Here is a 72,089-nt window from a genome sequence, read left to right as displayed (position 1 = left end):
TAGACTCTAAACAAACTCACACACTTTGAGCTGCACAAACACAGACTGAATATCTACCAAGCTTGACTACGGGCACTGCGCCACAACTGTAACTGTTAATAAAAGAACTTGCCTCTAATGGTAATTCATTCTTGAGAGATCAGTGAGTATATTATAAGACACCTTGTAGTAACTTTGGCTCCTACAGGCATGATTTGCATAGTTCAACAAAGAGGGTCTGTCAATCTCCAAAAATGACAATTAAAAAGCACAATAAGTACCAAGCAGTACATATTACAGACCATAATGTAAGTTCTATTCTTCCTATCCAGCATAGTTTTTAAATCTCATACACATCCATTCAAAAGTTGCACCATATGTAAATATATGTGAACATGAATTAGACTTGACGGCTTAAATTTCGTCTCTTCTTCACACAAAGATATTGTCATGGTTACCTGTGTATAAAGTCCACAGATGATAAAGAGACTAAGAAGATTTAAAAAATAAAGGTATTTTGATAAAACAAACTCAGACAGTCCACAGCAGAGTTATCAAAAAGTACCAAACTTGGTACTGAAGTCGGTAGATATTGAAATTTATAAATTTGTGAAGCTAGCATTTCCCTCTAGCATTTTGAGCACTGTTGAACAGATTCTTAAACACCTTTGATTGGCCATTGTGTTGACGCGCTCAACATATATGTCTGTGATTGGCTACAATGATCAACAATGACATCTTGACGCTCTTCGCTGAGAGCTTACACAGATACACACGGGGGCGCTTAAAAGCAGGCGTCTATCAGCAGATCCCTAATATACCCGCTGATACACGACGCTTTCAAATGCTGCCGTGTGCGCTCGGTGAAGAGCGTCAAAGACGACATGTTTTTGAAGCTTTGATCATTGTAAGCAATCACAGACATATATGTTGAGCACGTCAACACAATGGCCAATCAGAGACATATATGTTGAGCGTGTGAATGCAATGGCCAACCAGAGGTGTTTAAAAATCCGTTCAAAAGTGCTCAAAATGCTGGTATACACAGATAACGAGCTAAAAGACTAACAGGTGGGATGATCAAATGAATATCCATAGCAACTAATGATGGCGGGAAACATGAACAAAGGCAACAGGAAATAACGAGAAGCAAACTAAAAGTCCACGATAATGAAACAAAACTAACAAATGACCGCTATAATAGAGCTTTAGAAGACTTTGAATATTGTGCATATGGACTACTGTTATGGGACTTTTATAGTGCTTTTTGTCATTTTTGGATCCTGACACTTTCAATATATGATGAAAATTCCACAGAAAGAAATTCATATGGGTTTTGAATGACATTAGGGTGAGTAAATGATGATATAATTTAAATTTTTAGGGTACGTTTACAAGACAACGATGTATTAAAAACGGAAAGTTTTTCCTTTGCATTTTTCGCGTACAGACGACAACGTTGTCAAAATGATCTCCGATCGCACCGATCCGCGAAACCGATTAAAAACGCTGTCTTATGCATGACAGGCCAGTAGTTGGCGATGTCACTTTGTAAAGAAACAGTTTTCTCAGTTTACACGGATACGATAACAGTATTGTTTTCAAAAACTTGCACTTTAAAACCCGTTTTCAAAAGTTTGCGTTTTAAGGCCCCCAAAACGCCTTTGTCGTTGAATGAATGGCCAAAACATATTAAAAAAATTGAAAACAGTGGCGTGCAAGCGGCCCCTAAGTTGAGCTGTTTCTTTCAGATCTCATGTTGTACCCCCATGACAACCAATTGAGCATGTCACCTCTTTCTTGTGTGGTCTGTTTTTGAAACAGTTACAAACACAAGTAAGTGATCAGGGTTGTGGTTTTTGTCTCAGAGAGAACTTTCTCTTTGAGGGCGGAAGAGGCAGATGTGTGAAAACATCTCGCCCGTAGTGGATGAGGAATGTGAACCTCGCTAATGCCGGAGCTGAAGGCCAAGCTCTATATGACATGACATTCAGAACATCCACAAGTGCCACATGGCTGTCAATTTTCACACCACTGCTGGTGGTATTTTTCACATTAGTCACCATAAGCAGTAAGTATTTGAATACAGACATCTGATGCACAGCTGAAATGTACAGATCACAAAGACAGATTTGCATAGGAAACATATTGCTAATTCTACTTTATTATTAGGCAGGTCAGACTAAAGATTGTGTTCCCCGGAACACTGTGGTCTTTCTGTATCAAGGGCACTACCGCTGCACCAAAGCACCATGATGTAAGACTGTTAATCTAGCTAATTAACAGCATAAAACATGTTGAAACCATTTTGAGCATGTCACAGGATTGATATTACAATTTTAATTACGAGGGTAATGACTTCTTTAAGGTCGAGGAGCTGCAGAGATGCTTTAATGGATGGAGAATGTTGCTGATCCCACATCTAAGAGCAGCAGGTTTGTGAAACCTTTATCTTTGGCCCATATCCCAAAGCCTGGAGCTGTCACTCATCAGCAGAGGACGGACAACACAATGCTCCTGAACAAACAGCACACCTTTGGCTTTAAACAAGGGTCTTTTGTAAATGTTGCCTTGTTTAATGTCACATAAATGGTGAAGCAATCGTTTTTTATTGGTTTCCTGGATTTTTTTAAAAACTAAAATAAGTTTTATATTTAGTAACACGTTACTACATGTACTTATTATAGTACATAACAATACATTATGAATTACAAGTAACTAACCCTAAACCAAACCCTAAGTATGTCCATGCGGTTAATTAATATAACTTTAACTGTAACTATACGTCAAAGTGTAACCTTATATTATATTATAAAATATTTTATTAATATAATTCATATTATATAAAACATCATCGATTTACCAACGAAAATAAATCAGAATAAATAAACAATTTGGAAATTTAATTGTGTGACCTTAGGATCTATACAAAGTGGTTTCAACAAAAGTAACTTATAATTTCACATATAAAATCATAAATTCAAGTTTATTAAAAAGAAAGTATTCTATTATATTTTATAACACATTAAGTTATAGTATAACTAAAGAAATCATTTAATTAAACATTTTGAATTTTAAGGCAATGTTACATGAAGTGCTTTCAACAAAAACATAAATGGTGAAGGAATCAATCTTTACTTTACTTTTACATTACAATATATTATATTATAAATACATTAAATTATCTCAGTATAACCACAGAAATAATTAGAATTTTAAATAAACCAATAAATCAGTGCTTTTAAATAAATTAAATTGTATATAAATTCATATATAAATGTATAAATTGAAGATAAAAAAAAAAGTACAGTATAAACTTTTTTATGGAAACACTTGAAAAACATTTTCAAGTTCTGGTTCAGTGGTAGAATTTCCTTATATAAATACTATAGTATGGCAGGGACCAATCTTTTAGTACCATTGTATATATCAAAGTACTGTATCCGATACCACGGTACTACCACAATCTGTCACAGAACATTGCTAAAGAGTACTCATGAAGACGAAATAACAAAGAGAACAGACTTTAAACCAAATAACTCAGGGCGATACAGAGAAACAGGCTTGCAACACTTCACAAATGTTAAGGACAATTGAGCTCGGGAAACATGGATTATAAATGCTAAACCAAACGAGGACTAATAAGCTAATTAATAAGAAGACAGGTGAACAGAATACAGTAATCAAACTCTGGGAAACTAGGTCAAACAAGACACCGATGACAAAACCAACAATACAAAGACCACACGTGACACAATTTTCGTAAGATTTAGAATGATTTCTAAATGCTTTCAGAGATTTTTTTCCAATAAAGACTAATTGATAGGTTTGATATCAAATGCATTAATTCCAGCAAACAATACCTATTGGCTTTAGGGTTTTACTAGTCAAATTCCACTCAACCGGCCTTTAATGCGCGGAGATGAAGCATCAATTTTACTTTTAAGCATCGTGCCGATCTGGGAGATGATGTTGTGTCTGAAGTGTTAAGCCTAGATATCACATTTCACTCCAGTGCGCAGTGTTTGGCTTTTCACTGAAGCTGAACACACCTTACAGCAGCAAATGAATCCAAAGGTCTTGAGCTGGGAATTCCTCACATAACTCTTGTGCTTTACTACAGTTCTTTCGATGGAGGACAGAAATCCTTTGGATTCAAAAAAGTTGTTCTGTTAATGTTTTGTTAAAGGGCATAAGAATTTTGGGATGAATAATCATAATCCGACTTGAAAATGGGCCAGTGTGTGATTTTAACGGGTGTCTTCCACAACTGTGGTGAGGTTTGCTAACATTTCCTGCTCCATAAACTCACGTCATCCCCTGGCAATAGACTTTAAATGAATGTGAGAACAAATGTAAACACAGGACATTTGGTCAGACCCAAAGCTCACTGCTGAAATACAAGCATCAACAAATCCATTGCCAGCTTACATTAACTAATTTGAGAATGCGCAAGTGTTTTGTCACTTCTACAGCTACTGATTGGAAATATGGACCTTTTTTAAGTTTCTACTGCCAAAACAGTCTGAAAGCAAAACATACAGTAGAGTGACTTTACTGAGTTTTGTTTATGGCTCTCTGTGGCTAATTCAATGTCATGTCATTTATACAGTGAAAATATTAACAAAGCAAAGAATAATATGCCAATTTCAAGTTACCGTTTTTTCACCATACCAGGATCAGATATATCAAATAACCTCAAGTCCCAGATACCCGCTTTTACCTGCAGATGATGACAGACAAATGGACAGAACATGTCTGTGTGTGAATGAAGAGTCAATCATTGAACAATTACTTCCCATCAAGCAAGACATTTTCTCATAAAACAAGCAAAATAGTTTCACGCCATATATTCGGTCACGTTGCGCTAATCTAAGGCAGCGTTTAAAGTGTGTTGCGCACAGATTAAAGGAACAGAACATTCCAGAACATTTAAAAAATGGAAGCAGTGCTCATGTGGTTATTCCTATTTCAGGACCACCTCCTGTGTGTTCGTACACAGGGCCTTGGGTCTTTTTATGGATCAAGGCTGCTCAGATCACGCTTGGGTAGCTGCCATCTCACACGTCAGGTTCTCTGTGGTAATCTCAGTGACTTCAACGAGTAACTCAACTTGGGGGAAGCGATGCTGTTACCGACTGCCATATACTGTAGGCCGGACACGTGTCTGGAGGAACATGCTGCACTTTTAGTGGTAGGCTATCTATTAAGAGGTTGTTGATGGTGTCAAATCAATACTTCATTCATTTGTCTTTCAAAACATGCTTTGAGTATCATGTTGACATCCATGTTTCAGGGTTGAAGGTCATTGCAAAAGTGGTTATTTATGGTATGATATAAGAATTAAAATATTATGATCCACTTCAGCTTGCCACCAATGTGACCGTTAACCTGATGATTAATTAAAAACAGAGTGTCTCTCAACATCTACATGGTCTTCATTCGCTTTTGTTCAGAGAATTACAACTTTTGGTCTGCCCAGGCTGAACCACTCTCAGTCCAGATATATGACTGCTTTTGGGAATGTGTTTGCCTCAGTGTCCTAAACTCTGGAACTCTGGATTGAGTGTCAGTCTTTTCAACATCAACAAGCCTCCACCTTCTAACGCTTCAGCACTTCTTCATGTCCCATGACCTCCGGACTTGCAATGATAAAAGTAAACAAACATTGTCTTACCTGGCCAGGTAACACGAGAGCCGCTGACTTCCTGCGCTGGATCCGTTAAGAGCTCACTTCCAACCACCCCTGCCATTAGGGCTGTGCCTTAAGGGTGCAGGGGCTTTACGGGATGGGGGAGGTGGAGAGGTCTGGGGGGCTACTAATGGACCTCAGATACATTAAGTTGAAAGCAGCAACTGAAGGGGAAAGGGATGGGGGAAAGAGATCTAGGATGAGAAGTGATTTGTAGAGTGTGAAACTGAACTATGGTTTGAGCAGCTTAACTAGAAAAGGTTACTGGTTCAACACAGATGTAAGAACGCTTGTGAATCAATAACTTTTGATTACATGTGAATTATAGGATTTTGATTATAAATTATTATTGAATATAAGTGATTATATGATTTTGATTATAAATTAATTTGACCTGTTTAATGGTGTGTTTTGACTCATGGTTATTATCATTACCTAAAACTATTAAAAATGTTTCTGTTAACTGAAATAAAGCTGAAATAAAATAAAATAAAATATAAATATTTGTTGAAATACAAACTAAATGAAAATGACAAATGTTGCTTTGGCAATAAACTGAAATAAGTTTAATTTGAAGCAATACAATTATTGACTGGAACTAAATAAAATAAAAATAAATTTTAATAAAAATAAAATTAAACCTAAACAGCAATAGTTATGGATATGGCCTAAAGGAACATGGCGATGAAAAAAAATGAGATGGGAGGATAAAATATATTTAAATGCTTTTTTTTGCGTCCGTTTGCAAAACTTTTGCGTTTGGTGCGAGGGAATGCAAAGTTTCTTAAAACGCAGGCATTTGCTAAAGAACGCAAAAGCATTGACAAATAATTTTTCCTCCCATCTCATAGTTTTTTCCTTTACCATGTCCTTTTAGGGCCTCTGTAATTATATATATATATATATATATATATATATATATATATATATATATATATATATATATATATATATATATATATATATATATATATATAAACATTCTCTATTTGAATATATTTTTCAAAGTCATTTATTCCTAATGGAAAAGCTGAGTTTTCAGCGTCATTACTCCAGTCTTCAGTGTCACATGATCCTTAGAAATATTCCATTCTGTATTCCAAGATTATATAATATTTATATGATATTTCTTCCACACATTACATCATATACAGAGCATAATGACAATAAACACAATTTAATTGAGTATATCAGTTTAACTAACTGTTTAATTGTTGACTGTGAATATATTGAAACAAGTCTATATTGTTGATAGCATTGATAACATGCGACCTGTCAGACTGATCCCTGTCTTTCAAACGGTCACTCTTCCACAGCAGTTTTTGCATGTGTTATTTATACGTCAAGTCTTGATGACTAATATTTCTATATTAGCATAGAATTCAAAGATATTTCATCAGCTCTGTGCTGAATGCACTTTAAAATCTAATTTGTTGGGGTGATTATCTTGAGAAGAGATGATGCAAGTAAATCAAAAGATTTAGCTTAAAACCCATCAAAATGATCAAATCAGACTGAATGCATACGAAGTGATGTAAGATCCATTTCACATCTTAATTATGTGTACTTTGCATTCAGTGAGATAATAAAAGTCTTGCGTGTCAGAGAGTAAAATAAGTCCCCCCTGCAGCCAATAATTTTATCTATTAAAACTCATCTTTGATCCTCAAAATGACATATTTAAAAAAAATATCCCTATGCAAACAATTTCTTCATGCCTTTAAATAGGTTGAATGTAACTCTACACAGCAAAAACTCCAGTGTTAAATTAACACTCCTGGGAGTGTATATGAGTCCACACTCAAAAGTGTAAAGTGTTAAAATATGAGTGTTAAATTAACACTCAAGAGTGTTAAAGTTAATGAGATAATTAAGTGATTAGTTTTGTGATGATTGAGCATTATTGAAGACACCTGATGTTAACAAGCAGAATCACTGAAGGAGGAAATCACTAATTGTAAGTTACCATTAAGGTGATGGGTGTTTGCTTTAGTTGGGCTCTTGACACTTATATGTTTACTTTAAATTTTGCTCGTCTGCTGTTATTGATTTATAACAGTCAGATGAACAAAGAGACAATGTGATCTGATGGTGTTGGTTATGTTTTGACATAATCATGTTGTGATCCGTAAAACAAAACTTATTGAGATGGCTTAACTTGTTAATTACAGCAGCTCTGTGATTCTACAGCACATGATTTTCAGTATTTTTCATATAATCCAAAAATATTTCATAACCATTGTTCTGATCAAAAGACTTTCAAATGAATTTATTTAGAAACACAGACATCAATAATCAGCCTGTGAATCTCAACAATGGTGACAATAATAAAGCATGTTGCAGTGGCTACCACCAATCACAACTCATTAATGGCTCCCATCATGCATTGCGGTATGAATAAATTATGATCTGAATTGTCTGTGTAATTTACTTTTCCTAATTGAATATTCTGCTCGTCACCATTGTTGAGATGCATAGACTGAATCGTGACGTCTGTGTGTGCCTAAAAGAAAGATTTTTTTTTTTTTAAAAAACAACTTTTAAGAAATCCTTTGTATTATATCTAAAATTCTGGATATTTAGAATGCAGATTCACAGTTATGCTATAATCAACAACATAAATCTAAGTCAGAAATAAGGATCTTAATGAGTTCAGTGATCAATTTCAAATGATGATTGTCATAATATAACCAACACCATCAAATCCCTTTTTCTCTTTGTTAATCAGGCAGTTATAAGATACAACAGCCAAACAAAATCTAAAGTAAATGTATAAGGGTCAAGAGCCCGACTAAAGCAAACACCCATCACCATAACGATGGCTTACAATTTGTGATTTTCTCCTTCAGTGATTCGGCTTGTTAACATCAGGTGTCTTCAATAATGATCAATCATTACTAAATTAATCACTTAATTAGCTCATTAACTTTAACACTCTTGAGTGTTAATTTAACACTCATATTTTAACACTTTACACTTTTGAGTGTGGACTCATATACACTCCCAGGAGTGTTAATTTAACACTGGAGTTTTTGCTGTGTACACCCTTGCTTCATTTAGTATATGTGGAACCATGAATATGCAAATTAGCCCCACCTCCACTCACTCACACCATCTTGGACTGTACTATACAGTAAACATAAAGTGAAATCTGTCAGCTGGTATGATTTTTAAAAGTTAAAATTAACAATGCATTCTTATATAATTAATATAATGCGGTTTTATAATAATGTTACAATATTTTTTAATGACATAGGAGTAAAAATATAATAAATATGTAACAGTGCATATTTAGCAAAATGCACCTCTATAGAGTTCATTTTTCTAGCTAACTTACCTTCCATAACGTGCCATACCCTTAGGGAAATTAACCATGGTTTTTTATAGTAAAAGTGTAATAACTATGGTTGAAACACTCATTTAATGAATTTATGAGGCATGATGCAAATTCAGTAAGGTGTACTGTATCACTGTATTCAACATACCTTCTGATGTTCATTCATGTTTATTTGGTGCTATAACAAGTTATAAAGAGCAAGATAGATTGGTTCACGTACCGATTGAATTAAGGCGCTACAGCGATCTGTCACGCCATATTTAAGAGCGCCAAAACAGTATTTATCATTTGAATTTTGTCTTTAAATTGACAGAATTTGAAAAAGTAACCTGCTCTGTCTTGTCTGTCGGCGAGTGAGACAATAGATGTGTGGCGTGAGAGCGTGAGAGTTGGCAGCCATATATGTTTGAACTATAAACTGATTCTGAAGAAGAAGAGGAAGAGTGAATTATACAGGGTCGTCTATAAGGCGATGTACTGTATCAGAATGGTAATTTGTTTTATGTTTCACTATTTATGACGGCACACATGGCGGTAAATTATTTGGTTAGACTTTGGACTGACTTGCGTTATCAAACAATAATATTAATGTTACTCAAACCATGTTCCCGTTCACCATCTCAGAGTCAGACAGCTGCCTTTGAAAAATCTGCATCCTCAGAAACGCTTTAAACATCGTAGAAAATAAGTGGAGAAAGGCATAGAGTTCATCGTAACATCGTAATATACATCATATACATAATCCACCCGCTATATTGCTAAATATCAACAGAAAAATATACCGGGATAACCTTGCTTCTCTTGAGACTCCCCCGTTATTCAGCAGTTAATGATATGCTAAAACCCGCCCGCACGTGACGTAACTGGATACAAGGTAGTTTGTGATGTCAGAAACACCAGCGATTTCAAACTGCGTTTTTGAGACTGTCTTTGGTTCACTGCAGTTTTAAGGAGAAAATACTCAGCAATGGTGTTGAATTATGAATTTGCACATGGGTTGTCTTAAAGCACATTAAAAATGTCACATAGACATATAAACATTAAACAATGTTAAAAACTTGAAAACTTGACCACAAAATAGATTTAGATGTAGTAAAGCAAGTCTATCACACTGCTGTTACTGCTTGAAATGTCATGTCATTTGGATATTAAATACAAAAGATTGTGACATAAACAGTAGCCTATGTCATAAAAGTGCACAAGCGTAATCTAAGGCTTGAAAAGCACAAGCAGCCAGAACCCTGACTGTCACACACGTAGCCCCAAGCTGTGGCCAGGAAAGCAGTGCCCATGAACAGGTGGGCATAGCGCCTGTCAAGCGGGCAGAGATTGATGTGACGGGTTACGGTGCTGCTGGGTATTCTCTTTCCACACAGACAGCTGTGCTGCACTGAAGGGAGATGTGTTGTCTCTTACAGGGACAGGACACACTGGAACTCTCCAAATTCTCCAGTCAATTGGGGTCCAAGAATTGTCATTCTATAGGCCATCATTTTCACCTTAACATGAGAAGATTACTATTTTATAATCATGCCAATGTCACAGATCTGCTGAATGTATAACAGTTCTTACAGTAATATTCCTCTCTCTCTCTCTCTCTCTCTCTCTCTCTCTCTCTCTCTCTCTCTCTCTCTCTCTCTCGTGTATGTTGCATGTCTGGAGTTCGGGGTGTGTATGGCAAGCCGTTTTAACATTTAATCCTTAAAACCTACTAGTCTCCATTTTCATGCTACTAGTACTGATTTTTTAGATACTAGTATCTATTCCACTAAGTACTAGTACTTATTCATTAGCTAGTGCCTACTCTTTAGATACTAATACCTTTTTAAAAGATACTAGTAGTTATTCATTAGATTATAGTGCCTATTAAATTGGTACTAGTACTTATTTATTAGATACTAGTGCTTATTCATTAGTTACTAGCAGTGGCGGATACAGAACTTAGGTGGGCCTGGTGAATATACGGGGGGGGCCTCGGTTTTTTAAGCTTATATACACGCCCAGTGGCGTAACTTTGCTAAATCAGATATATGTACAATAACATTACGATGTCCAGCAATCGATTTAAATAGTAGGCTACATGGGGTTTATTTTGTCGTTTAATGAGATGTAGCCTGATATATGTTGTCAGTGCCGAGAATTTTCGTGGGAATAAATACATAGATCCGCCTATTTGAATGGTTTATACCTTGATGGTCCAGTGGTAGAACTTTCGCCAACCGTGTCAGAGGTTCTGGGTTCTAATCCGCACTTGCATAGGTTTTTTTTTTTTTTTCTCGTATAGTTTTTTTTCCCTCATCAAAACCGATTATGTTCATCAGTGGTTGTATATCAAACAGGGACACGTTTGTGTGCATTATGTTTTGTGATTTCACCAGAACGAATAGAGAGAATCCGCAACGGATTGAAGCGTGCGTCCGAGTGAAGACAGTGCGGCGTGTGCGCGAGCCACACGAGAAAACACTGTATCCGCGCCACTGATCGCAGCGGCAACGAGCACTTTGATCACTTGATTTAAAAAAACACATTTCAGCGCTAGATCGTCTCTTATTTAAAAACTAAATGAATGCTCTGCCAGTTAACTGGAGATGTTTTATTTATTTGTAGAATTGGTACATTCGTGCCGCGAGATGTTTTAAAAAGTGGTGGGGAGGGACAATATCGACCCTGGCAAAAAGTGGTGGGGACATGTCCCACCCGTCCCACCCGCAAATTACGCCTATATACACGCCTGATAAATATATCAACTATAGCAGATCGTACTTCGGTAGTGAGTTTAAATAAGCCTATGCCTTGTACTCGTGTCAGTCAGCCCTCCCGGCCCGGCTGCTTTAAACCTGACGGACGCGACTCGCATGTAGATTATCACAACGTTAAGTCAGTGCGCGCACGGAGAGCGGTGTTGCGTGATATAGCATCACTGGACTGACACGTGATATACCGACATAATATTTTTCTTTTGTAGCTATTTTTCGTAGCTACTGTACATAAATGTCCTCAGGAAACTATTCAAATGAAATTATTTATTAATTCATTATTATTATTATTAAAATTAAAAATGTAAATGTTTTTTATTAATCTGATAATAAAAAAACACCCATAAATCCGCGCCTGGTTACTAGAACTTATTCATTAGATTCTAGTACCTATTAAAATGGTACTAGTACGTATTTATGATATACTTATTCATTAGTACTTATTGAATAGATGCTAGTACTTATTCATTAGATACTAGTACTCATTTCAATAGTGACTAGTAACTATTTCTTTGTTACTTGTAACAATTTTTTTTTTTTTTTGCCATTGACTTCTATGGGGATCTGTCATTCAGATATCAAGTATTCAGTTCTGACTTGTATGCATTCCAATTGTGACTAGTACTTATATATTAGATACTTGTAGTTATTCATTAGCTACTAGTACTTATTCAATAGATACTAGTATACAGTACCTATTTATTAGATACTAGTACTTATTAATTAGCTACTAGTACTTATTCAATAGATACTAGTATACCTATTTATTATATACTAGTATTTATTCCAAATGTTTCTAGTAAGATTTTTTATTTTACTAGTAATTTTTAATTGAACTCTACAGTGGCCGTTCTGACTAGTCATAACATAAGACGAGTAAAAACGCAGCTGTGACTAGTAAAATAAGAATAGTTACTAGTAACAATTACAAAAGATACTAGTATCTAAAAAATAAGTACTAGTACCTAATGAATAACTACTAGTATCTAATCAATACATACTAGTCACAGTTGGAATACATACTAGTCAGAACTGAATAGTTGATATCTGAATGACAGATCCCCATACACTGAAAAAAATGATTCATTGACTAGTTGAATTTACTAAAAAAAAATATGTTAATTGGATCCACATAATTAATTTTAGCTACATTTAAACAAATGCATTACGTTGAACTAAGTTCAACTTAATGCATTTGTTTAAATGTAGCTAAAATCAATTGTGTGGAACCACTTACGATAATTTTTTTTTAGTAAATTCAATGATTTCAGTAAATTCATTGAATTTACTAAATGTTTTTATCGTAAGTGGTTCCACACAATTGATTTTAGCTACATTTAAACAAATGCATTACGTTGAACTTAGTTCAACGTAATGCATTTGTTTAAATATAGCTAAAATGAACCAATGTGGAACCAATTATCAGAATTTTTTTTAGTAAATTCAACTAAGTCAATGAATCATTTTTTTCAGTGTAGAAGTCAATGGCAAAAATGTTAAATGTGTTACTAACAAAAGAATAGTTACTAGTCACTATCGAAATAAGTACTAGTAATGGATAGTATCTAATAATAAGGACTAGTAACTAATGAATAAGTATAAGTATCTAATAAATAAATACTAGTACCAATTTAATAGGCACTAGAATCTAATTCATAAGTATAGTGTCTATTTAATAGGTAGTATCTAACAAATGAGTACCAGTCTCTAAAAAAATACGAACTAGTATCTAATGAATAACTACTAGTATCTTTTAAAAAAGGTACTAGAATCTAAAGAATAGGCACTATAGTTCCTAATGAATAAGTACTAGTACTTAATGGAGTATCTAAAAAATAAGTACTAGTAGCATGAAAATAGATACTAGTATTAAGGATTAAATGTTAAAACGGTTTGCCATAGGTGTGTGAGTGTTTCATGCACTGAAAAAAATGATTCATTGACTTAGTTGAATTTACTAAAAAAAATTCTGATAATTGGTTCCACATAATTCATTTTAGCTATATTTAAACAAATGCATTACGTTGAACTAAGTTCAACGTAATGCATTTGTTTAAATGTAGCTAAAATCAATTGTGTGGAACCACTTACGATAAAAACATTTAGTAAATTCAATGAATTTACTGAAATCATTGAATTTACTAAAAAAAAATTATCGTAAGTGGTTCCACACAATTGATTTTAGCTACATTTAAACAAATGCATTAAGTTGAACTTAGTTCAACGTAATGCATTTGTTTAAATGTAGCTAAAATTAATTATGTGGATCCAATTAACATATTTTTTTTTAGTAAATTCAACTAGTCAATGAATCATTTTTTTCAGTGTATATATATATATATATATATATATATATATATATATATATATATATATATATTATATAATGAATTGATTGAGGAATACTAAGAAGGTTGATGTCTAACCTTAAAAAATAAATGAGTGAGGGTAGTGAATGATGTTCCGGGTCACTAAAGACCTGAGGTATCCCTTTATGCCACGTTTTGAGTTTATTTGTTCATGTTTAGAGTTTGTTTTTGTTCTGTTCTGTTCATGTTTTTGTTCCTAGACTGATTTTTCTAGGTTGTTAATTAGTTCAGTATTCCTCCGTCCCCTGCCTGTATGTCTCCATGATTACTGATTGGTTTAGTTCTGTTCAGGTGTGAACAGTTTGCTGTTTATTTAAGCCCTTGTGTTTTTTTCAGTTCATTGTCAGTTCTACATTGTGTTTATTTGGTTGTTCTGTTCCTGAGATTCTGTTTTGTGCAGATTTGAGTTTATTTATATATGAAGACTGCTGCACTTAGATCCCGTTTCATCTCTGCTGCAACCAACGCTGACAGTGTAAGGGTTAAAATAAAGCCTAAACATTTAAGAAAAGGTGTCATCTGCAAAGGTCAACTGGAATAAAAGTGAAGGATTTATTATAAGGATTTGGCAATAGAAGCCTCCTCTAGTACTCCTGGATGGAGTTAAAAGGGGAAAGGAATGGCTGAAATTTCTAGGGATATATCTATGGAAGGAAAGATATCAGGAAAAGAACTGGGAGGGTATGGTGGGAAGAGTGTGTGAAAAATTGTCAAGATGGAAGTGGGTGTTACCTAAACTATCATACAGGTTGCTGTATCTTAGTTGCCCCGATCTGGCATCAAATGATTGTAATAAACCCATCAAATAATGTTGTTTGTGAGATTCAAAAGAGATTAATTTACTTTTTTTGGGCTGGATACCACTAGACAAAGACAACTGTGCTTTCTTTTACCAGTTAATGAAGGTGAACATGGACTAATGGATGTACAAATTCGAATTATGACCTTCAGACTCCAAGCAGTGCACAAGCTGTTGAATTCAGGGGAATCCATGTGGACTGATACGGCTGATGGACATTTTTAAATATGATAAACAACAGTTTTTAATAAGGCTGACAGATTTGGATTTGAGTGGTACTTTTATCAGTCAGGGAAGCTCTGTCTATATGTTTGCCAAATGAAGCTTCATGAGATGTATCTTTGAGTTACTTTAGAGTGATCATTGGTTGATCTAATGATTTAGATTCCCCTGCCTTCATTAGTGAAATTCAAGTTTCACCTGTGCAATCCATCAATTTAGGACACATTTACAAAAAAAGTCTGATCGAAATGTATAGAAAATATACTTGAAACATTATGACAACTAGTTCAGCCATTTAGTATTTAATGACTTGAACTAATGAACTAATGCCTAGACGTTTTGAGGGGTAAGACTATTCAACAGAGAACCAATATAATACATTTTGAGTAACATGACATTAGCAATTGATAATGAAGGAAACAGCAGACATCTGTACATAATCAAATGCATGAATGTGCCAAACCATTTGCAACTTGTTCAAAAGCATGAGAAATTACTTTTATGATGTGCAGCACAAATGACTACGGTGTGGAGGTTGAAGAGGTAGTTTTGAGAATTTCAGTTGCGATCTGAGAAACGTACCAAAGAGACTGAGAAAAACTAATAAAAATTCCATCCAGCTTGAATCAAAGTTGAAAAGAAAACATGCCCTAACCTGCTGTAATTGAACATCACCTTTGGCTTTACCTTCACAATGATGTTTTGATGTTTTTTACCCAAAGCACCTTGAGAGCAACAAATAACCTACACATTTACTTTTATTCAATTTATTTTTCAATTTATAGTTTGAACTTATTTATCACTCAGCTGAAATGAAACCAAATTTCTGTAAACAACCATTTCATTGATTTGCCAAAAGTCAAAAGAGGCAATGTATGTTTTTGTTCCTAATGATTCTTAAGGATTTATAACAATTACGGATATTAAGAGATGTCAGAACAGAAGTGTAAGCACAGTATCCTTGGAATTCCTTCTCACATTCATCCTTTCAGTCCAGTGTCGGAATAAGTGTCTGACATTGTCAACCGAAACCAGTTTCGACTCAGACACGATTTATCCGTACATGTACGTACATTACCTTTGTTGGCCTAGAATAGCTATTATCCCTCAAAAACCTTGAACCACATGAAGGTATAGTGATTTTTATTTATCCGTACATGTACATTGCCTTTGTTGGCCTAGAATAGCTATTATCCCTCAAAAACCTTGAACCAGATGAAGGTATAGTGATTTTTACAAAGCGCCACAGCATGTTCTTGGTTTCACAAAATGGAGTCTATGGGTTTTAGAGAGCATGAAAGCGAGTTCCATCACCTCAAATTCTCTTTCCAAAAGTGTTCCTGATGTCTTTGAAACCTCATCTCGAAGTCCATTATGAAGCAGCAACTTTGAAGGACAATTAATAGAGAAAAGGGACCCTAAATGCTCGCTCTCATATGATTTGAAACAGTTTGGTCAGGAATCTGTTATCTTCCTTGAACATCCGGTTACTTTGAAGATTTTTCTTCTTCAATAAAACACACAAAAAGACCTCATATGAGGAGGAATGGAACTATAAGGCTTGGTTTTTAGGACTTTGCCTTGATGCTTTATGTTATTTTTTAATTAATGATTAAAATGCGTTTTTGAAAATGAACACAATTCAAGTAAATTCAAAAAGCTGAAGCTTTGCATTGCAAAAGGCCTTGGTATATTTGTTTAATATTAAGTGACAAGATGTTCCATAAAATAAATTCACATTAGAGAAAGCGTACCCTATGTGCATTTCAAAATAGTCTATGCAAGCTTAAAATGTGAATAAACCAAAACGGTTAAAGAGGCATGAAGGATTTTATTTCATCCTAAAACATGGAAGTCAAATACAAGGTCACTTCAATTTCTCAACCTATACCGTGGCTCGTTTTGTCTAAAATGATGATACACTTCAAAAAAAATTGCCATCTCCAAATGACTGGAACGACACTACAAACATAAAAAAGCTTGAGTTGAAAAGCGGTTCTGTTGAATAAGGAAATGTAACCTTGCCTTTCTTCAGTAAAATGTGCCTCATTCTTCTAAATATCTCTTTTACAAAAAAGAGGAGTGTTTTTTGGCCCATCGTCAAGCACTTAACATCACTCCACGCTCCTATAACCTGAATTGCAATACGGCATCGGTTTAAAAGTGTAGTCAATAGCCTATCCTTCATGTAAAAAAGGGGCTACCAAGGTCTCACATTGTTTCTTTGTTATAGCGATGAAATCTCTCAGGTATTCCAGCAATCCACTTATTAATTAAAGGAAAAATGCATTTTAAATACTCCAGTGGCAAACACATTCAGTTTCCTTCACTTTTTACTTTTCTGCCTCTGTGTTTTGCATTTTTTGCTGCCACATAAGACTCTTTCTTTCATTGTCACTTTAAAACGCATTCTAGCCTATACAATTTAAAATCTATACAGTAAGACGTCCATCCCAGTAATATTCCATTTTCATCTTTTCATCAATCTGATCACAAGAGGACAACTCAAAATAGGCCTACAGTTGTAAAACGTTTTGAGCATGTCTTCTTTCAACCACTTCCAGAGGTAGTCAAAAACGCATTCGACCGCATTGCTTTCGGAGTGTAAACGCTTATGTGGTCGAATGCGTTCGAACAGCCACGAAAGATCACCTACTGACTGGGAAGCGCTGGCCGGGATTTAAACTTTGTTGGCTGAAGACCTAAATTTGGTTTGAAGATGAAAAACGTACCAAGAACAATGTTCTCTCACCATTCCTGATTTCTAACACACACTCACAAAGCTGCTGCTCTCATTATGTTTTTCTATCGTCTCCTTTCGTGTTCATATGTAAATTGTGCAAGCTTAAAATTATTTCGTCCATTAGATCTGAAAAAGCCCATAGATTTCCCCACCCATAGACCTCGAAGAAATCGAGAGAAGCGGTTGAAAGTGGAAAAGCGATGGATTAATGCTGCCGTCACGTGTTATTGGAAATTTCCTACTTCCCAATTCTGAAGCTATGTGATTACGAGCTCGTCTCATTCTAGTGCTTTGTTGTCGAAAAGAACAGGAATCATGGAGGACACCAGGTTTATTTGACATTTATTTGACATCCCTATTCATTGACAACCATTTAAGCATTCACCTGCACTATCTATCTAATCAGCTTGCTGACAATTCTGGAATTTCGGTCAAATACAGGCTAATTTCACTGAGTAATACAACAGACATCTAAATATGTACTAATTTAACAACAAGACAAGGTGTTGTAGCTTTTGCGGAAAAAAACGAATGAAGAATAGCAGTCACATCAGCAATCGTTCTCCCCTCCGCCATATTTAAAGTTTATGGCCTGCCCAACTCGGGAACTTGGGTATCAAAATGATCCCCGAGCTTCCCAGTGGTAAATACGACTTGAGAGGGCTTTCATGTCCAATTTTTAACTAGGAAACTCCCATTTACGATAATTCCGATAGCAGGTTAGGGAAGCATAAAAGACCAGGGGTGCTTCTCAACACTCAAAATGACACTTCCTCGTTTCCTCGCTCCTCCAGCCTGTGACCTAGCCTGGCTAACGTCGGGAACCACATGTTCATTTTCTCGTATTTGAGGCGTGGTTTACGAATGCCCAGAGCCGTTTATTGGGCGCTACGAATGTCTATCAAATGCGCCTGTACGTAGCTCAGCCAATCGTTTCAATTATACCAGATGACGTATGTAGAGCGACAGAAATTCGACGAGGAAGAAGACAAATTAAACTTGCGTTCTAAACTACTTGGAACACTATCTAAGGCTGCATCGAAAGGTAACTTCGCGTCTGATGCCATGTTGGATCCATAGATATAAACAAACTGCTTCGGTGTGTCGCATAGACGTCGTCATCGTCTTGCTGCTCCCTCCCCGTTCTGTGATTGGTTCCCTTTTTGAGGGGAAAATCTGGTCCATGGTGTCCAGGCTGCCTAGCAGCGAGAATAAAATCGCACTGCGCGCAAGGCAGCATGGGGAAACCCAGGCTACCTGTGACCTGGAAACCGATCAAAGTTAGCCATCTTGAAGGACATCTCAAATCTTTAATTGCACCGCGAGAAGGCGAGGAACGAGGAGTGAAGAAGCATCCTGAGGAGTCATGAGCGAGGATACACAGGGGGTCATGAGCTTGATACACAAATAAGAAATGAGAACCACCCCAGGTGTAAACGGGAATGTGCCTCCCTTGTCTACTTGTGATCGACCAAAATTCATCCTAACACCAGGGGTAAACAAGGCAGCTGATTGTGTTAAATGAATCATGTGAGGAATGTGGTGCCAATGAGTAGAAACCCCATGCAAAGTTAAGCTTCATCTTTGAAGTAGTATATGTGAGCTATGAGGTGAAACACTAACCTGTGGTTTCAGAGACTCTCGGTGCGCTGTGGTATTTCTGATATGATTTCTTGTCATTGATAAATAAATCTCATATACAGCGTTTGTTCATGATGTCATCCTCAAGCACGGCGGTCCTGAATGATTTCTCTACAGAAATGAAAGAAATGTAAGAAGTCAGACAGTGATTGAGCTGTTGAACTCTGCAGGAGCGTATTGAAATAAACCAGTTTGGTGTTATTGTATGTTACTTGCGGAGTGTGTTAGCAGCAGGGAAACAGAAACCCGCCGATATAATTAAAGGGAGCAAGATTGTTTCATTTGAATTTTTAAAATGAAATATTGATAAAGAAAAAAGCTTTCTATAACTTAAAATATGTTGACAGTATTATTTTAATTAGGCAGATGATGTTGGCCCTAGATGCCTTTTTCAAGCTACATCACCACTGAACCTGTTTCATGAGTGCATTAATATTACATTATTTATTATTATTAATATGACATTATAATTAATTGATTAATTTCTTGTTGTTTTATTTTGATTTTTAGGTTCAGGTCATTGTGCAGAAATAATCCCAAATGAATCACTGTTTTTCTTGAGTGTTTGATTCGTCTAATATCAACCACATTTTTGTTCTTATAAAATGAACATTTTCATTTTGCTCATTTTAAACCAAACTCAATCAAGAAAGAAAGACTTTAATGCATTTTAAGAACTTTTTAAAACAAACATTTTTAATAATTCACAGTAATATCTGTAGTATCTGCTCTGTTAACAATTATATGGGTAGTCTTCAAACAGGTGTAGTAACCCAAGTGTGAATGAGACATAATGTTCTTCAGCCTCTGTATTGCATTACAGGTCTTCATTCAAACCATCTGTCTGAGATGATTCAGTTATGAGCTGCACTTGTGCTTATGGCAATACAGGTGCCAAAATGATGAGCCATTACTCACATTTATATTGCAGATAATTTTGTAATCTGTGTGTATCTCTATCAGTTACAATTGCATTCATCTGTGTAGGCTAAATAACAACAACAACATTAATAATAAATCATATTTGGCACAGTTATGTACATTTTTATTATGTCATTATGACAGTCAAATCTTACTACTAGTGCACTGTTTACAATTACTTTCGAGCATATGATACTCTAAAGTTAACTGCCTTGAGCCATTAGATGATTTCAGAAGATTGTTTAGTTGTCAAATAAACATAACCAACAGCACCATCTAGCGTTTTACAATAGTTTTCACTGGATGGAAAATATATATGCAAATTATAGTGTTCAGTGTTTCAGTAAACATCCATTATATAACATTTCTGGTCAGTTTAGAGATCAAACTGTGATTTACTCAGGTGTTTTACGGGTTTTTTATGAAATGCTACAAAATTGCAAGATAGAGGATTCTCATTTCCATCATAACCAATAAACCTTTTTTTTTAGAAAAACACATTATTCTCTAAAAAAAAAAAAAAAAAAAAAAAAAAAACATGCTATGATGACTGTGACTCTTTGTTATTAAAACATTACTAACACAAATAATAGAAATTAATTTACAAGATTATATTTTTGATTAAAGGATGATGACCCTAAAACGGTGTGATAGAGACTAAAGATTAATTTATTTATTTTTTAGATTGAAAAAATGTTTTAGACCTGAAAATAAAAAAGGAAAACAAACACCTGTACTGGCTTGTAGATTGTGTGATATCTCTCCAGCAGAGAGCGCAATAGCTTAAGCTATCATAATAGCACATATAAAAGGTTTATATATATATATATATATATAGTGACATTTGCTTTGATGATGCACTATCAGATGCACATGCAAAAATGAGCCTTTTTACTGCATTATCATTAACATGATCTTTGCGCGGTGACTGTCTGCGGGGTTTTTTATAATGACAGTAATAAAACTTTATGGCCCAGTAAGTTAAAACTAGGCCTGTGCTCTCCTGGCACAGATGAAGTGTCATATGCTGTGAGAATGGCCATATGTTACTGGAAATCCACCGGTCACTGCCTGACATTACTGCAACATACAAAATAGTTTTGTTCAGATTAATGTTTAGAAACTTTCCTAGAACAGTGTCTCATTTGTTTATTTGTCCTCTAACAATGTCTAGAAATATACAGTCATCACAAGAGAACTGTCACTGTGGGTATTTTTTTCTTTAACAAATGTCATTTTAAAGATTTTTAATCAAATGGATGGCCATTTTATATTACTAAGGCTAATGTCATAGCTATCATTTTATGTATACACATTTGAATAATATGTTCACACTTATTTGACAAAATGTGCATTACTTGTCCAAATTAAAGCACGATTTGGGAGGTGATGTACTATAAAAATAAGATATTTACCTTGCTTTATCTTTGTTTTCTCCACAACATACATGATATCTCCACAAGATGTATCATCTCTTCTTAGTACACTAACTTTTGAACAACTGTATTAGTGGTTTGTGGCGGAAATGACGACATAGAGTGAGAAATTGAGGGGGAAAATATAGATAATTTCCATACAGTAAATATTTAATGTAATATTTCTCTCTTTGTTTAGATCAGTATTGTAAATGTAATATTTTATCATTGTCATATTTCACGATTAGAACGCTGGGTCTAGCACAAGGGTAAAACAATATCTAAATTTGTAGCAAAGATATTAAATTATAGGTCTGCATTTTAAAAAAAAAAATTTAAGTTTTATAAAAAAAATAATAAATACAATTTATTATTACGCTTTATTATTATTATTATTATTATTATATATTAAATATAAATGTTATTATATTTTTATAATATATAGACCTAATTGTTTTATTATTATAAAATACAATTTAATATTATTAGAAAACTCTTAAAAATAATGAAGAAATGACTTTGCATTGCTAGCATCTCTCAAGATTAATCGCTTGTTTTAGGCTAGGCTACCTTACATTTGAGTTACAAGTCGCTTCAGATAATAAATAAATAAATGAAAAATAAACATGAAAAATAAAGGCAATTTTAATGTGACAGGTTATAACAAAAAGAAAAACTTTGAAATCTAATAGTTTAATAAAAGTCTAGTCTTGAGATATAAAATTGGCCAAAATGCTCTTTCTATTCAGTATCACTTTGTATCCATTCCATACTCAGTATCTATACTAGGCTAGTAGGCTCCCATACTAACAGCCGGACACAAGACAGACCCGTCAGACTGGTCTAGTAACCGCTTGGTGCCGCCTGTGGGAGAAACGCGGAAGAAGAGTTCATTCAAGGCGTTTGGTGATCCGCACGGACACACACGTACACGAGTTTCCCCCGGTAAACATGCTATCGTGAAGCTTCTCCAATGCGCCCTCGCGTTTTCCTCTCATTCACAGCGGTTTCGAGTGGAGATGTCTGGACACAAAGCACTGCATGGACTGATACTCTTATATTCAATTCACCCGCTCGTGCTCGCAGAGAAACCGGGTAAGTGAACAAAAACACGGCAGATGATCGGAAACAAAAGAGTCTGTTTGCTGAGGCGTCAGAGGTTCCCGCTGGAGGATTGTTTGTGTTTGTGTGCAACATGGATTTATGGTTGTAGTATATCATCGTAAGTAAACGTACAGTTGCTCCTGGGGAGTTATAATGTTTCAAACTTTGTCACATGAGCTTCAGATCCTGTTAACTCTTGAGCGCAGTGCGTTTCGTTCTGAGTCCTAAACATTAAATTCCAATGGTTTCAAATATACAACACGCGCTACAAGTATGTTTACAATTTATGTGTTTAAGATTAGTTTCGTGTTGCATGTGTTTCTCATAGAAACTGTAGTACCTTTTAAAGTTAAAGTTGATATCCTTAAACTTTAGATATGGACGGTGGATACGATTTTTGATGTCAAATTTGGCTCATTAGAAAATGTGCAGAGACTGTATAACACATGCAGCGCTGACACAACATGTCCATAAGGACAACTTTCCCTCAAATCACTCTCACAGCGGGACTGTGTGTGTTAGTCAAAGTGTCTCTGGATGGTCAAAGCAGCATCTGATCTGCATTGTGTAAAAACATGTATCTTTTGTCAAGGATTTTAGTAGCCTACTGTAGAGACTACAGAGGTCTTTTTACTGCTGGGATATTCCTTTAGGACTTTTTAATTCAGCATACAGTGCACATATTACAGAGACGATAACACTGGAGTGGAGAAAGATTTGGTTATTAAAGGAACAGTTCAGAAATTCTCAGAACTTTCATTACTTTTTCTGTGTAACACAAATCGAGAAGTTTTAATGGTTGCACTTTTGCATACAATTGCTTAAAGTAGGGATTGAGGTTGTCAGGAATGTGAAAACATAAAAAAAAACATCCATATGACTCGTGCATTGTAATTTCCGAGACTTTCGTTCATCAGAACACAAAGGAATATTTTGATATGGAAAAAAATAAGATATTTTTACTTAAATCTGAAAGCTTTCTGTCCCTCCATAGACAGCTATGCAACTACCGCTTTGATGCTTCAAAAAGTTCATAAAGAGATCGTAAAACTAATCCATATGAATTGAGGAGTTTAGTCCAAATTTTCTGAAGAGACACGATCGCTTTATTTGATGAACAGATTGAATTTAGGCTTTTATTCTCATATAAACTTTGATCAGCACGCACAAACGAAGCTCAACCGAGCTTGCTTGACTTCATTGGTTCTTGCATGTCAAGCGAACATGGTTGAGCTTCCATTTACCTTAACTGATGTGAAAGCGATCGTGTCTCTTCAGAAAATTTTGACTAAACCACTAAATTCAAATGGTTTAGTTTTACAATCTCTTTATGAACTTTTTGAAGCATCAAAGTGGTGGTTGGTGGACTGTCAATCAATGGAGGGTCAGAAAGCTCTAAGATTTCTTCAAAAAGATCTTAATTTGTGTTCCGAAAGTGAACGAAAGTCTTACTGGTTTGGAAAGACGTGAAGGTGAGTAAATGATGACATTAATTGTTGTGTGAACTATCCCTTTAATGATTTAGTTCCCAAAACTGTAAGTAATTCACTCACTTTTGTTACCTTTTGAATTTTGTTTGAAGTTTGAAAACTTTAGTCTTCACAAGGACTAATTGCATGGATAAGAGAATTAAGTACAATTCTCATTTTGTTTTCTATAGAAGATGGGAGTGACTAAATAATGACCAAATCTTTATTTTTGAGGGAACTATTCATTTAAGTGTTTCAGTCAAGGGTGAAAAACTTCAGTTCGATACTGCATAGTATCACTCCCCTTAATGTGGTCCTTCTTTTTGTATTATAATTGTTTATCCAAGAGTTATTACTTTGTGGCAGTATTCTTGCTAAGCACAGTGTTTTTGATTGTACACTCTGAAACATAATGGTTATTTTCTTGGCATTAATGGTTCCATGAAGAACATTTAACATCCATGGAATCTTTCCATTGCACAAAAGGTTCTTTAGAGTGGAAAAAAGTTTCATCAGATTATTAAAATGTTCTTTACACTAGAGTTATTTTAAGAACTGTTCACTAAAATGTAATTTGGGGAACCTAAAAATAGTTCTTCTATGGCATCACAAAACCCCCTTTTAGAACACTTTAAGTGTATCTTAAAAGTGTAAGAGTGTAAATTGAATATCCTACTAGTGTGAACCCATAGCTGGTGCATGTTAGGAGACAGTCGGATTGTCTGTACATGCAGAACTCTCTCTGTTGTGAATGTTTGTGCTCCACCCTGGGGCAGACCATTGCCAGGTGTTCCTCAACATGTTGAAAGGACTGGTTTCAGATGCTCCACCATGTTTTTCCCCATTGGAATGAATGCAAAAGTGAGCTACAACCACTTTTGGTCATTTTGAATAAATATTATTTTTGACATCTACTTCTTTACTGAAATATTCTTTTAATGTGTAGTCGTTGTAGCTTAGTTTGTTTGCATGGCGATGATTAACGTGCTGTCATCCCTCTACACCTGCCCTGAGGTTTCCGTCCATCAAAAAACGACCCAGCCCTACATCTGGATGGAGTTCAGACGCCACCACAAAGGCCACTGTGTGTCCGCGAGTATTTAGCACTGACGTAGTACCAGCTGAGGTCAAAGAAAGCATTTTTGGGTTAGTGTGGGTGAATGTTCCCTTAGAAAAACACTGGTGCTATTTATAGCGTTAGTCCTGTTTCATTCCTTGTGTCATTTAAGAATGCTTTCAATGTCACAAAACTCTGGGGTCTCTGAGTTTGTTATATGCATACATCAGCGCCAAGTTCCTGAGTGGCTGCTGGAGACTCAGCTGTCTGGAGGGAAAGGAGGAGTTGGTGGTGCCATCACAGGTGTGAGTGCCTTTACCATGGGAGACCGTGACATAACAGAGCCATAACATATCAGCGAACAGTAGTCTTGACAATACATGCACAAATGCGCATATACATGCGCTAACCCCCCAGCGTGGGAGCTCTTCACCCTGGGATCATCCACGAGACTTGTGTCCGGCAGCTGACATTTTCTAACACCACCTTTGTCTCTGATCTATGGACGCATGTCTTCGCCATGGAATAAAAAACAAAAAACTTTTTATCTCACAATTCTGACTTTTTCTCGCAATTCTTAGTTTATATCTCACAATTCAGACTTTTTTTTAATATAAACTCAATCAGAAATGCGAGATGTAAACTGTGAATTCTGTTTTTAAGTTTGAAAACTTTAGTCTCCATGAGGACTAATTGCAAAAGAGCATAAAGTACAATTCTTATTTTGTTTTCCATGGAAGAAATAAAGTCAGGGTTTGGATCTAAATGTGAGCAACTAAATAATGACCAAATCTTTATTTTTGAGTTAACTATTTCTTTAAGTGTTCAAGGATGAAATAAAAGGTATTCCGACATTTTATTTCACATTTTATTCTGACTTTTTCTTGCAATTCTTAGTTTATAGCTCACAATTCAGACTTTTTTAATACAAACTCAGTCTGAATTACTAGATGTAAACTGAGAATTCTGAGGTAAAAAGTCTGAATTGCGAGATGTAAACTGACAATTACGAAATTCATTCGTGAGATATAAACTAGCAATTGTGGGTCAGAATTGTGAGATATAAACTCACAGTTGTGAGGGAAAAAAATCTGAATTGTGAAATGAAAGTCGAAATTACCTTTGGCTTTTTTGATTAAGTGGCAGAAACAATCTTCCATTACTCGTATTTAGAAATCGTATATCCTCTCTAAATGTGATGTATTGTCTTTTTCTTCTAATTACAAAACTTATTGTAGTAGAGGTTACTTCTGGTGCTTTGACTTGTCTTAAGGGTATGTGCATGTTGAAACAATGAGTTAATTAAACTTTAATTAAACTTGGTTTATGTTAGGTTGACATGCATTGGCTTGTTGAGTTCATGCAGTCTTTTGTTGCAACAGAATCAGACATTTATGTGCACTTGGAGTCTGTCTTGCCATTACATAACAGGTTGGATTGCTGTTTGATCTTCAAGAGAGAACGGGTCTGAGGCTTGTATGAATATAATATTGTCTTTTAAAATTTGGGAATAAGCTTTAAAAACTTGTAAGGTGTTTTTTTGTGTGTGTGTGTGTGCCAATATTGGTACCAAACTGAATTGCAAAAATAGTGAACATAAGAGACTTAAAAGTACTAAACATTAAAATGTTAGTCTTGTTCTTCCTGGGTCTGAATTCACCATGCTTCATTACAACAAAATCTCATATTACTTTTTACAGATGATGGCTGTGGTCATTATGTCCTGGGCCAAGAGAGTGGTGTCCTGTCCTCCAAGAACTACCCAGGAACTTACCCCAACAACTCCTGGTGTGAATGGCGAATTCGTGTACCCATTGGCCACACGATCATCCTCAAGTTTGGAGACCTGAACATGGAGAAGAAGGACTGCGAGTCAGACTATTTAAAGGTTCTAAAAGGATCATATGGGGCGGAAAATGGTAAGCTGTTTCAATCATTTATGCGATGAATATGCAGCGTAAATAAGGTTTTCTCAGCCATTATCTTGTGATTTCCCTGCATCAGGATTTCCTTGATTGATTAATGGAAAGTATGATGAATTAAGTTGTTTCTGTTTTGTTTGTAAATTGCTTTTTGACAAAGGTGAAGTTTGGCTCCGAACATAATGATTATTTTCGAACGGGTTTCCCAAACCTCTATTGGTTGGATAAACAGATCTAGTCCTACCCCAATCTGACCCATTGGTTGAGACAATATTGCTGTGTTGGGCAGAAACAGAATCCTGTAGGAAACATTTAGAAATCTAATTTAAGTCTAGTTGTAACATTTTGTGCAATCATATTGTGATATAGTTGAGCACATGCTCTTGAGTCAGTTTAAACTCCTCTAGATCACATTACTGTGAGTAAACATGAGTAAAGCACTTTAAATCAGAGCATTGCCATGAGTCGGCACCAGTCACACATTGATAAATTTACTGTAAAGCAAGAGGAAACCACAGAGGCCAGTGTGTCAGAGGATGTTTTAGAGATTATGGTGAAATGCTGGCAATTCTGCCTGTTTCCTTAAGGATAATGTCACTTGTTATCTCCCATTTCTAATATCTTTCTTTTTGAATGAGCTTGCTGTTTTTTTGCAATTTATTGCCATAAGTGTAATTGCAGATTCATTTCTTTTTGAACAGGAAATCTGCACAGATTCTGTACTTATGCACCAGTCCTATTAAAAAAAAAATTAATAGCTTTGCAAGTTTTTCTAGGACAAATGCATTTCAATTAATAAGGTAACAAGACAATTCATGTCAGTCATTCATGAAATATTTTCCTGAATTAGATTAGGTAAATGTCTAAACGGTTGCTAAAATTTGATGATTGGTTATACCCAAGGGTTAAATTGTGCAAAAATATTCCGGAATGGAATTTTGGTACATTTGATAAAAATAAAATAAAAATGATTGGTAGTTTTTCAATTAATTCAATTTCCAGTTTTTTTTTGTTTATTTGTTTGTTTGATCCATTCCAACATTCTGAATTCCTTTAAAGTTTAAAAATGCTTTAAAAAAGTTAATATTTACATTAGGCATTATGCTTCTTTCTAGTCATTGGCAGACCCTGGTAGAAGTGAGAAATTCATCAGTAGGTGGGTAATTTCAATTGCACGGTGAATTGCAATTGTAATTGCAATTGTTACAGATGTAACCTGGGGTTATATATGGATTTTTGGAGAGAACAGTGATGCTCTAACTGTTCTCTCCAAAATCCATATATAACCCCAGGTTACATCTGTTCCACTATGTGAATGAAATTACCTACCTACTGTTTTGTTAATTATGGATGGGGAGGGAAAAGGATATTGTAGCGTTTCACTCAAAGTGAATGGGCTGTTCTGTTTTATTAGCCTATCATCTTTCAGCCTTGGACCTGAGGTCTCCTTTGGTCATCCAGCCCAGAAAAGATTTATTGCCTTTCTTTTTGTGCACCCATAGATTATTAACTTTGGAGATATTATTTTCCTATCTACATTGAAATGTTGTTCTGATAAACCAGAGCAGTGGGTGTTTTTATTGAAGCCTGAACCATTGAGTTAATTAACAGCATCAGAAGAAGAGCCTGGAGGACATGAATCTTCCCACACTATGTCTGGTTCCTCCCCTGCCAACCCTTATAACCACAAACGCTGTCATGGTGTCAGAGTCGAGCCTCAGCCACATTCACTGATCAAAGCGTCCTGCAGTGGAACGACTGGAATTCCTCTGAGCGATTCTTAAACAGCAGTTGAGAGACATGCTTTGTGTTGGTGCAGAGTTTGACACTTGTGTCATTCACACTTCTTAGTGTGTTGACCCTTTGGTGCGTTCGGTCATAATGTTTTATAGATTAAAGTGTTTTGATTTTCATCAGAGCTTATCAGAAACTCATCTGTGTTGGACGTGTCATCCTTCAGTTAGCAGACATGTCGTAAATTTTCCTAAAAAACACAATTTCTGCATTCTTGGTTTCATAAGCGACTTCTATACCTTTCTTTTATGAAGCCTAGAGACTGTTGATTGAGAAGACATTCAGAGTTAGCTTCAGAACCGTGCCTGATTGTTATTTATTTTCACCTTTTTGCTAAAAAAAGTTTGCTATAAAAAACATTTTTTATTTACTTTGACATTTGACGGTTACATTTGTGCAAGCATATATTTATTTATTTATATGAAATTTATAAATAAGTTATCGGCCAACTCGCTGTTTTTTTACTCTTACAATATTTTTTACAAGTTGACTGGTGTTAATTTTGGTCTGATTTGTACCTCACTGCTAATATCTCAGTATGATTCTAATTCCTAATCTTTTATTAATTAATAATACATTTCCTTCCATTTCACCTAGTGTACTGGGAGTACTGCGGAGGTCCGATGCCCAAGCCTACACAGATTCCCACAGACTCCAGCGAACTGACTGTCCGCTTTCGTAGCAGCCAGCACATCTCTGGAAGAGGATTCCTGCTGTCATACTCCACAGAAAACCACAAAGGTATCTTTAATTTAAAAGGAAATGTGTGTGTCTTCTTAACACAACTTTATACATGTTTAGCTTCAGCTCTCAGGAATCCAATATTCTTCTTGTCTCTTGGCCGACCCTCATGTTAACCGCAGTGGACCCATGCTGTGGCTTGCCCCCTTCCCTCCTCTGGATGCTTGCAGATCTTTTACGGATGTTTCTTTAAAAGACAAGTTTGAACAATATTAAAAAAGCAATATTAAAAGTTGATCCGAAAATGAAAGTTCTGTCACAGCGCATATCCTGCAATGAATGCCAACACCAATTTTTACTCTAATTTGGCACTTGGTGAGGCCTAAATTTAACACAGACACACGCACACATATAAATATAAATTTAAATTCAGCCTTGGTATATAAAATGTGCTTGACAGTCTGGGGTCATAGTCTGTGACTTTGTCATGTGAGCATGAGTGCGGTTTATATCTATGTATATGTTTCCATCCCAGACATGGAGGTGCAGGAAGTAGGTCTGTCATCCTGTTGTGATGCTTATGTCCTGTTGTTCTTGTTTTTGTTGAGTCGGAGGGCCTGTTTCCTTTGTGGAGACTTATCATCTGCTCCATTTTTACCCTCATTGTGTGTCCTCCTCTGCTTTCCTCCTCAGAGCTGCTGACATGCTTGGACAAAGGCAGTCATTTCCCAGCATCAAAGTACAGGTGAGAGTGAGTGTGTGTTGGGATATAGATGGCTTAAAAAGTTAAACTTACACAAGTTGCCCGATATAGCTCTATTTTTTTTAATCTTTTGACTATATGGTAAATAAAAATAAAAATGGCATTTAAATAGTCAGAATATATATATATATAGTGAATATTTTGTATATATTGCCCAGACATATCTGAAATTATTCCTTTGAAATATATCCAAGCCACAAGACATTACAAAATAAACCCTGGGCAGTAGTCACAGTTTTCCAGACTGTATCTCATCGCATTAGTGCTTATAATTTTAGTTCCTCACTCAGCTATTATCAACACACTATCCATTGCTTTATCTATAGCCGTCAGCTATAATTAACTGACATGCTGTAAGCAGATATTTGTCTTTGTTCTCGCCCTGTGTAGGACGTACTGTCCGGCCGGATGTGCAGCGGTGACGGGAGACGTGTCTGGGGACATTTCCCTGGGCTACAGACATGTGAGTAGCGTCTCATTGTTTTCCTCAGGTGTGGGTGGCATGCTGCAGCTCATTTCGCATCCGCAGAAGAGCATTAGCCAAGCTGAGGGGTTATTTACAAGGCCGACTTGCATCCAAGCAGATGCTCAGCGGGGTGCTTCCCAAACAGGTTTCAGATGCAACAACTCAGCCAAGAAAAGCGGCTGCTCTAAGCAGATTTTCCCACAGGTGCTCAGGCCTCTAGGGCCTTCACAGGGAATGTTAAGCGGGCCGGCAGTCGGGGGTGGAATGCGCTAATGGCTCGTCCCATTGTCTGTCAGGCATTTGTTGTGACAGGACTTGTGTGGATACCCCAAGGATACGCAGTGACAGATCATTTGTGCTGGCTCCATTGTTCTCCCTGGTCACTTAGTGGGCAGTGAACTCTGAATGAAAGGCGTTTATGTAATTGTTCATACCTCTCCAGCGAATCGGGGTCAGAGCTTTGGGTTACTTGAGGGATTGGCCGAGCAGCAACGGCTAGTTTGATGTGGAATGAATCATGTGCTTGGGCTTTGAGCTATAACTCAAGATTTTAAGGGCTTTTCTGAAGGATTTGCATTGTGGTAAAATCTCTTCCTGTTTGTGAAAGCTAAGCTGGTCGAGCTTTATGCGTCACTGCAAGTTCTGGTTGCGTTGAATTTGTGAGGGTGATTTAAAAAAAAATGCATTTTAATTTAAATCGAATGTTTGTTGCATGTGCGTAGCTTAACCTCTTAAAAACCAAAAGTAGAGTAGAACAAACCTTGCGGATAAGTGAGAAGGGTTGTGTTGTTGTGTTGCAGTAGCAAAAATACTGTCAGGTACAAAAGTCTGAGACCACAAGTGAAAATGCTTTTATTTTGCATTTGATGCAGGTTTTTTTTTTTTTATTTGAATATGACTAGGTGGTTTGAGAATGTTCCAAAGTGCATTTTGTACTTCATATAAGAAAATCTGGCTTGTCAATGTCACAAATCTGCAAAATACTTAATTTTGTTCATTTACAGGTGGTCTCAGAGTTCTGGACCCCAACAATCATGCAAAAATAAGAAAAAAATATCAACAATGTAGTTATGATCTGAGAAATACATTTTTGATATATACTTATAGTTTGTAGTAATTAAAGGTTTAATACTTAAAACAATAATAAAGTGTTTTTGAAAGAAATTCATACTTTTATTCAGCAAGGACACATTAAATTAATCAAAAGTGACGGTAAAGACTTTTGTTTTGTTAAATATTATATATCAAGTGAATGCGGTTCTTTTGAACTTTCTATTCATCAAAGAATCCTGAAAAAAATTACATCACGGTTTCCATAAAAATATTAAGCAACTATTTTTAACATTGAGCACAGCAGCAAAGAAGCTTACTTAAATGATTTCTGAAGGATCGTGTGACACTGAAGACTAGAGTAATGATGCTAAAAAGTCAGCTTGCCATCACAGGAATAAATTACATTTTAAAGTATATTAAAATTAAAATATTATTTTAAAATGTAATATTTCGCAATATTACTGTTTTACTGTATTTATGATATACACTGCCATTTTAAAAGTTTGGGATCTGTAAGATTTTTTTTAATTTTTTTTAAAGACTCTCTTATGTCTCTTATGTTCACCAAGGCTGCATTTATTTGATTAAAAATACACAAAAAACTGTAATATTGTGAAATATTATTACAATTTAAAATAACCATTTTATATTTTACAATGTCATTTATTCATGTGATAAAAAGCTGAATTTTCAGCATTAAATTGATCAAAAGTGACAGTAAAGACATTTATAATGTTACAAAATATGCTATTTAAAATAAATGAAATCGAACTTTCTAGTCATAAAAGAATCCTAAAAAATGTTTGTCCACAACTGTTTTCAACATTGATAATAGTAATGAATGTTTTTTTTTTTGAGCAGCAAATCAGCGTATTAGAATGATTTCTGAAGGATCATGTGACACTGAAGACTGGAGTAATGATGCTGAAAATTCAGCTTTGCACCACAGAAATAAATTATATTTTAAATATATTCAAATAAAAATGGTTATTTTAAATTGTCATAATATTTAACAATATTACTGTTTGTATTTTTAATCAAATAAATGCATCCTTGATGAGCATAAGAGACTTCTTTTAAAAACATCAAAAATCTTACCGATCCCAAAATTTTGAACAGCAGTGAGTAAATAGAACAGGAATAGACTAAAATAAGTAAAACACAAAAGAAACCACAAAATGCACATTGTGGTTGTGGGAAAAGTCCAGAGTATCAGAGCGTGACTATCTCTCTGTATTGTATTTTACTAATGATACATTTCCACTGACTAAAGTGGTGGTAGGAGGAACGCTCTCTGCTTTAAGTTGTCCTAACCCCTATCACGGATCACAGATTTTCAAGGAAGACAACAGACACACGGCTGCAGGCTCAATACTCACACAACAGGGTCTTAACCGACAATGGAAGACAAGGGCACGCATTTCCACCCTGCTGCCATCTGCTTTGATATGCGAGTGTGAAGGGCTTTAGAAAGAGCCTGAGCGATTGATTACTTCACATTGGCTTTTGTGTAGATCGGGTGGAGCAGTGGACTCTGGGATTACAGGCAGATAATGCCACCACTGTGAGGGTGTGGATCTGCCCACTAAAGCCATTCAGCAGTCACTTCAACACACACACACACACATGTATTCATTATTTTGCCACCTTAATCTCAGTTCTAGGCTCGTCAATACTTTGTAAGACTGAATGAATCATCTGAATGAAATCTATTTGCACCGATAGTGCCACCCTCTACATGCAAATAAGAGAAACTGACATCTCTTCCTGTTAGTAAAGAAATTGTAGTTTTAGAAAACGGTTTACATTTTAATATAATATTTCACAATATTACTGTTTTACTATTATTTTTTATTAAACAATTGCAGCCTTGCTGAGACTTCTTTCAAAAACATTACAAAAAAGTTACGAGCCCAAACTTTTGAATGGTATTGTGTTAGTTTGTTGTCAGCAGGAAGTTTCATTGATTGTTGTGTAAAAACTGGAAGGCTTCGTGGCTTCATGCTGTGAGTGAGGAGATTTGACTCAAGCTCATGTTCTCTCAATGAATTAGCCAGTTTACAAAGGACGGTTAAGAATGAGGACTTTGTATTTGCATAAAGAAGCTACATATGAATGACAGCACCGTAGAGTCAGTTAATACTCAAATAAGCATGCAAATAAACAAATCAACGAATAAAATGTGCACTTGCTCAGTTGCTAAGGCCAGCATCATTACTATTGCGCATTGCGTACTTAAGCCGCTTTTCCGCTATCTCTGCTGATGGCAGAACTCATTCATTTTGAGAGCTGTGTGTAGGTTGGATCATATGCGTATGACTATGAAGATTTTCCGGGTCCAATTTGAGCTCCAGATGTTAAATATTTTGGCTTTGGTGGCTGGAGTGTTAGTCTCAGATGTCATGCCCATGGACCATTGGCTGATGCATATGGCACACTTAACTGGAAACACTTCAGGATTTTCCAAGTCGTCATCTGATTTGTTGAATACTACAGGATGTCCTGGAGACATTTGTGTCATGTTCTTTAACGGTCCACCTGGAAACAAAGATGCCGTGACTCCGAACCCCCAAATGGAAGAAGTAAGCCAGCTGTCATTATAGGGTTATTATAGGGTCATCAACTTTACATTGTCACGCCCCTAAACATGAAGCGGAACAAAAACGAACTGTGATTGGTTGCTTTACATGTCAGTCAGATAGCCTCTGGGTGGTCCTTGGCCAATGAAAGATGCGATGGAGTCCAGACCTTCTGCCATCAGCTGAGGCTCTTGCTACGCAAGACTACTAGACTATATGCAACTACCAGACCGGATATAACTTAGTCTAACCAAAACTAAGTGCTGAGTGAGAATTACCAGTATTTTTCCTCTAAAACATTCTTTTAAACACTATTTCTGTAAAATGTGCGGTTCTGGATAACTTTGTATATAACAAATTTTACATTGATTTAGCCCTAGAAAATCAACCATATGTCTTTTAGACATATTTGCGGTCATTTGTCTTGTGTGGATATGTTCATATATTCATCATAAGAGTAAAGACATCTTCATGACATGCGACTACCACTAGGTTTAAAAAAAAGCAATAATCGCATGCGGAAATAGTGTAAAGGCAGCTTTAGCTTTGATTATTTGTATTTATATACACATACACTCTCTTGCTCACTCACTCACCAGTGTTAAAATATCTAAAAAGATTGTTTAGGCTTATTTTGAAGGTGGAATTGAATATCTAAGGGTGCGTCTTAATCAGCTTTGATCAGGGAGTCGGCCATTTTAAGGGCTGTCTCAATCGTAAAATCCTTTCAGTGCACTGAAATGTTCACTCCCTAATAAGTCTCACACAATGCACCATGAAATCCAGGGAGCATCGATGCTCACTATGTTCCCTTAATGGAAGTTCTGAAGCTTGATACAAAAATCACGTGAGCCAACTCTACATGAACCAACTCTCAATGTGTAGTGAGTCAAGGTCCTTACTGTCCTTACTGTCCTTACAATAGTGTGCACGAGATACTGGTTCACGACCTAGGAAGCCAGGGAGCTGACTGAGATGCAGCCGTAGAGACTTGTGGTGGGGCTTTTTTTTTTTTTTTTATTACTTTGCTTGGGTGTTCTGTGTGGTTTCTCACTAGCCAATCACATAGCAACTCATCAAATGAGTGTGTAGCATTGCGGTAGTGAGTTTTGCATGGGACAGCACAACTTTTATGTGTCATAAATCAAAGGTAGAGACTGCAGCAGTTAGATAGGGCTGTATTTATGGCCCTGACTGGAGGAGGCATGTTCAGGTTAATGAAGCATCTCAGTCTGAATGCAGAGCTGCTGTTTCTGCTGATAACTCACAATACGTCTTTTGTAACCTCATCACAGTAATGATTTGCAAGTGGCTCTTTTCCGGCAGTATTTTTGTAATTCATTTTATCTTCATCTCCGGGATGAAATGATAGATGTTGTTTGTGCTATTATTATTAAAAATTATTTGATGAATTGATCGTTATTTTGAATGACAATCAATGATCGTTTCTGAAAAACATCTTGGCAGATTGACCATAAACGTCGCAAGAATCTGCTTAATTTTGTTCTTAATTTGAACACGGGATGTTTTTTGTCATAATGCAGATAAGCAAGTGAAAAATTCCAGATATACACATTCCAAAATGTTTGACTCTGTCAGGGTCAAAGCTTAATATTACAGTTTTACAGCGTTGAAAGATCCTTTATCCCACTATGGCTGTTACCTGGCTTAGCCTGTTAAATAAAAGGGACTTTAGAAAGGTTATTCATGCATAGGCATTTACTGTGACAAAGCGCTAGCATTAGCGGCAGTAGCTGAGGAATGCTAAGCATTTCCACTGGCTGCTACAATTACTGTAATTGCTGCCTCACGATGAAATTATAAAGCCCACCTCAGTCAGAAATTTTAAATGAATCTATGTTGTGACTAAAACATGCATGCTTAATGTTCAGTGGTGGTCTGTCTTAATAATTATGAAATACCAGAGCAAATTGAATTGAAATGTCTGTGCTAATAATGTTCAGAATTGTGTTTTATGGTACTGTAGCTGACACTGCTCACAACATCAATGCACTATTAATCTTGTCAATGAAATGAATATCACACAGATGATTTCTGAATCATTCAGAATGATTTTTGAAGGATCATGTGACACTGAAGACTGGAGCAATGCCTGAAAATTCAGCTTTGATCACAGAAACCAATTATATTTTAAATTATATTATAATAGAAAACATGCATGTCTTGCAGGCCAGTCTCGGTCTATCCCTACATTATTGTGTCTGAGTGCTCTCTGTACTTTCCATTTCAGACATCAGTTTTGTGTAAAGCAGCGGTGCATGCTGGGGTCATCATGGACCAGTTTGGAGGACCAATCACAGTGGAGGACCGCCGAGGGCTCAGTCACTACCCTGCGGTCAGAGCCAACGGCATCCAGTCAAAAGAGTGAGTTACTGCAGTGGTCTATGTTGTTTCTTTATGACAGAAGCTTGAAGCCTCAGATTTTATCATGATTGCCTTTATATTTTTAGGTGGGTTTGACATCAGCATGTGGGCTTTCCTTGTGCATGAAAAGAAAAAAAGTTGACAATTGTGCATTTACATTGGAAGTCTATGGGGCAAAACACAACTGTTGCCTCATAGATCATCCATCTTAAGTGGATTTCTGTCAACATGTTTGTTTGTTGTATGTTTGCCAGGGAAAACGGTTAGATTACAGTTAGAAAAATTGAAATAGTCTCTTACAAATTCCCCTGACAAGTCATAACATGTCTTATTCTGGTGCTTCAACTATAACGGCTGTGGCTGAATGTGACCTTGGTCTGTTCTCTAGCCGTGCAGCAGTTATTATTAAGTGGCGATTCCTGCCTTCTTTAGCGTGATGGATGGTTTAGGTAGTACCTAATGTCAGGGACACTGTCTGGACTGCTGGTCTTTCACAGATTTGTCACCAGGGAATTGGGGGCAGGTTGAGAAAGAAATCGAGATTGCCTCTCGTTATAGTCTCTGAGGAGGGTTTGAAATGTCCATTGAGGAGTGATTTATTAAGAGGACAACGGGCAGCTCTCTAGAGCCAGAGATACTTCCTATGATCCATTTGAAACCTTAACACAACAAATCCACGCTATCCAGATAATTACATTCTTTCACTCTTATTTTATTGGTTAGGCACTTTTATAAATTTTTATAAGGAAAAGTACTTGGTGAAAACAGGAAATGATGAACAGGAGAGGAAGAAAAGGGGGATCATGAAATGAGCAGGTCAGACTCAAACTGGTGTCAGCCAAATGATCAGTATGGTTTAATTTGTCCTGTGCTTGTGCTAGGCCATGGCTCCCTAAAACTAAGCTAAGGCCGCCTTTACACTGCAGGTCTTGATGCCAATTCCAATTTGTTCACTATATTCGATTTTTTTGATGACTAAGTTGCATCATCTTTCAAAGGTGACTCATATCCGATTTACACTTATACACTTGGTGAAACATCCCAAGGTAGACGTACTGATCTGGGGAAACTTAGGCCAAAATGGAAGTAAAAACAGCGCGATTTGCAATGGACGCAGAAATTATAATACAAGCTTTTGATTTCTGCACCATCTATAAAGATTTAACGCATTATAGTCCTTCACGTCTATTGCGATCTCAAAATGGCAGTCTGTTGATAATACCTAGAATATCAAAATCGACTGCTGGCAGTAGATCCTTTTCCTATTTAGCACCAAAACTCTGGAACAGTCTTCCTAACATTGTCCGGGAAGCAGACACACTCTGTCAGTTCAAATCTAAACTAAAAACACCTCTCTTTGACCTAGCAGACACATAATAACACATTATAAACTTCTATAATTCAATGTTAGGCTGCATAGATTAGGTCAGCCGGAACCAGGAACATTCCCATAAATCCTGATGTACTCGTTACATCATAAGAAGAATGGCGTCTATGCTAATATTAGTCTCTCCGTTTATCCCGAGGTTTACCGCAGTCCGCCGGATCCAGCCATTAATTTCTTAAACCAATTGATTAGTCAGACTAAATCCATAATTTGCACTCTAAGACGATTATGCTAATGATGTAACAGTTTTCAGGGTCTGCCTTTACGTAACTGAATAACAACCATCAATATCAGTTCCTGTAATTACATTGCTAGGGTTTTGATCTCAGGCTTTCGTATGTTTTATTGCGTGCGCTTTTTAAACAGTTATTTCAATCTGTCGACTCTGATATCAGCACTTGATTCATTTTGTCGTTGATTTTATTAGATTATATTTCTGTCGCCAGCAGTTTATTGCTTGTATTTCCAGGCTTCAGACTTGTTGTTGTTGGCACAGCATCCGCTATATATCCCATTTCAGTTCGTTCACGCTGTCGTAAACCGCTTTGTACCCTGAACTCTGAAACGGTTTGCTGAACTGCCATAAAAGTAATAAAAAAGTAATCACATCCAGGAAGCCTGTGAAAATGACAGGTTTTTAAGTAATGGCTGACAGAGATGCAATTTCCCAGCCTTTTCCCCTATAATTACCACCACACTGCTCTTTTCACCGGCCCAGCTGTACCCCAGTTCTCCTGTCAGAGGGGGAGATGCGGGATCCAGTGAGGGAGATCCTCTGAAATTGGCAGCACAACAGGGTTGACAATGGGAATCTCCCTCTTGGCCTCTGTAGGCGTTACTTTCACATGACAGGGCCTTAATTAATCTCTGTAATAATGATCTTTTGTGTCTAAAACGCTCAGTGCTCACTGATATCTGTGTTTTTCCTTGTCTTTCAGTGGCTCATTGTCTGAAACCCTCTTCACGTTTGTGACAAACGGTAAGCACTTTTGTTTTATGGTTCAGTGGTGATGTGAACTGAGTCCACATATTGGTGTGGGATTAATCCTATTATTTCCTGGACCGTGGTGACATTGATTGGTTTTCGCCACCTGCTCTTATTCCTGCTGTCGCTGTGTGTTACAGTTTTGTTTGACTGGTATATTTGCACCTCTGCAAAAAAGGAAGTTAGCTTAATCACTATGTGGCAGCCTAACAGGTTTATTTTTACCAGTTCGGATATGTGAAGCCCTGTTTGCTCTGTGTCAGGGTGAATGGAAGGCGTGGGAATATCTTATCTCCTGAGTTTGTTTTTCTCTGGCTGTTTGAGTTCGGCACAGACCGGTTGTCATTTACCTGTGCGGACGCGCTGATGAATCAAATTCACACGCCGGATGCTGCTAAGCGTATGCATGTGCCAACACATTAAGATCTTTTTAATGAAATCTCAGAGCTTTTTTGTGCACTTTATTTACAAAATATTAATCTCCTACTCGCGTTCACGAGAGCTCCACATTGCATGCGTGTTGTGTTGACACGAGAGCAGACATTGTTGCGTGAAAGTGCGTTGGAGAATAATATTTTGTAAATTAAATGGTACATTATGTGTTTTTGCGCAATCAAATCACTCGCGCTGCTTCATAAAATTGAGTTCAAATCACTGGAGTCACGTGGATTAATTTAAAGGTACAATATGTACGATTTTTGTTATAAAATATTCAAAAACCACTTGCACAGTGTGATATATTTCATGCAGTTGTGTACTTGCATTATCCCAAAAGTTCCCAAGGATTTGTAAATCTAGAGAAATCCCAGTTTTTTATAATGTTCACAAAATACATTAATTCTTCCAGATTAGTTAAAAATAACTCCTTGGACTAATGCAATTCCACTGTTGTGTGACTGTTGCATGTCTGCATTTCGGTCAATTCAAAGTCATCTTCCTGTGGGATGCAACTTTTTTAAATTCTAAATTGTAATCAATTAAAAGGGACCCTAAAATCTGTATTTTGTCCAACCCATTAACCTTCTCTGATTACTAGAGTAGTCCGCTACTTTATTTCGTACTGACAACCTGGATACATTGACTGGTTACTGTTTGCTTTAGTGATACACACACAAGCTTTAGTCAGTTGTTGTTATAGATTTATGGAAGTATCTTTTCTGATCGATGTGACCCTAATCTCTTCTGGTCAGAAGTGGACCTGTGTTCAGTGTGTGTTGTTGATGTATTGCATGAGTTCCTGAGGACAGGCGTTGATAGATGTGTGGACACCAGTCGATGCGTATCAATTGATTCCCATTAATCCAATTATCTTAAAGCACAGCCGTGCACTCAGCAATGACTGCTACCCTACCCTCACTAACCCCCTAGCTAGATGCTAACACTCACAAAAAGTATGTGACAAGGGAGCTGAGGTATCAATTTTATGACGTTATACGTCTTACTAAACACTCAAATGTGTGTACAGTGAAGTTCAGAAACTATGTTGAAATTCTGAGATTGAAAATCCTGTTTAAAACTGGAATTAAAGAGTTTTAGAATTTGAACAAAGAAATATTAGGCCTATTATACAATATTTAAGTTTCCTTGCTATTTCTAGGTAATAATAAAAAGGAATTAAAACATTTGAAAAGAAAAACAGAAGCATTTTCTCTAGTGTTCACAGACTTTTGGATCCCACTGTACTAGTATGAGTATGCAGAAACTTCAATCGGAGGATCTTTTCCGACCTCCTGCTGGGATTCTCCTTGTCTTCTTCCTGAGTTTCCTCTGCCCACATATGCTAAACGTGTGGAATGTGATAGTGTTAGCCAAATCAGAGCTAAGCAACAGGATGTATTGGCCCTGTTTTTCTCTCTTTAAAGGAAGTGGGAGCCTTCCCCCCTCTTTTATTGTAATATTGTTGTGTTCATAGCACATACGTCTCCATTTAACTGTACACATGGTGGGTATTTTAAGAGCTCAGGGCTTCCTGTTGAGTCAATGTACACGTAACTGAGTTTTTGCTCCACATGTGTGTTTTATTATGTCAAAAGAAAGCACTAGACACGACTATAACTAACATGACTCTTTTCATGTTCTTAATGTATTTTTGTTTGTTTGTTTGTTGTTGTCTTTTATTATTAAAGGTTTTTGTTTGGAATTCATTAATATGTTACCATCACCAAGATATCTGACACTTACACTACCATTCAAAAGTTTGGGGTTGGTATTTAATTTTTTATTTGTTTTATGTTTTGGTAAGAAGTCTTTTAGGCTAACAATTTTTTATGCATTTATTTGATCAAAAATACAGTAAAATTGTTTTTTAAAGTAACTGTTTTCTATTTAAATATATTTTAAAATGTAATTTATTCCTGTGATGCAAAGCTGCATTTTTAGCATTGTTACTCCAGTCTTCAGTGTCACATGATACTTCAGAAATCATTCTAAAATGCTGCTCAAGGAAAATGTATTATTATTATTATCATCAATGTTAAAAACGGTTGTGCTGCTCAATATTTTTTTTTCTGGAAACTGTAATACATAATTTTTTCAGGAATCTTTGATGTGTAATAGAATGTTCAAACAGCATTTATTTGAACAGAATTTCAATTACTGTCACTTTTTTATCAATTTAATGCATCCTTGATAAATACAATTGTTAATTTCTTTCCAAAAAATCTTATAGACCCCAAACTTTTGAAAGATAGTGTAAATGCTTAATTTGAAATGTGTTCTTGACTACAGTGCTCTCTCTCTCCTACAGATTGCAGCCAACAGACAGTTCTTCTTCATCCAGTGGGCTCTTCTACAAGCTTGTCATCACACAACATATCCTCCGATGGGTCTGAAGTCGACTGGTCCCCTAGCAGCACCCAACGGGGTGTCTCTCATGACCTCAACCATAACCAACCACAGTGGTTACAGATTGATCTTGGAGAAAAGAAGAGGATCACAGGTAATACTTGTAACTTGCATAACCTGATCTCATTTACTTAATTTTTTATGGTTAACCTGACTGTGCCAGTTTCCTCTTTGACACCTCCTCAATGTGCAGGTTTGGTTTTCTTACATGATGGAAATCCAGTGCACATAATTTAATAGGTTGTCTGTAATTCAGAGAGAAATATAATGCTATAATTCTGCATTCACACCATGTCATAATTAATTACGAGATGACAACCCGTGACGTTCTGATGTGGTACAAGTCGGAGCTCTCCAAAATTCTGAGTTGTAATTAACTTTGTCCTCACCAGCATTTACTAAAAAAGTTTTTTTTATCAGTGAACAGTCAGTATATCAAAAGAAATAACAGAGCCTCTTTAAAAAATAAACATTTCTAGCTTTATGCATTCCAGGTCCTTTATGCATAAATATTGATATTGTATGATATGGAAAATAATGATAATACTTTTGGCCATATCGCCCAGCCCTACCTAACACCTGAATGGTGGGGAAAGAGTTAAGTTAGGATGTGAGCGCTTTTTTAGTCACAATCTCATAATTTCCATAATTACGACATGGCTTGAACACACCTTCAGATCCCAACACACACACAAACATTTCCGAAAGACCCAATGTTTCCAGAGGGTGTTAAGTGGTGTAATTATCCACACAAAAGGTCTTTCTCGTGATCAGCTCTGGAGCGCAGAGGAGCATTACACACCCGGAGCACATGAGCGCCGACAACCCCACCCCCCACCCCACCTCCAACAACTAACTGGTATCTACATAACAGTTCCTGGTATTGCTTAAAAGCAGAAAGGCCCTCTCTGTGTCCATACAAACCCTCTTACAAAAGCACATTTAAATTTAGGAACACGCCGGACATGCGTTTATTTTGAGCATGACTGTTTGTAGACAGCACGACCGAGTTAATTTCATACAGCTCAAAGAGCAAAAGAATGCTCACTTTGTCTCCTGTAGGGAATCTGCGCTTTCGGACATGATGACCCTGAGTGAAACCGGCCCGTCTTAAAAGAGGAAGCACTGTTATCATTGTGGCGATGGCGTACATTTGTGAGGCTAAATAAAACTAGAGAAAAAGCATGTCTTTATCTGTGGGGTTCACCGCTCTGCATTCACACGATGCTTTCTAAGAGAGCTTTTGTCAACAAGCATGAAAAATTCATGTTTTTTTTCCTCAAGATAAATACATTGCTGTAGAGAGTATGGTAAATGAAAGCAATGAGCCACAAAAAGCCATTTTTACCACGGTTAAGGGGAGCTATTAGGACCACCCTTGAACATGGTAAAATTACTGTAATGTACAGTGTCATTCAAAAGTTTGGGGTTAGTAAGATTTTTTTTTTTTTTTTTGAAAGAAATTATTACTAATCATTACTCAGCAAGGATGTGACAGTAAAGACATTTAAAATGTTACAAAAGATTTCTATTTCAAATAAATGCTGTTCTTTTGAACTTTCTATTCATCAAAGAATCCTGAAAAAAATGTATAATGGGTTCCAAAAAAATATATTGATAATAATGAGTTTCATCAAATCAGCATATTAGAATGATTTCTGAGGGATCATGTGACACTGAAGACTGGAGTAATGATGCTGAAAATTCAGCTTTTCCATCACAGGAATAAATTACATTTTAAAATATATTTAAAATCACAATAGTATTTAACAATTTTACTGTATTTTTGATCAAATAAATAAATGCTTGGTGAGCATAAGGGATTTATTTAAAAAACATTAATCTTACCGACCCCAAACTTTGTGACCTAGTGTGTATTGTGCAAGTTGGATATACTGTATGTATAATAGTTAGTAATTTGTCTTGCAGTGGTATTGAAGATTACTAAATCTGTAGGATTTTGGTGATAAAACTGGTATTCGGAATGGGATATACTGAAATTATCCGACTTCTCAACACAAAACGCTTCAGTCATGCTGTATTCCAGACAACTTGTAATTCTCCAAAACAACCTATGGAATGTTGCTTTAGTAGGTGCCATTTTAGAAATAACATCAATTGACACTTCTCACCAGCGTCGAATGTCTGATCTTGAGTAGTTATTTTTCACAAGGAAGTGGGAGGATTACAATTTAGAACCGCAATTATGCATTTTATACTCCACTTTAACTGCTTGTTTAGTTTTCAGTATTTTCCTCTTTGACCACAAGAAGGGGCATCACTGTCTTAAAAATGGTTCTTTCATTTTGTAGCTTTGATCCTTTACCTTTGCTTCTTTATATAGTGACTATAATCTCTTTGAACTCTTCAAGCTTTTCTCTGATGATGAGTAACTTCCTTTCTCAACTTTCATGTCATCACACTTCAATCTCACAGCTTCACACTTTGAATTGCTCTTATGATCACGGTGGTGTCCTCGCGTCTGTGATGTAGTTAGGAAGTAATAACAGAGCTCGGGGTCTTCAGTTGGTGTTTCTGTGTCTGCTGGGAACATGCCACTTGAGTGTTTCCCTCAGGAATGTGTTTTGTAGCCGAAAGAGGCCGACCGCAGGTTTCCACTGTGATGCAGATGACGGGCCGCACTCTGAAGCGAAGTCTTTAGCCTACATGCTGTCACATTCCTCAGCTGGCTGAGTGCTTGCATCACTGTATCAGGAGAATGACCTCTGGAGCATTTGAGGAGAAATGCTGTGTGACTAGACATTTAACTGAACGCTAGTTTCTTGTGCTTTTCAAACGAGATAATTCGGGGTCATGTTTTTGTTTCATAGGCATTCTGACAACAGGCTTGACCATCGCAAACATCGAATATTTTGTGAAAAACTACAAGATCGAGTACAAGGAGAGGAACCGCTGGCGGACATTTGTCCAGTACAATAACTCTGATGATATGGTAAGACTTTGTCTTTATATCACTCCATCGTCATACATTTAATACAACCATAAATGGCATTTTAACTTCTGCTATAAGGTACTTGGAAAGGAATGGTTGGAAATGATATATATATAATTGCATATTGTGTCTCCCTGGCCAAATGGCATAAAAAATATTACTTCAGCTGCAAAATATTTATGAATTTTCTTTTGAATAAAGAACACTAATGAATCACAATGAGACCAGAGACATTTATTAAGAGTCAATAATGGACATTTAGATTTTTCTTTTAAATGTCTGTGTGTTAGAGCTGCACAAGTTATCGTTCAAAAGATCACGAGTTCGATTCAAGCATCCACGCAATTCATTCCTAAACGACAAAGATTCGCCTGGGTCTATTAAAACTGACAAAATCACACCAGAACATTCAGATCTGCGTCTGTGCTGAGCCAGAGAGAGCAGATGTATATGTATGAAACAGCTTTTCAACCACACAGTATAGTCATTTCTGTTACAAATATTCATATTATCACAGAAGAACTGGGATACATGTTTATAGTTCAGATATAAACACGGTGTATGGAAGAGATCATAAAAGAGCAAATCACCTTTTGAAAGTAACATTGATGGCATTCAAATAAGGATTGTATCGATTACATCGTTTTGCCACCAGGTGGCGACAAGTGACTGTTCAAACATACAGTAATTGAATCATTCATTAAAGAGATTCAAGAAACACTGATTCGTTTAGTAATGAAACAAAGAAGTATTTATGAGTGAGTCATTGAATCATTCATTTATTCATTTTAAATAGACTGCAGCAATTAACATTTGTCAGAACCTAATTTACATTTTGTGTAGTTGTCTTTTCAGAATCGTAGGAGGATCTTGATCTCTGTTTGAAACCAAAAAAAAAAAAAAACGTGATTCTTAATTTCTCCAGAATCGTGCAGTTCTACAGTGTGTATCATTCACGTTTTTAATGTTGCAGTGTTGTATTTCACCTTAGATTTTTGAAGGAAATACTGACAGCCTCCACCAAACGCGCAACACCTTCCATCCCTCCATCGTGGCACGAAGCATTCGTGTCGTACCTCAACAGTGGCACAGAAGAATTGCCATGAGTGTGCAGCTACTGGGCTGTCCTTATGTTAAACCCATCCCAGGTGCGTGTCAGACACATAAAGGCTCTACAATTTCATTATTCATATTAAATGTGCACTAAACCTCAGTTTTTCCTCATGTAGTGAATTCGTCGTCTCCGGTGACACTGGACGCCCAGCCTACACAGCCCATTCTCAATGACATGACCAAACCAGTGCCCTCTCAGGCTAATCTTGGTACGGTTTTAAGAACGCACACTAGTCACTCATTAATTAATACAGATTATGTTACAGAAGTACAGGACAAATGTCTGAGAATGTGCCATATTTCCTCCCTAACCTTATTCAAATTTCAACAATTGTTTTTCTCTCAGTATATTGGTTGCCCTTATCTACCTCAGGGTTATTATCGTTGACTAAACCTGTAAACGCATCATAAAAAATATTAACTTATTTTATTTCAGCTCATTGTCGAGGCAACATTTCTCATTTTTGTTTAGTTTAAGTTAAAGTACTAAAATAACAAACTTAAAACTTAAAGAAAATCTAGACATAGTTTTACAAAACTACAGTTACTAAAATGAACTACAATTAAAATGAAAACAGAAACTTTAAATTCTTATTCAAAATATTAACAAAAACTATAGTAGAATATCTTAATTTTTATATTTGTACTGTTTTGTTGTAGTTTTCAGTCTATTATTTTGTTCTATCATATTTTATACAAAGGAGCATTTTTTTTTTTTTTTTGTTCTTCCTCATCTCTGATTTGTACATCTCATATTTTCTTCTCTTTTTAGTTAATTTGGTTGTGATAATTGTGCCCACCATTCTTCTTGTGGTCCTGATCCTGGTGGGAATCTGCTTGGTTAAAATGCTATACAAGTAAGTCAATTTTATAGTTTATTTTTAGTTGCCATATTGGTTTATATTTTCAAGGGATAATAATGAGCCTTTAATTGCCTACGTATCATAATCAGCGCACGTATAAAGCTTGCCACAGTGCACCGGCAAAAGTAATTATTATGAATGTGCCGTGAAAAAACAGCAGGGAGACTCTTAACAGTTTAATAATTAAATTTATTAACAAACTAGTTTTTTTCGGTTGCAGTGATGAAGTTGACGATGCTGACTCGTCATCTCTGCAGAATTGTGCATGCATCTATATGGCTTTTAAAGGCTTTCGGGATGTAAATGACCTCTGTTATGATCTACCTGTGTCAACAAGAAGTTTACAAAAAAACTTGTGCACTGTAAGACCAGAAATGTGCATAAACAAAGGAAAATGATCTTTAAAGTCAACCTGAAATCAAAACTGACCAAATGATGAAAGTTATGACTATTTGTCGGTGTTTTCCGTGTTGTGTCTGACTTGAGAGGGAGGTAGGGTCAGATATGTTCAGATTTATTGGAGCACAGCAGGCTTATCTCAGTTCAGTTACCGTCTGTTACTAGTCCTGTTATCAAACGCAACAGACAGTCTCAGCATCGCGTATGTGCACACACCAGTGATTCCCAGCCTGCCCTAATAGATTCCACAGCCACTGGTGTCAATAAAAGAGCGAGTGCAAGCTGATATGAGTGAGCATGTTGTGATTCCACAGCAACACATTGCAGCGATATTTAGATCGGTAAAGAATGGGGAGACTCAGGGTTGAGGGTCAAAGGTCAGTGTCAGGAGATGTGCCAGCTGCATTAGTCTCCCGAGAGAGAGCTCAGGGACAGGGGCATTGTGGGGAAATGAGGATGGATGAATGAAAACCTCTTATGGACATGTTTCAAGGGAATAGTAAGGCATCTTCTCTTGTTTAAGAGTGATGAAGTTGGTGAGAGACTCTAGAATCTGCCACCTGTGTCTCTGACGCTGATGTTTTTCACTGTCTCACAGTAAGAAGACAAAGGAGGACACATACGGCTCTGCAGAGACGCATCATACAGGTAAAACATTCGTTTTAACTCAACTGGGTGGAACACTTAAAGGAATATTTCATCCAAAATTAGAACATTTTAAACTGCTGTTTTCCATACGATTTTGTGCTTATCGAACAGTATGATAGCTTTGTATATCAAACAGACTTTGCTTGTTGTGATCATCTATGATTATATGTTTGTTTTCGAATAAAGCTATCAGATAGCTTCAGAAGATTTGGAATAGAGCACATGGGCTGCTTTTATGGTGCTTTTGTTTTTGGAGCCACTGTTCTCCACATATTTTTTTAGTTGTATGAAAAAGAGTGGCTTAAACGTTATTGTAAATCTCTCATTTTGTGTTCCACCCAAGAAATAGTCGTACAGATTTATAACATGAAGGTGAGTAAATAATGTCAAAATATTAGTTATTGGGTGAACTTTTTCTTTAACATTGGTTTCAGAATAACATAAAATGCAGAAAATCATGCAATGCACACCTTTGCATTAATAAAACGTGACTGCACCATATATGTTTTTTAACTTTTATTATTCTCCAAGTCTTTAAAAAATGTTCTTAGTCACCATGACGGATCCCTTCCCAATATATATGTTGTGTTCTGCCCTTTCAGACATGTATAATTTAAGGCTTAGCTGCTTGACTCGCTCCGAGATAAAACCATCTTTCAGAGACTGGCTGACAGATAAATGATTCTTGTCTACAGGCTGTTGGAGACAGATAAAACAGCCGTTCGCCAGACACCAGTCCACTGAGTTCACCATCAAATACAGCTCTGAGAAAGAGCCCATCCAGAAGCTGGACCTGGTAACCAGGGAAATGGCAGGTAAAGATTGACCGAATTTTGATTTAGTTTCTTAACACAGTGTCCCATCCAGTATCAAGCATGTGTTGAGGAAGCTGCTGGAAGACTGTTGCACAATAAAGAAATTCATACTTTTATTCATTCATTAAATTGATCAAAAGTGACACTAATAGTGATTTTGATTTCAAATAAATGCTGTTCTTTTTCTTTTTTATTCATTAAAGAATCCTGAAAAAAGTAATCACAGTTACCACAAAAATATTAAGCAGCACGACTGATTTCAACATTGATAATAATCAGAAATGTTTCTTGAGCATCAAATCAGCATATTAGAATGATTTCTGAAGTATCATGTGACAGACTGAAAATTCAGGTTTGAATCACAGGAATAAATTACGTTTTAACTAGTGGTGGGCCGTTATCGGCGTTAACGTGCTGCGTTAACGCGAGACTCTTATCGCGCGATAAAAAAAATATCGCCATTAATCTATTCTCAAAGTTGGGTTGGGAACTACTCTATACTACACAAGGTATGATGACGCAATCTACCCGCGGCCGCGAGGTACACCCGGCTGCAACGCATCATATTCATCGTCATCTTAAGTAAACACGGCTGAAAGTGAAAGCTGGTGAAAAAGATCCGTGCAACATCCATTATTTGGACTTGGTTCGGATTTAAGCCGTCCGACGAGCAGCAGCAAACTATAGACAGAGTGTGTGGGGTCACAGTTCGGTAAGTTAACACACGACTAATCCGTTCTACCACCTCAAATTCAAAACGAAACATGATATCACTGAATACCAGCGCGCGCGTATTATTCCCAATATATCTTAGTGGTGTAGCACATAATCTCTGTCTGCGCCCGATTTTAAGAATCGTTGTTGTGTTTCTTTTTAACTGAAAAGACATCAGTTAGACAATATTCTAATTTTAAATTTGGGGTTTCATAAGCTCCAAGCCATAATAAACATTAGACCTACTTAAGTCTCTGCAGCTAGTGTACTTACATTTTATTTATCTGCAAAATTATGTTGTATACTTACAGTTTTGCACAATATATGTTCTCAAAACTACATACACCCTTTAAAAAAAACAAAAAACATTTAGCAGTTGTTTAGCAGGGTCTGTGTAACCTGTTCTGAAATGGTTTTATTATAATATATATCGTTATCGCAAGAGGCTGCAATGTATATCACAATATGGATTTTAGGCCATATCGCCCATCCCTAATTGATAGCCTATAGTAGTTGATAATAACATAGGCCTACCTAATGTTGCCTACGGATGGTAACAGTACAGTAGTAACCTTTTACAGTCTATGAGTAGAACAGCTTTCTCAAGCAGTTTGTGATGCATTTTGGAAACAGGAGATGAGCACCTGGTCTAATGCGCCACCTGGCTTGAGAAACCCGTTCTCAAAGACTTACTTTTATAGTCATTATTTGGGTAGCACACATATTCTGAATGCCTTCGTCAGAATTCAAATGAGCCATTTTAATCTAGATTAATCTAGATTAATTTCAAAATTAATCTAGATTAATCTAGATTAAAAAAATTAATCTATGCCCACCACTAGTTTTAACATATTTTTAAGTTGTTGTTTTTTTAAATTGTAATAACATTTCACAATATTACTGTTTCTAGTTTCTACTATATTTTTGATCAAATAAATGCAGCCTTGGTGAGCATAAGAAACTTTGTTCAAAAACATAAACAAAAGATTTATTTTTAATAGTATAAATGACTATGATAATCCAAAGCAACAAAACAGTTGAGCCGCTAGCATGCAACTGAAAATGTAGTTTAAGTCAGTTAAATATTAAATACTCCCCAACAAGCATCTGAGACGGGACTGTAATAGAACCCAAGTGACCAATAAAATATCTCATAGCACAGTTTGCTTGTCATAGTCTGAGCAAAATTATTTAACATAAAAGAGATTTGATATATCGATTTGTTTTATTGCTTGTCATGCTCTGTTAGGATATTGTGTTCAATTGGAAATAAGGACTCAAAGGGTTTCATTTTTCTGGCCGCAGCTGAAGTCTGAGAGGAGACGGCACACTTTCTCCAGCTGAGTTTTTTATTGACTGATTATAAAGGAGTTCAACTTGTGAGGCCATTTTTCATCTTCCAATGTGCCAAGGGAGTAAAAAAAAACCTTATTGAAATAGTTGTAACAGCTTGAATGCTTGCCAGATGGAAACGCTTGCTGATATTTAATTGTCAGTTTTCCCCCTACTCTCCTCCAAGGCTGTAATTATTGATGATTCAAGGTTTGTGCAAGACGTCAGACAGATTACAGGCGCTCCGATTTCAAGCCTGGCGCTTAACTTGGAGTCCCTTTGAGCAAATACTGAAACGGTTTCATTGATTTCCTTTTTGCTATAACATTTTCTTTTATGTTTGATGCCATAAGAGTTTATGGTCCCATATTTATGATCATGGCTTATTGGTTAGCCAGATATGTTTCAGGGTAGCTAGACAATAAACCAAAGAACAGAAAAACATGGTTTATTATGGTGGCATGGAGCAAGTTTAAAGGGATAGTTGACTCAAAAATTAAAGTTTATTTTCTCACCCTCATATCGTTCCAAACCTGTATGACTTTCTTTCATCTGTGGAACACAAAATAATATATTTTAAAGAACTGTTTTCATCTGTAAAATGGAGTCCAAAACAACATTGGACCCTACTGAGTTTCATTGTAAAGAGTATGGAACAATAAACAGTGTTATTTAAACTGAAAAAAAGTGTTACTTTTAGTATCATTGATATTTTGTTATAGTTTTTGTTAATATTTTAGATTAGATTTTGAATAGATTTGAATTTTCTGTTTTCATTTTAATTTTAGTTAAATTTTGGTTTTAGTTTTTTTTTTATGTCTATATAGTTTTTATGTTTTCATTTTACTAATTTAGTTTTAGTTATTTTAAAATTATTTTATTACAGCTAGTGGCCAATGCTAAATTTCTCATTTTCTCATTTTAATGTTAATTTCAAATTCAAAAAATTATTTTTTATATAGTTTTAGATTTAGTTATCAATAATAGCACTGACTAAAACTACCACAAATTGTTTTCTGAATTTGTAATTTGTAAACTGAAATAAAATTAAATAAAAATATTAGATGAAAAACTTCTGAAAATGAAAATTAGAAATGTTGACTTGGAAAATAGCTGAAATAAATGTTTAAGTTGAAGAACTAAAATTACTAAAACTAAAAAAAAACAAAAAAAAAAAAAAAAATATATATATATATATATATATATATATATATATAATAATTATTATTAATATTATATATATATATATATATATATATATATATATATATATATATATATATATATATATATATATATATATATATATATATATAATATATATATATTTTTTTTTATATATATTTTTATTTATTTAAGAAAACTAATAGAAATGACAAAAGCACATAACATCTCTAAAAACTAAATACTAAAATAGTATATTAATAATACAAAAATAACACAGCCAAATGAAATACACGCTGAGTCATTTTTAGGGTAACTATTCCAGTACTAACTATTTCTCTCTTCTTTTTCTCAAGACGAATACCAGCAGCCACTCATGCTTGGCACGGACACCGTGTCTCGAAAAGGCTCGACGTTTAGGCCCATGGACACCGAGGACAAAGACAAGGACAGCGAGGCTACTTCTCACTACGACCAACTGCAGACGGGCATCCAGTACGCCTTGCCACTGACCAATCAGGAGCCAGAGTACGCCACGCCCATCATCGAGCGCCACACCTTCCGCAAAGACCCCAGCTACAGCGTCCCAGGGGTGGTACTGAACAAAAGCCCGTCGTTTCGAGCAGTAGAGGGCAGTAATTGTAGGAAAGTGATCGGAGGACTGGCTGGGGGCTACCAGACTCCCCAAGTCAAACTAGACAGGGGGAATTACCCAGAGGACATCTACGACAGCCCTAAAATCCAGAAGCCCGTCGTGAAGAACGGGAGTTGCTCGGCGTACCAAAAACCCCAGATTAAGTCCCCAGAGCAGGAGTGCTATTCCACTCCGAGAGACTGCGTCAGACTGCCCTTCTCTGGACTCAGACCCGACCCGGAGGGCAGCAGCTCAGAGGGAAGCTGAGAAGAACCATACTGTGATGTTCCTGATTTACCTGACTCAACAAAATCACCTCCAGACTCTTCTTAACTTATTCGTGTATGAGGGACTCCTTGTTTTTGTATTTCTGCAGTTGTAAAGGACAGCGGAGGCCGTGATCAGTTTGTGTAATTTAATGTTTTTTTTTATGTATATGTGAGATACTTTGTCTTGACGAATCAAGATTTTATTTTTTATTTTTAATTGTCCTGTTTTTTCCAGTTTTATTTTCAATCAAATGCAATATGCAGAGATTTTGTTCCCTACTCAGACACAAACTGTGAATGTAAGCCAGATTTTCATGTATTTTACAATGTGACCATTATCTCAATCTTCTTATGCTCTTCTCTTCACAGATTTTCAACCGGCTTTGTATTATGATGTCTGTAATATATGTTAAAGTCGGTAATATATGTAAATGACCAGTGTGTGCTCTTTCTCCATGTGTCCTGCACCATGAAATACCTGTTTATTTGTCTGCAAATCAAGACTTTTGACACTTTTTGCATTGTCTTCTGGACTTTTGGCGGACAAATGGGGGGATATGGGTGAAAGTAACATGGAGAAAGAGTATACACCATTCATTTACAGATACTGTACTACCAACATTGTATCGATACAAAGCTGTTTGAAAATCGGCAAAGGTCTACAGGTAGAAAATAAGATGTTATAGCAAGCGGATCAGAAGCTCTCCTGGTGCAAGTAGGAGATCTTTGGGAACTTCAAAGTTCCTGAGCAGTTACTTTGGTCCTTCTCATAAAAGGTGACCTAAAGGCTCCATGTTCATTTCTGAACTAGCGCTACACTAATCAAAACACATTAAATGAGGTGAAAATACTATTTTAAAAAGCCTAACGCAATCTAAAATGGAAGCAAACTTTGTTTATGCAAAAAAAAAAAAAAAGGCTTGTTCCCATAATGCAGGTGAAATGATGATCTGAAAGCGATCTGATTTTGACATCCCGCTTGTTTTTAATCTATATTGGGTGTTAGATTCAGCCATTTTGGATTGTTTTCCATCTCATTCTGCTGTGTGCAATTAACAATGTTGAGTCTGATCTGATCTTTTTTTCCATGCTGAATATTGATGTTGATTTCGTGGTTTTGGACGCCCCTTGTTCCATGTGCAAATTGAGCAATAACAGACTAAAATTTCTTATCAGATCCTGTTTTTATTTGGATTGTCTATATGCATATGTATGTACAGTTTTGAAATGTATATTTAGTTAAAAAGCTAAATGAGATGTCACTTTGTGCTGTCAATGATTTAGTTCACCCAAAAATTGTTTATTCATTCTCATTTTATTCCTAAGCCATATGACTTTTTCTTCTGTGGAACACATGAGGAGAAATTATCAAGAATGCATTTCCAATAAAATTGAAGTGAGAGTCTCTCAAGCTCTCATAAAACGTGGAAAACGTCATTTTTTTAAAGCTTCAACATTTCCCTTTTGTGTTCCATGGAAGAGATAAAGTCTGGTTCGGAGTAAATGATGGCGGCATTTTCATTTTGAGTGAACTTTCCTTTTAAGCATCCAAAAGATCTGGGAGTTGCTGCTGTTTAAAGGACAATCCTTGTGAAAGATTACTGACAGGTCTTAATTTCTGTGAAATGTTTTGGGGGATGTGCTCTGGTTAATGTTTGATATGCCCATGAGGATCTGGCCATGCTGGTGATCTGAAGTGCTTTGCCACTGAGAATCTCAGTTCTGTGTTTGTGCTCGTCTAAACCCTGATTAAAAGAACCAGCATTTTAGTCTCTCCTGTGATGGTCTTTTGCCTCAAAATATGTGAATGTCTTTTAAAAAATGGGAACAATCAGCACGATTATCTAAGTATTTGGTGAAAGCATGTCACACAAGAGGTGTCCCAGTGGGAGACTGATCAGGAATGTGACGGTGGGGTGTTAGTTATGGGGTAGCAGCTGATGGTGACCCTGCTGTTTAAATCTTCTGTTCAGGCGCACTGTATCACATTCCACTCAAAGTGCTAACATTAGTGAATCGCTGGCCCAACCTACTGGCACAGATGCAATCAAACAGGTAGAAAGAGCAGCACTTACCATCATTTTAATTGTTACATTAGGCTATTCATCTGCATGAATACATGTTAGGCCTACCAAATATTAGAGCCATAAACTAAAACAGCTTTGTGTTTTGTGTGTGTGAGGTCTTTGTTTGAAGCCGAACTTTGTGTGGGCTGATAGTAGGCCTAGTTCACGCCAGGGTGCGTGATCCGTTTACACCTGCGCGTAAAAAAACACGAATCCTGCTAGGTCATGAATATGAATAAGGTCGATATCACGTTGCTTTCATTACCTTGCCGAAACACCCAGTCATATGTTAATATTAATGAGCCGAGCCTTCGTTAAAAACACGAGCCATTGCGTTGAAAGAGAGTTGCGACAATCTTTGATCTTGTAAAAAAAAAAAAAAAAAATTTTTTTTTTGTTATAATTTGATGCATCAGACTTCATATATAGCCTATGATGTAGGAGAATATGGAGCTCAGCTCATACTCGAGGAGGAAACTGCATAAGACTAAATATCAGTTGTCACTACATTTTCCAATAATATGGTCAAATGATAATTAAATGCTTAGTTTTATGAAAGTTCTGTAGTTTTTATTGCGGGGGGGTCTACACATATAGGCCTAAAGCAATGAAACATAATGATTGAGAGATACTAATATCCATTCCTCAAAAGCCTGATGTATCATATTTCATACATTTTAATATGATTTTCTAAAAAATTATGAATAATCTAGTAAACCCAAGTTTGAAAAAACTTTATGCAGTGAATTTGTTGTCAAGCCGTACTGCCCCCGCATGTTTAAACGAGGTACTGCAATAATAACGCCCTGTAACCAACACCTCAACAAAACACAATGCTCTGGGCAATTAATTTAAGTTTATTGAAACATTTCACGTCATATATTAACTACATGTGAAACATTTATTCCCAATCTCCTATGTTTCTGAAGCACATTTCCTATGACACCGGAAAAACAGTTTACAGAAAAATAAATCACAAACCAGAAGGGCAGAAAAAGAAAAAAGAATTGGCTAAAAAGAGGGAAGATGTTTCTTCAGGTCAAAGTTGCATCTGTACTGTGCCATGCACTGGCAGTGTGGAAAGCATCATCTCCCAGATCAACTAATCAGAAACAAGAAAATGAAGGTAACATGAGTCCACTAAACCAGCCCACATACTGATAAGATTGTCCTGACTGCCCTCATCTGCATAACATCTATTAACGCCTGTGACCATTACACTTGAGTGATTAATATCAGACTAAATATGTGATATAAGCAAATACCTTATGAGTATTTAATATTTAACACTCAAGCTATGCTTTCTTGCTGAAAACCGGCCTTGACCATCTAACCACCTTGTTAAAGTATTGTCTCTTTCAACAGAGTAAAGCATGTGTTTAGGAATTGTTTTATTGCTATGCACCCCATGTTTCAGTTAAATATATAGATAATCAGTGTACAGACATTTAGACTGGAGCGTTAGATGGCTGAAGCTGAAGATGCTATTGAGAGAAGGAAGTGATATGTTAAATAACTCAATGATAGGAAAGCAACACTGATGATTATAGGAACCTCTTCTAGTCATTTATACAGTAATGATTTGAGGCATTCTGAGACTGAATAGTTGTTCTTGATTTCTGTACCCTTTTATGTTTTTGACAGGATATAAAGATTGGCTTGGATTAAATAACGCTATGCTACATTGCTGTGTAAAAATGCAAGTCCACTTCCCTAACCAGATAATATATCAGTATCTTTTCTAAAGACACCGTTAATACAGTAGGTTCCAATGGCACTATCAAGACATTGTTCAGCAAAGACACTCACAAATACTTCTGCAGATGGGTACATCTCATTAAAAAAACAACCAAGAAAGGTCCAAGTCATATTTCACTCTAAAATAAAAATTTAGTTAATTTTCTTTAAATAAAGGAAAAGAGGTTTGATTTTAGGGCAATTAATTAATATTGTTATTATGAGAAATAAGCACATTCACCCTTTTTCCCCAATTGTCAGTAGCTCACAATTTTTTTCACATTACAAAAGTTAACTCGTATGCAAATATTGAAAAAAAAATAAAATAAAAAAAAATACTCAAGTATGTATATATTAGTGCTGTGAAACTGATTAATTGTGATTAATCGCATCAAAAAAAAGTTTGTGTGCCTTTATACTATATATATATATTTTATATAAACATACTTTATGTTAGATGCGATTAATCACGATTAATTGGTTTGACAGCACTAAAAATAATAATTTTATTTTTAATTGTACATTTTTAAACTGAACTTCTGAACTTAAACCTAAACTTTGAGGGTAAAGTTTTCCTGAAAAAAAAAAATTAGCATGTTACAGTGATGAGAATTTTCTATATATGGGGGTGTTAAATATGAAAATATGACCTGGATATCTCTCCTATGAAACTCATTCTAGATCAATTAAATGGCACATTTAAACTTGTCCACTGCTGTTCTTGAGCCGTTACGTGTGGAAAGCAAAGAAACGTGATCACACGTGGATGTGTACTGTTATTACGACACGCTGTGTTGTTTCTCTCCCGTCACCTACTGTCCACCCTGTGCGCAAAACAGGAAGTAACATCATCCTGTTCGCCTTTGATTTAGAGCAGCACCAGCTCACACTAGGTTAAAACAGAAAGGTTAAAAACAATGATGTTTTACATGAACATACACTTTGAGCAAACAGTAACTCATTGCTATATCCACTACTTCAGTACGAGAGAGGAAACGACGTGAATCATTAAAGTAGAAGCTCTACATCTGAGCTCAGATTCGGCTCACCTATGGAGGGTTGCACAAAAGAGGAAGTCAAGAATCGAAACTCTTATACCATATAATTCCATCCGATCGCTTTAGTCATCTACGTAGATCGTCATTTTGTCCCGTCAAGTGTTTCTTTACAACTATGAACCAACGTGGTGAACAACATTCGCAAGCAATCCTTTGTGGCCACTGAGTAATATTATGTCCTCTTCTCTCAGTGTTTCTCAGTGGTTCATCCATCTCCAGTGGACGTCGAAGCAGTCTGTTCTCCATACGGCATAAAACAAGAAGAATCTCGTATGTTACATATTATACATGTGCAGTCTTAATCTCTTTCAGCTCTCCGTCCTCGCTCTTCTCGTAGGCTGGAGATCTAAGAGGAGCTCTCTGCGGACTCTGCTGTCTTGGAGATCTTGTCGTCTGAAGGGCTTTCACTGGACAAGCCGGTGTCTCCATTCTCTGTTCTGTTGTTCACTAAGTGCTTCCCTACAGCTGGAAGGAGAAAGAAAACGGACGGCCAGTTTAGATAAACTGCACAATTTTCTTTAAACCATTAACTGGATCTTTGGTTTGAATGACGAACTGCTGCATAGACTGTAACAGTAGGATTGCATACGCTACTGTTCAAAAGTTTATTTGATTTATTTTAAGAAATTCAGACTTTTATTCAGCAAGGATGCTTTAAATTGATCAAAAGTGACAGTAAAGACATTTATAATGTTACAAAAGAATAAATAAATGCTGTTCTTTTAAACTTTCATTTCATCAGAGAATCCTGGAAAAGAATACCAAATAAGCCTATAAGAATGATTTCTGAAGGATCATGTGACAATGAAGACTGGAGTAATGATGCTGAAAATTCAAAACATCACAGGAACAAAATGTAACATTTTAAAATATATTACAAAATAAACCTTGATTTTACTGTATTTTTGATCAAATAAATAGCTTTGGTGGGCAGAAGACTTCTTTCAAAAACATTATTAAATCTTACCAAACTCAAACTTTTGACCAGTAGTGTATATTTTTATATAATAATTTTTAATATAATTTTCCCCCCTTTCCAATAATAATATTACTGTATTTATTAATCTATGTTAATATTAACTATACATTTTAATCTTTCAAGATTTATTTTAAATTAACTTTATTATTATAGTATCATTTATTTATTAATTTATATAATAATTACTTATTGCCTTATCAGCATCAAAGATCAAAAATATAATTATTGGGAAAAAAAAATACAATATTAATATATTATGAACAAACATGACCTGACAATAAACAATAGTATGAGTTGAGATAGGACAATATTATATTTATAAACTGACAGATTAAAATATGAATGTATTATAAACAAACATGAACTGACAATGAATAATAGAATATTTATACATTTACATGTATTAATAAATGCTGTAAAACTAATTGTTGTTAAGTTTTGGGCCATTTGCCAAGAAGAAAATGAATGAATTCAATGGACTTGCCTTGTAGAGAGGCGGGGTCAGCAGTGCCATTGTTGTGATTGGCTCCTGATCCCTCTTCCAGCTCGTCCAGGTACAGACGGTAGCGGTGTCCGCTGTCATCTTCATACTCCACGTTCTCGTCATCAGAGTCCACTTCTGGAGCCACGTAAACCACTTCAAACTCGATTTCCCCCCTCTGCAGAGAAACCCCCCCAAATGTGTTATTGTCTGGAAGTGTGGGTGTCTGTATGCATGTTTCTTAAAGGGATAGTTCACCCAAAAATGTTGTCATCATTTACTCACCCTCGAGTTGTTCCAAACCTGTGTGAGATTCTTTCTTCTGTTGGCCACAAAAGAAGATATTTTGAAGAATGTCGGTAACCAAACAGTTGATGGACCCCACTGACTTCCATAGTATGGAGAAAAAAAATACTATGGCAGTCAATGGGGTCCATCAACTGTTTGGTTACCGACATTCTTCAAAATATCTTCTTTAGTGTTCAACAGAAGAAAGAATTTCAGAACATTTGGAACAACTTGAGGGTGAATAAATGATGACGGAACTTCAATTTTTGGGTGAACTATTCCTTTAAGTGAGTAAATATAACAGTTGGTTGCTCACACAAAACTATCATGTGACTTCAGAAGACTTGCGTCATATAAATGGTGGATTTTGTTATCATTTTAGAGCTTGACAGACCCAAGTCCTCATTCCCTTACATTGAACTGAAAAGAGTGGCCACCTTTTGTGTTCAACAGAAAAAAGAAAGTCAAATGTGTTTGGAACTACATGATGGTGTGTTAATGTGTCATTTTTGGGTGAACTATTCCTTTAAAGCAGCGTGTTCTCTTCAAATCCTTCATAACACCTTACAAGCCCAATTAAATAACTCAATTGAGAATGGGATTGAAACATGGTTCTCATGATAAGTTATAGGTCACACGCTAAGCCTGATCTGACAGGCCCCTAGTCAGGCTGCAAACTGAACCTAAAAAGAGTCCGTGTGTGTGTGTGTGTGTGTGTGTGTGTGTGTGTGTGTGTGTGTGTGTGTGTGTGTGTCTCACCTGCTGTGAGAGGATGGTGACGGCCTCTTTGTGCTTTGCATCTCTCAGGTTGATGTTGTTGACGGCTAAGATGGCATCTCCCACATGCAGTCCTCCGCAGCGCTCTGCAGGCTGGGTGGGGTGGATTTCGGAGATGAGGATGGGAACACCGTGCTCTTTCCCACCCTGTATTAATTTCAGGAATGCAAACATTACATCGGGACTTTGAGTTTGGAACAAACATTAAATAAAATGATGCCTATTTCACAATCAAAAGGATCAAAGGTTGAACTCACAGTAATGGAGATGCCAAGTCCTTCATGATCTTCTTTGCTCAGAACCACTTTGCGTATCGGGCCGACTCCTTGAGTCTTTTTCAGAGAATCTGTTTCCTGGAGAGGTAAATATATATAGCACACACTAAGGGTGAATCACATGAAAATGGTAGAAGTTAATCTCAAAATTAAAAAATAAATAATTATGATAATAATAATAATTATAATAAATAAATAAATAAATAAATAAGCTTATTTCATTGACTTTTAATATTTAAATATGAAAAATCTTAATTTTATATTTAATATATATCTTAATAAAATCTTAACTGCTTAAAATAGGCTTAATTTTATATATATATATATATATAACACATTTTATTTATTTCTTATTTTAAAAGATAAAAATAAATAAATAAGAATGTAATTACAACACAAGAAATTACATTATTAACTTCTGATTTTGATTTTAGGTATAAATAATACACTACATGCAAATTATTCTCTTGACTATTCAAAGTTTACTCTGATATAACTAGCTCGCCTTCTGTATGCAATATCGCCAACTTGTAAATGAAATGAATGTTCTGTCTTACATGCCCCACAGGTGATGGCAAGGGTTTCTTTGGATCATTGCGCCCCCTGCAGGCTCGGATCACTGTTTTGTGGCGGTGCAGGTGAATCTCCGCTTCAAGCTGGTTCCACAGTTTGTCATGAGCTGGTCCTTTCATGTCTCGCCCGAGCAACTGGATCTGCTGCACCCTGAATAATAAAAAAAAAGCATTCCTGTTACCAACCACTTTGGCTCTTTGTGTGCAAGATATCACCACATGAAACCCACACAGTGGTCAACCCGAACAGTAGAACAATGCTGTCCCTTACCTCCCAGCCAGCTCCTTGTCCAAGTACTTTGCCGCCAGTCTGGCTCCATACACCTCAGCCTGTAGGACCGCAATGTGCCTGCGGAGGGCCTCGTTCTCTTTCTTCAGCATCTTCACCTCTGCCTCCAACTTAGCCTCCTTCACTTTTTCTTTCTTACTGGCCTCCAGTTCCTTCTCCTGTGAAATGTAATCAAACAAAGACAAGAGGTGAGCAGTTGAGCACCTAAACTCTGTGGTGTGCTGGTGGTCTGACCATGTGTGTATACTGAGGTAAGTCATCCCACCAGAGTCCAAACCACTGTCCAACGTGCTGCCCAAGAGGACCTACGTCACCACAATGACCACAAAAACAACAACTTCACAACAGTACAAATAACACACAGGTGAGGTGAGATCACCAGACAAACACTCTAGTTAAAGGAATAGTTCACCCAAAAATTAAAATTCTCCCATAATTTACTCACCATCAAGCCATCCTACGTGTATATGACTTTCTTCTTTCAGCCAAACACAATCAGATTTAAATTAAACAATATCCTGGCTCTTCCCAGTTTCTGAAGCTCCAAAAAGTGCATCCATCCATCATAAAAGTAATCCATACGACTCCAGCAGGTTAATAAATGCCTTCTGAAGCGAAGCAATGGGTTTTTGTAAGAAAAAAATATTTTTGGGTGAACTATTCCTTTAAAACATACCACTTAATGTGTGCACATACTATAGACTCAGAATTGTAACAAATGTAGATTTAACATCATAGTTACTACAAGTTTGCCAATAGTGACGTGAATCCAGCCAATCAGGAAAGCTAATAGAACAGACTTGCGTATGAATGGCTCCTCTTCATTTGTTACAACCCCTGGAGTAAAACAAAAACATCTGGCAGTAGCTATGCACCTATACTGAAGCTTATGGTTGATAATGATCAGCTTGTGCCAATAACTAAAGGCACGGTCACATTGTTGTCATTATCATGTGACCTTCCAGCGTCAGTTACGAATGTCATTCATAAATCCTCTCCCGTGGCCTCATGGGATGGTATGGTGTTAACTTCATTGAACACACACTTCAGAATCTCAGCGGAAGTAGTAGGTCATCCAGGTACTTTTTGCCTACTGTTTTATGTATTTATGAATACTATGTATTTGGACATACTACTCTTTTGGAGTAGTGTTTTTCGCATATTATCTAGTAGGGAAGTATTCGATTTCGGACTCAGCGCATCTCAGCATCTGCACTGAGTTTGGGTTGCTTTAACGTGAATTAGGGAATGGCATGTGCACCAACCATCTACCGAAACTTGGGAAGCAATTATCAACAATAGAGAAGCTCCCTGTAGTTTCAGTCAAAATTAATGTACAATGGTTCAACATTTGAAAATGAAGAAATTAAATACAGCCATAAATATTCGTATTGTATGTTTACAGTTGAAATGTAAAATAAACTAATTATTACTATTATTTTTAAGTGAAATATTACAATAGCAATATTTCTTCTTTTATTTGTATTTATTAATTTTCATATTTTAATTTAGTAATAATAATATTTATATATAAATCACAAAACTTTGGCCAAATTGTACAGCCCTACAAACAAGCACAGCAAACCTGGATTTTTTTTAATCACAACTTTTATCAGAAAATGTACATTTTAATTTTTCCCCCAAATTGTGCAGCTCTAAACCCTAACCCAAACACATTGTAACATGTTGCATAGATGTAGAAATGTGCACAGAATGACATTACATATTTATTTGGCTAAAATACTTTCTGGATAGGACTTACGTGCACATTACAAAAAATCACATTATCAGTTCAAATTTTAGGCTGTAATTCTACTAGTTATCAGCGGATAATGTATCGGCCTCAAATATACTGTGCACCTCTTGAAGTTAATCTTCAACACAAGGCCGCATTTGCATTACATGGTTCAAGTGACCCAATTCCGATTTTTTCCACATGTGGCACAGATCGGATATGACCCACGAGCGTGTAAGCAGGAAAAACGTTTATGGATTCCGATGATCTCAGAACGGTTTCAGGCCTCATTCATGTGATCATTAAACAGATCGGATATTCCCCTTGCCAATTCAAGTGGCAACAGTGATGATCACATGACTCTTTTCAATGCCCAGGCTGAAACAAGGGCTCTACTCTTTTTTTCTCCACCTTAAGAGACCATTGTTTGCAGACCTTTAAAAATGGTGAGGAAGCTTGAACTATCATTTCATCTACATCCATTGCACCATTTTCACTTCCTTTTCGGCCTAAGCTTTTCTGGGTCAGTATGTCTACCTTGGGTTGTTTCACCAAGTGTATAGTGAAGATGTAGATATCAGATATGGGTCACTTTTAAAAGAAAGACCGGGTTGATTGGCTCTTCAAAAAAAAAAAATCGGATATAGTCAACGAATCGGAATTGGGCATCAAGACCTGCAGCGCAAATGCGGCCAAAGAGAACATAGTTCTTCATTAGGGATGGTTGAAACAGACAGCAGAAGCACTGACAGGCAAAAAGAAGAGTTAGATGGGACACACAGATTCAAAACAATGCAAAACTTACCTTGTCCTCCACTGAGGGAACAGGCTTAAGATTGAGAAGAAAAACAGAGGGTCAAAAGTTAGAGACGCAGGGTTAAACAGGAAAGCCGGTTGTGAAGCTTCATCATTTCTCCTTACATCAACAGGGTTAAGTCAGGAAGACACAGCAGAGTGCCAACCAAACCAGAGCCTGTTAGTGTTCATTACGGCTGATCATACAAAGATACTGCAATTACACCATCACATGTCACAGCTGCGCTACATAGACAAAAGTATGTGGACACATGCTAAGTAGTTCCAGTCACTACCGTTGTTGACAGCTGGATAAACTCAAGCATACAGACATGTAATCTCAACAGACATTCAAGTCGTTTCCTCAGATTTCTGCCCTCGGCTAGTCATGCTGCTGTGAAGTGAAAAAGTCTAGGAACAATGACAGGTCAGTTACAGAAGTTCACAGAACAGGACAGCCGAGTGCTGAAGCATGAAGTGCACAAACACTGTCTGCAGCTTTAATACTCACTGTTGACTTACAAACTGCCGTCGAAAGCTTGAGTTAGAATGTTTATAAAGTGATTTTTTTTAATGTAATGGTATTAGTCTATATTTTATTATTCAGCAAGAGCGCATTCAATTGATCAAAAAAAAGATGGCAATAAAGAGTAGACTTTTACATTATTATTACAAACAATTCTATTTCAAATAAATCCTGTTCTTTTATATATATATATAAATATAAATCATCTATTTTTATGGATATTTAAGTGTGCAGATTAAATTTCACCTTACACTATTTTTAAAGTAAATGAATAACACTGTTAAGTGTAATCTTTAGAAAATCTCAAAGCTAATACATGCATTTTTCATTCTATAGGATTCGTTTTTTTATTGATTTATCATTCATTTATTTAAATAAAATTTCCTTCTGAAACCGATACCCCTCTTTTTCTTTTGCCTAATTTGTAAATAAAAACTACTTTTCTTTCATGAGATAATTATGTGGTTATAGTGAAACAGCTCTGGGTCTGGACTCTGGAGACGGGGTGGCTTCATGCTGTCGCACATTCATTTCACCACCATCCATTTTTGCTGTTGCTTTCCTCCCCTAGACCAATCAGGAAATCGTAACATAGAATATATCACCTGTTGGTCATGACATGTAAATAAAAATCATCTTATCTGCTATTTGCATATTGTGTATCACGGAAATATGCATATTCATCTAGGCAACATAGTAACAAATGAATGGAAAACGAAACCTACAGCACAGAGCACACATTGATAGTATGTGGTTTGTTTGCCAAATGCTATGACAACATTTCTGTCTGCAAAACAGGCTCCTGGTTCGTCTAGTAATACTCTTTTCAGATGGGTCTGGAAGAACTCGATTGGCCTGTTCTTAACCTCACTCAACTACTTAGTCTTAATCACTAAACATCATTGCTAGACTCCACTGACAGCCCAATGGAAGCAAATTCCTCCATCAGTCAGTGTCACATCAATGAAACACCTTTCCAAAAGAGTGGAGGCCATTATAATGGTTCTAATTCCACATTCGGGGCTTTCGCACCGGAGGAACCTTTTCAGCTAGCAACACTGGACATCAACCACACGGCAAACGCTAATACTTTTTTATATACTATTTACTTTCTTTGTATAAATAACGTATAAGACAGGACTGTTGAACAAATCATTAACTAATGAAGACGGAGAATGGGAGCGCTGTGTGCTCAGGCTCTGGTGTTCTCAGCGCAGTCAAAATAAAAGTCTGCCGTGCCGTCAAAATAAAAGTCACAACAACAAGAACAGATTACATCACTTCAGAGTTCCTACTGGTGGTGCAAATGCAACCAGGAAAACGGCCCTTGGGGAACATTTAGTTCTTATCCTGGTGGCTAGTTCCTAGAACTAAGTGCCTTTAACTTCTTAGTGTGAAAGCCCCTATTAATGCCAATAGTTTTGGAATGAGATGTTCAGTGATCAGGTGTCCACATACTTTTGCAAACATACTGAGTTGAAGATCCAAATGGCCTTAAAGGGATAGTTCACTCAAAAATAAAAATTCTGTCATTTACTCACCCTCAAGTTTTTCCAAACCTATATGAATTTTTCTTCTGCTGAACACAAAAGAAGATATTTTGAACAATGTCGGTAACCAACCATTTGATGGACCCCATTGACTTCCATAGTATGGGGGAAAAAATACTATGAAAGTCAACAGGGCTCATCAACAGTTTGGTTACCGACATTGTTCAAAATATCTTCTTTTGTGTTCAGCAGAAGAAATTCATACAAGTTTGGAAAAAGTAGAGTAATTTAATTTTTGGGTGAACTGTACTTTTAATGCTAACATATTATATCTAGGTGTCTCACAGGGCAGTTTTTTAGTAAATCATCTATATATAAAACACAGTCAGTTCTGCTACATTTGTAGTAATGTGAAGCTGTGCCCACCATCCTGTCCTTGATAGAGTCTGAGTCGACCGCCTGGCCGCCTTTGGCTTGGAGTTTGAGCTGCATGGCGTGGAGTTGCAGAAGCTGTTCATGAACTTCCTGTTCCACCACGACCTTCTCCGCCTGGACATCCGTCAGCTCCGACCGCAAGTCCACCAGCTGAGCCTAAAGCACACACACACACACAGAGTATTATTAAATCGCCATCCAAGAATCATGCTGAGTCTTGCGCTGACTCAGTGTCTGCATATGAAGTATTGCACAATCCTTCACTGATCTAGAAAAGTAAAGACATACAGATCAACAAACATGGAGGGAAAAACATGAAAATGGAAGACAAATGTTTATCCTAACAGACTCTAGTTCAAAGGAAAATACTAGACAGTGGCCTAGCAAATAGTGCATGTCTTCCTACATGTTGAGCCATGTTTCCCATGTGAACGACTCAAGCTTGTAGGTGTCATTTTAAAAAGAGAGGATGGAAAACTGCACACTTTGCCTCCGCAAATATCCATAATGATATTTCTTTAACTCATGAGGATTTACATATCTTACACATCACATTAATGCATATGCATTCACTACATAGTAAGTTAATTGAAAGGCTTTGTGTAAGATGTTTCAGTCCTGAATGATAATTAAAAATAACTAGAAATCCAGTTCGGATTTCATTACAAAAATTGGATTTCAAACGTTTATGAATGTTGTTCGGATTGGGTTTGTAAAAAAATTTTTTTTCCTGTTCGAACTACAAAATAACTAAATGCGTTTGATCTGTACAAAGAACATGTGACATTTAGTTCATCCGAAACATAAACAAGCGTTTTTTTTTTCAAAATGGTTCATTAATTTTCATATTCTCATCTGACACACCCATTAAAAACCACAGCCACAATGAATTATGTGATCCCGTCCCCCATCCGAAGGCACCGCCATTAGAAAGCAGCTCAATCCTCCAGCATTGCAGCTTCTTAAGTAGCGAAGCTGCATCAAGGACAGAAGTAAAAGTCCTCTTGTAGAAAATCCACTGATTTATTTATGTGCCCGGCCTCTACTGAATAGCCAGCGTTAGCTGAGGGACTCTCATATTTAGCAGTAATGCATTAGAAAAGATTCATTTATCTGTCAGTACTGTTGTGATCAAATCGAAAGCAGCGAGAGTGGTGAATCTGAACCCAATGGCTCTTCGGAATACTTCAGATTCCCATCGCTTCCCGTCCCAATCTATAAGTGAAAAGCAAGACAATATTCTCTGTTAAAACATTTCAGCTGACAAAACTGAATATCTTCCCTTTGAATTAAAAATTTTATGTAACTGACTCGAAAAAAAGGCACCAAAGTACTAGAGAACTAGAGAAAAATGCCTCACCTTTTACACAGTATCAGCCTTCAGAGAGGGTGTTCAGTAAAGATATTTGGGTGGGTCCTTTGGAAAAATTACATCACTATTTTTACTGAATACTGAAAAGTTCTAAATGCATGTTATTGATCTTATTGTAAACAATTCATCTATGTATGTTTCCTTTTTTTTACCTCATAATTTTTAATCAAAGTGTCATAACTTGATCTTCCAGTGAAACAACAGACTTCTCTCTGGTGGCGTTTGCCAGTCTTTCCAGACATTTTTAGAAAGATTTCTGCTGTGCAAACTTTCTAGAAGCTAATGCACAGTATCCGCCACTAAAACAACAATAAATATAAGACAAACAATTGGATGACTAATCGACCACAGTGGCCCATACCCATTTAATATCCTGTTTCTTTCAACAATGTGTCACATTACGCAAGTGAAATGGGTTAAGAATGCAGTTTCATGATGAGACATAATGTTGGTATATTAACTAACAAAAATGTACTACAATATTAAGGCACATTCACACCAAGATAACTATAAAGATTTTATAAATATCGATATTGTTCTGAAAAAAAGTTTAAAATATAAAAACAGTAGAGTCCACACTACAACTATACCGATAACAGGACAGAGAAAAGATATCATTGGAATCACTTTCAGGAAAAAACATTTCCCAGCTGATGAATGTTAAAAACCTTGACAGCCAATCAGAAACCACCAGACGAGCAGCTCGCGCTTAGAATACACAGAACAATTTAGGGCATTGATGTATGGACGGCGCTAACAGTTATAGTTACCGTTATAGTTATCGTTCCAATGCTGAGGTTTTTGGATAAGTACCATGTTAATACCATGGTATTCTTTGCAGTACTTTGAAGTATCTTACCATTTAAATGAATACCATGGAATGGTATAGACTCGCCACAGTGCTTTTATAAGGACAGGAAGCTGTGATCTTCACTGTCACATCCTACTCTCCCTCTTGTACAGCAGGGTTTTTATCTGCTCTGCTCAGCTGCGCCGGTGAAGAGGTGGGTCCGTGTGCTAACTACCTTCTCAGAAAGAAATTCAGCCTCCCACACAAATATACCTGTGAGTCACCACCATTAAAAAAAAATTATTTTGACTTTTCTATCCTGGACTCAAGAGATTCCTCCATGGCAAAGACGATTCATTTCCCCTGTGGAAGGTAGCCTGCTTTTCAAATTGGACTGTGAGCTTTGATAAAGAGCCATTAACAGATTTGAAAAGTGGTGGGAAAAGCAGATTACACGATCTGGTCTCATGAGAAGCCTGAAACCATCAACACACAGACAAGACACTAATTATCTAGACTGTGTAACAGAAAAATCACAGGACACCAGAAATCAACAGCAACAATACTTAATACAAACATGAGCTGGCACATAAGTGCATGTTATTTTGAGGGATCTTTTACATGATGCACTGCAGTCAATTCAAACAGAAAGACCATGTCTAGCACTGAGATAAGCAGGTTTAACAGGTTTTTAAATCCCATCATAGTTTTATGCAAATCATTTTCCAGGCAAAATAATTTGCCAGATTTGACCTATTAAACTTTAGAACGTTTACTCTAAATATGTTTGCCTCTTTTCATTACCATCATGATGACATCTTGCTTCATGTCAGGGTCCTGATCACCCTTTCGGGTTTATTGTGCATTAACTTGGTATTTAATGATCAAAATCCCCGCACTTTAAATTAATTCCATCTCAAATTTAGTGTAATCTTGTACAAAAGATTTCAGTATGCTACATGGAATGAAAAGCTTCTGTTAACACAAAATGAAATATTGTGTTTCCACAAAAGGAGGTTTGCCATAATCTATACATTTATACACTTTCTATTCAGAAAGTATACACACACACTATAGCCTAGTGAGTGCAATATTTACATGCCGTGGTATTTAGATGGTAACTTTTGTTAGTTTATAGTAGTAATAGTTTAAAATCCATCTGAAACACGATGTTACAATTTTAGAGAACATTAGAAACCTATTTATATTATAATTTAAATTTTTGTACAATAAAATACAAACCAGGTATTAAAGACTAACAGCCATAATTCCAAAATGAGTCACAGTTAGTCACTCCAAAACACTCAGATTGAAACATTCAACACAGAATACATAGCCCACAGAGAGTTCTATGTCAGTAAATAAAAGAACACAGACTTTGTCTAAAGCCTTTAAAATATCATATTCATCTCTTTTCCTCACCTCTAGTTTGTGGTTGAGCTGGAAGATGGTTTGGGCTTTATGACACAGCTGAGCGAAACATGAGCTGAGACTGGTCATCTTCTGACGGCCCTCATATGTGATATCCGCCTGATCCGGGTCGATCTCTCCCAGTAACAGATCCACATCCACAAACGCCTTGTCAAACTCCTTCTCCAGCACCTCCAGCCAACGGAACATGGACATGCCGGGGCCGGGAGCCGCAGCCGAACCGGCGGAGAGGGCCGAGCCCGGGGATCCAGCACCGCCAGCGGACGCAGACATCTTCAACACGGGTAACGTTACAGGAAGAACACACAGATTACTTTTACAATTTAGTCCTTTACTCGGCGCTATCACTTGACCGTTCAAGTTATATTAATAAGAGGCTTCTGGTGTGATAGACCGTGAGAGTGATGCTTTGTTGAGGTGTTTTCCGTGCTCTCATCTGACCAGGAAATCCGAGATCGAACAAGTCAACAACGTGGATTGATTAGTCTGGTCTGCCACACGATGAGGTCCGTCAATGAGGAAGACAGTCGATAGACGAGCGAATCGATTGCTAAGTCAGATCTGCTTCATGCGAATTTACAGCAGATAGACCGTTTGTGCCATAATACAGTTGGAAAATGAATCACTAACAGTGCTGTCATTAAAAAGCATTACGAAAAAGCATTCAAACTAATTACCACTATTAATATAATTGATTGTGATACAGAAGGCCTATCATTTTTACACAAATTAGCATAGATTAGATTTAATTAACATTAAAAAGACATAAAACTTATAGCTGGCATATCTCAAGAAATATGTGCAATAATTCCGATTATTTGTAGCACAAACCAACCTAAGTATTTATAAATACATATATAAATATATATTTTCCATTATTATTATTGAACTTTATATTTATTTATTTTTAGCTTATAAATACACATATTATAGGCCTATATTAAACATATTTCCAGGGCATTAAGATGCTGAAGCTAAATTAAAGGTTTAAGTTTTAACATGTAAACATAGCCTATATTATATTTTATATTATAGGCTAACATATATTGTATATATTATAACATTTTATATTATAACATATATTATATAAATGAAAACATATACATATATTTTAGAACACATGTTCTAAAATATAAAAAATTTATGCATGTTAGGTTTTAAAGCTTTGTTTTGTCAAGTTAATATTACTGAATGCAACAATTTATATGGAATGTATACATAAAAAAAATGCATGTGTTCAACAGAATATGATGTAAATAGTTTATCAGCAAGTTTCTTATTTGCAAACAGACAGGACAATATATTGCTGATATGTCAGTTCCTTGCTGGTGTCAAATTTTGTTTTCTAAGCAAGATAATGATCTCAGCCATTGTTTTATATAAAGCAGGGGAATCTTATTCTCACAGGTGTGAATCTGGCTCGGATATTTAAGCATTGGATGCTCAAAATGCAGCTTCAGAGGTTTTTGAAACTGTTTTCTCATAATGATGATTTTCTGCATTATTCTATGTGTCTCCTCTACAGTCAACATGTCAGCAGCCACATCTGCAAAAAACTGCATCTGTGAGCAAGCAAACTCAAACAATGTGAAGAAAACAAACCTGGGAATGGGATACACATGCTAATATATATATATATATATATATATATATATATATGTTACCATTAATTTTTAGTTTTAGTTAACCATTTAGAATGCCTTTCGGTAACACTCTACTTTAAGGT

General features: G+C 36.2%; 2 protein-coding genes across 3 annotated transcripts; one reads left to right on the top strand and one right to left on the bottom strand.

The window, feature by feature from the left end:
• Window positions 1–22,712: 22,712 nt before the first annotated feature.
• Window positions 22,713–55,695, top strand: dcbld1 (discoidin, CUB and LCCL domain containing 1). Its single transcript, XM_079887224.1, has 15 exons — window positions 22,713–22,969; window positions 27,205–27,423; window positions 29,818–29,961; window positions 30,595–30,646; window positions 31,055–31,127; window positions 37,014–37,147; window positions 39,473–39,513; window positions 42,266–42,457; window positions 45,195–45,316; window positions 46,308–46,464; window positions 46,546–46,638; window positions 47,202–47,286; window positions 48,290–48,339; window positions 49,035–49,154; window positions 52,721–55,695. The coding sequence occupies exons 1-15, from the start codon at window positions 22,894–22,896 to the stop codon at window positions 53,263–53,265; spliced, it is 2,103 nt and encodes a 700-aa protein (XP_079743350.1). The 5' UTR covers window positions 22,713–22,893; the 3' UTR covers window positions 53,266–55,695.
• A 2,147-nt stretch (window positions 55,696–57,842) lies between these two features.
• Window positions 57,843–70,851, bottom strand: gopc (golgi-associated PDZ and coiled-coil motif containing). 2 transcript variants are annotated; one of them, XM_079887226.1, is made up of 9 exons: window positions 70,355–70,851; window positions 66,762–66,926; window positions 64,330–64,353; window positions 61,772–61,947; window positions 61,486–61,651; window positions 60,911–61,006; window positions 60,636–60,800; window positions 59,592–59,766; window positions 58,155–58,593 (listed from the first exon to the last, which is right to left on the bottom strand). In XM_079887226.1, the coding sequence occupies exons 1-9, from the start codon at window positions 70,634–70,636 to the stop codon at window positions 58,475–58,477; spliced, it is 1,368 nt and encodes a 455-aa protein (XP_079743352.1). In that variant the 5' UTR covers window positions 70,637–70,851; the 3' UTR covers window positions 58,155–58,474. The 2 variants fall into 2 exon arrangements, with proteins under 2 accessions (XP_079743353.1, XP_079743352.1); XM_079887227.1 differs by lacking the exon at window positions 64,330–64,353 and having other exon boundaries at window positions 57,843–58,593; window positions 70,355–70,842.
• Between the last annotated feature and the right edge of the window lie 1,238 nt (window positions 70,852–72,089).

Source organism: Squalius cephalus (assembly GCF_949319135.1).
Source record: "Squalius cephalus genome assembly, chromosome: 12".
NCBI classification, from domain to species: Eukaryota; Metazoa; Chordata; class Actinopteri; order Cypriniformes; family Leuciscidae; genus Squalius; species Squalius cephalus.
This window is presented reverse-complemented; position numbering and strand designations above follow the sequence as displayed.

Bases quoted from the DNA above. Each gene is read 5' to 3' on its own strand.
- dcbld1 (XM_079887224.1), top strand. From the start codon at position 22,894: ATGTCTGGACACAAAGCACTGCATGGACTGATACTCTTATATTCAATT. The intron at 46,639-47,201 runs GTACGGTTTTAA...TTCTCTTTTTAG, and splicing joins GCCCTCTCAGGCTAATCTTG to TTAATTTGGTTGTGATAATT. The intron at 48,340-49,034 runs GTAAAACATTCG...TCTTGTCTACAG, and splicing joins TGCAGAGACGCATCATACAG to GCTGTTGGAGACAGATAAAA.
- gopc (XM_079887226.1), bottom strand. From the start codon at position 70,636: ATGTCTGCGTCCGCTGGCGGTGCTGGATCCCCGGGCTCGGCCCTCTCC. The intron at 66,927-70,354 runs GTGAGGAAAAGA...TGTGTGCTTTAG, and splicing joins AGCTCAACCACAAACTAGAG to GCTCAGCTGGTGGACTTGCG. The intron at 60,801-60,910 runs GTGAGTTCAACC...AAATTAATACAG, and splicing joins GACTTGGCATCTCCATTACT to GGTGGGAAAGAGCACGGTGT.